The following is a 71,557-nucleotide window of genomic DNA, read 5'->3' on the forward strand; positions in this document are numbered from 1 at the left end:
ATGTCCCAACTTTTTCTGTTTTTGGGTTGTATATTTTTGAGTCAATTTATCAATTAGTTTCCACAAAATTCACTAGAAGTCATTATTTAAGGTGCTGTAAGGTGCCCTTCATCTTGTTGAAACATTTGAAGATTATAACATATTTAATACGAAAGATGGATCCATGTATGTTGGGCACCATCCTTCTCTTAGCCAACACCGCACTCTCCCAATTATTCTCGTTTCTTTGTGGGTGCGTAATCCAGGGGAACTCATAGAAAATAACAAATGGTCGCACTCCAAAAATCTTTTCTTGCTTTTAATCCATTTTAGCACAGGGGTTAATTGACAAACGTTTCGGCCTGATGGCCTTCGTCAGTGTGTCGAGGCAATTGGCTTTGACCTTCCATTTGTTTGCATGAACCATTATTGTAAACATGGTATCTAGGGGAATGTCATCAAATGTCAAGTTGGGTCAGCTATGAAAGGATTGAAGCATTTTAATAATAATAACATTGCACTAAAATGAAAGTAGAGCGAAAAGCAGGTGACTTGTATCTGTCACCTTCGTTTCCACTGCAGAGCTGTGTACACAATGATGAAGCAGAATTTTTTTTTTTTTTTTATTATACTTCCTCCATTCTATTTCAGTGAACAATGAAACGTCTGTACTGGCTGTTCCAGAAGTCTTTATATAGCCAGACAAGTCTGAGGAGCTTCATTTTAATCCAAATTACCATTCTGCTAACACAGGGTTGTACAGGCATTCACATTTATACTTTTTTGTATTAATAAGTAGCCTAAATTTTTGACTTTGTTAGTCAAAGTTATGATAGCTAAAGGTTTGATCAGCTTCTCCATTGCAATGCTTATGAAGATCATTTATACACGCACAATGGGAGATGAACATCATCATCATCATCATCATTATTAAGGAAATTACAGATTTATGGAATAAGAGACCCAGTGGTTTTCAGAGTAGCCTAGTTATTCTTTTTCAGTTAAATCAAAATGCTGATAAGTACATCATCGAGACGACCATGGAGGTAAAGTTATACTTTTTTGCACCTGTCATCTTGAGTTATAATTTATCCATGAAAAGGTCCATTAAATTGCCTCCAGTATTGTGAATGTGATTACTTTTAGTACAATATATCATATTGTATTCTGTCCAGTTAATTTCTGGTATTCAAATGACAGAAGATTGTTTATAGTAGTGGAGTAAGTAGAACCTGGTACCCTACGTAACAGTCAACCAAATTAATGTGTTTTCCTAAGCCAATAAGTTTGGTTGTCATGCAAAATAGAATGTTTTGAACTTGAATAACTGCAGTGTGCATTTCTCTTTTGTAATGTCTGTTTTTCTTTTTTTTAAATTGCCCTTCATACTTTAGGGTTAGTGAGCATTCTGATTTTGTTGTACGGTGCTCTTTTAGCCAATTACAAGAATGCTTACACTTGACTACTTTTACACTCAGGATGAAGTGGCGACATGGCAGAGCTGCACTTCCTGCAGAAATGGAAGATGGGTAAAGTGTTCATCCAAAATAAATAATCATCTGAACGTGGGTCAATTGTTGTTTGTAAAGATTCACAAAATTTAATTAACCACAAATAAACCAAGTAGATCCGAATTCCATTAATCCTTTTGTGCCCGTGCTGAACATTCCATTTTTGGTGCTGGATGACTTCCTCACACAAAAAAAACATGCCATCAATGGGATATACATTGTAATCAGAAGGATCAGTTATTTTAAATGATGTAAAATACATATGGTAATGTTGATATAGTAATGAACAGTATTCTGAAATTCCTCTCCAAATGTATATCTAAAATTTGTCAAAATTAAATTTTATTCACATAAAAATGAATTTTCATCATCATCCGTATTTCTCTACAAGATAGAGAAAAATATAGAGATAACATGTTTATCTGTTAATCTGTGAGTTATTTAGCAAAACAACTAAATTGGAATATCCTTAATCTTTCAAAAGTTATGATACATTTATTTAGTGATGAAAAAATGCAGGAAATGAATGAATGTAAACATAGTAGCAATAGGCCATTGCAAAATGGCTGTGTCTTGCTATTTGTAGGCTACACATTGTAACTAAACAAATCACAGCATGTAAATAGGAACATTTTGGAGTTCTTTTGTCACTATTGGGAGGGGTACACTCTTAAAACAAATGTGAAGTTGTGTTGTTTTCAACACATTCGTTTTAAGAGTGAAGGCTATTGGAATTGGCCACTTCAAGAAACTGTGCTAAGCTAGGCTAGCGGTGGGTGCATGAGACCGAGTAACTATACACACAGAGATAAGAAAGGGTTGTATCTTAGCTTACTCTGGGGAATATGGTGAATAAGCTAAAGTCCCAAAAAGTGGCCATGTTCCTTTAATATAACGTTCTTAAAATCATTTTAATGGTAGGGCCTACGTACATAACCTCTTACTATGACAAACGGCACCTCTGCCATTGTCTGAGCAGAATTCAGATATCTTTTTCTGCCGACTGCTGTCAGAGTATCTAGTATTATATATCGGAGTTATGTTCATACTTTGTTGCAAAAGACAAATATTTTGTTCATTTTTTATTATTGTGCTTTTCAATCAGAGTGGAAACCACAAGATCAAATCTTGTAAAGGGTGCCTTTATTTTGAATATGACTGTCAACTCAATCAAATGTCACTCAGCAACCATACACTGTAACAAGATTCTGTGATTTTCACAGCATCACTGCTGTTTTTGAGAAAAATGTGTACTGTATTTGTGAATACAGTATGTTGCTGTGGTTTCGCTATGAATTATGGTCAAAAATGGTCAAACTACAGTAATAAAAATTTGCTGCGAATCATAACACAGTAATAAATCTGACTCCTCCCCCACTTGTCAGCTTTTTGAAAATTTTGAAAAAACATGGCGGAAAATCAGTTGGGGTTTTCTTTTTGCACATAAATACAAAGTTAAGCTCCCAGATAGCAAGGTGACATTGATATTATGTTGATTTTCCATCCAAATCATCATTTTGAAAAGATATTGAAAAGTCATGGATTTATGGTTTACTGGGAAATTTTGACGTGGTGATTGAAACGTGCACCGCGCGACGACGTTTGAACTGTCCAGCGGCGGGAGATCATTTTTGAGCAACAGTTCAGAGACAGACCAACGGTGTTCAGCACTCTGTCAAGTTCGCAGCTCCACCTTAATGGTAAGCAAACATTTATTTATGTAACGTTAATGTTTCATTGTGAAATTGTACTACATTAAATTCGGGCATGTGTACAGTCTATGTACGTTGTACTGTCTAACTTACAAACTCATCCATGCTTGGTGGATCAACTAAAAGTAAGTAACGTTACGGTGTGTTTCCACACAACGAAATTTCGCGTCGCTCTCATTGAGGTTGAATGGAGACGAAATTCGCCCTAGTTGGGCGAAATGAAAGCGAATCGCCGAGGCAGGCGAAAATAAAGTTGGCCAAAGTTTAACTTTATTTAAATGAGGACCAATCGAGAACCAATCAGGTACGCGTCTTTGTGTTTGGAGGCGGGAGTTACAAAAAAGTCTGACCAAGATGGCGGAGACTACCTGAGCTGTAACACGAACATTTGTATGTGATTAAAATGTTTCTACACGAACATTGGCACTCGTATCAACACGAATTGTGGTTTATATGCCACACGAACTTAGTCAGAGCACATACACCACTAAATAGACCACTATATATGTACTCGATCTTTTTAGCTAGCTGACAGGCGAAATGCTAGTATTTTAGGACATTGGATTGCATTGTAAACCTAGCTAGACGGCTAGGCTACATGCTGCAACACAGGTATGAAATATATTATGTCTTATTGACCTTGTTGTTTCTATGAACATGAATTGTTGTTTATAGGCAACTTCAACTTAGTCGAGGCATAAAGACCCCTGGATATCTTCATTAAGTACTTAAACGTTTGAATTAGCTGATTAGCCTAATTAGCTCGCTTGCCACCACTGGCTAGACACTGTAGTCAAAAGGTTAGCGGTTTCGCCGTCACGCCCCCGAGGCGAAATTTCGCTGGCCGAAAATCGCGAGGTGTTTCGCTGTGTGGAAACACACCGTTAGGCTAGCTATCATAGTTGGTGTTGCTGTGACGGTGGCATTAACGTTAATGTTTTATGTTACTTTAACGTTTTGGCAGTCTCATTTATATTAGGCCTACCTTAGTTCTCAGTAAGTTACAGTTTATTATATTCATATAATTTATATAAAACATTCGCTAGTAGTGCTAGGCCTAGTATGTTACTGTCACAGTGTTAGGCTGAAGATGATGTGCTGCTGGTTAACGTTAACGTGGAGGTTTAGCTGCTACCAGCTAACTTATGTAACGTTAACTCCTTGTAATCATGTACGGTTTTGTGAGTTTAATAGACTAACTTTAGCAATATTGATATAAGTTAACTTTAAGTCACATCTGACTATCATTAACCGTTGTTTGGACGAACAGCGCGAATGGCTGTAGCAGCTAAGCAAACATCATCAATGAGCTCACCCAGCTGGTTAACGTTAAATATACCTTGCGAAACTGAGTTATGCTAACACCATCTTCAGCCTGGCATTTTGACAGTAAACTCAAAAAACATACAGTTTAAATATATAAATGATTATTCTAAAGTTTCACTTGTAAGTAGCCTTCAGTTTCAGTTGAAAATTGTTATCTAACACTGTTTATCTTTTTTTCTTCTATTTCTGCTAGGTGCTGCTTCACTCTGCTACTGGTGGTGGATCAGGCTGACTGCAACCGTTGGTCTAACGTTAGGATGCAGTACACGAGAATTTCTAAACGGAAAAAAGTGAATAAATGTACTTGCTTTTCAAACTGATAACAAGTTGTCAATGGTTATTTATGCAAGTTTGTGTAACCTAAACCATATCTAGGCCTTTATCCTGGCTGTAGATAAAGCAGGATATGATTTTCCCAAAATTACTGTATATAATATTACAGCACTGGTATTACTACTGTACTTAGTTACAGTATGATCCATAAGTACTGTGATTAAAAATACGGTAGACAATTCAATACTGTATACATTACAGCACTGGTAGTACTACTGTAGTTGGCATTTACAGTATCAGGCATAGGTACTGTGATTTCATATACAGTAGGTGTACTGTAGAGTGAAATACAGCAACTTGCTGGTTATTTGCTGCCAGCCAGTTGCTGTAAATTTTACGTTAAACTTTTTACAGTGTAGGATGACATCAGGAAAATGTGCAGTGGTCTCTTAATTTTTTCCAGAGCTGTATATTATATATTTGTGTTTCAGAGGCATTAATGTCAGTGTGAAAAAGCAAATCGGATGCCTGAGGAAGACCATCGGGCAGCTGGAGTCGGTCCACAGGAGGACCACTGCTTGCAGTCTATCTGGCGGGGTGATTGGTGCCGTCGGCGGTGTCACTTCCATTGTTGGTCTCATCATGGCTCCCTTCACCTTTGGAGCTTCCCTGGCGGTGACCGGTGTTGGCGTGGTAGTCACAGCTGCCGGCGGAATCACTGGTGTTGCTTCAAACATCACCAAGATGACCCGCGAGAAGAGTTGTCAGGAGAAGATCAAAGAGATCTTGAATGATTGCAACAGCAGGCTCAGCCCTGTTATGTGCAATTTGCAGAACTGTACTGGCAGTGTACAAGATTGTCAGGCTTCAATTGGCACAGGTAAACCAATATCAGGTTTGACCCAGAGATTAAAGCTGACCCCAATGGGTAAACAGGCAACTGAGGCCACACGACCAATCAGTGCTAGTGACAAAACAACACCTAAGGCGAATATGTTGTCCATGATCCTTGATTTGGTCAGCATTGCCAGTGATGTCAGAGAGATGCAAGAGATCAGAAAGAGGGACAAGGGTCGAAGACGATCTGAGTCTGAAACGCTGATGTTCATAAACCAGATAGAGGAAAAAGTCAGAGAGTTAGAAATGACCGTTTTTGAGTTAGACAGACAGGAAGGGATTATCCTCTCTTAGATGTGTGAGGATGTGTTGTCATAATCAAGACAGAGAATTTTCTTGTGCTTGTTTAGGAAAAAACAGCCGGGAAAGCTTGTCAAGAACATGCCAATCAAACAGGGTATATTTGACCAATAATCAGAGACCTGGAAATATTTAGAATAATGGGGAGAATGCAATAAACCAGTCTCTGCAGGCAAACTAATATCAGGTTTGATCAAGATAATAAGTACAGACTTTGTGTGTGGCTGAAAGACCAACACGGATAGACACATTTCTGTATTCAAAAATACCTGGGTTACGGTGGCTATGCCCTTAATTTTGACGTTTTGAAGTTTTACATTTACTCATTTAGGAGATGCTTTTCATCCAAAGAACACAACGGTGGAAGGTGGGAATTCAGCCCGCAACTTTTCAGGCTATAGCATGCTAGCTCAACTCTTTAGCCAGTACACTACCACCAGCACATGTTTTACTGAGAAGGTTGTTCATTATTAAATATCCAGTTTGTGTAGTCTGTACATGAATGTATATTTCTTAGTTTAGATGTAAACACGTTTTGCTTACTGCAAATAGTTTACTATAACAAATCAAATCAATCACAGACTAATGGCATAGTTTTGATATGGGTGGTTGGGGATTTTCTTTAGTAAGTTTATTATTCATTTTACTGTGTACAATAATGTCAAACATTGATCATTGTGATTGTGATGATTGTACTATGGGATAGGAACATACAGTATGGTGAAAAAGAGATTGAAAGAATTGATTTAAAATGTAGCAAATTTGCAAACGGATATACAGGTGTATTATGGCCAACATTATGGTGTATACATTTAAAAGCCAGCTAAGTATCTTAAAACAGTATGTTTTGCATGCTGTCATGTCTTCTTATCAAAATAAAGGCTGCTTACTTCATCGAACATTCTTTTTTCTTGATGAGTATACTGTATACAGCACAGGATACATGGGAACCTCAATTTTGTTGACAGAGAAAACTCTTCGTTGCCAACATTCGTACTTACTTAAACACGAAAGCTGGACCATAAAAAATGGGCAATATTATATTGTATAATGTAATTATGTTGCAGGGAATAATCAATGTTCAATGAGCCAATAGTGATACAGTGATATTCTGAGAGTGATAGGGACAGAGTAATAGAGACAGACCTTATAATGATTTGATCAGTGGTAGCATAGTGAATTATAGGGATAGTTTAAAGTTTTGACTATTTTTTCCTACTGAGTCTTGCTTTTGATGCAGGCCTAATACAGATAAGAAAACAGGAACAATAATCAGATCTGAAGAAGTTCAATCCCCCAAAGACATACTGGTTTGCAGATTCTACTCAGTTTTTTAAGGTTTCTTTTTTAATGAAGTCAAGGGACAATTGTCCAAGAAATTATTGACCATAATTTCTTCCATAGCCATAACAATATCAAGTGAAAGTGAAAGTAAACACAAGGCTATATTTGTACATGGTGGTGCCTGTAGCCTTATTCTGAGTATACAACAAAGTGTAAATAAAAGGAATGTGATATGAGATGCAAACAAGGATTTTAATCCACAAACACTAAGCATCAGATTCTTACCTGGGAAACAGTGTGGCTGTGTGCAATCACTGTGCCAAGGTGGCAGTGGTTCACCAACAGAAGAATATAGTTTCAGGTATGTATCTGCTTAAAAAGTTGGTGTTTTCTACACAAGGCAAATACTGGCCTGGGAAAACCCAAACAAACCTTCAATTTGCTCTGCAGGTCAGTCTGGCAAGAAGGCCATTGACTCCTATTTCAATGTTCTGAAAACCCAGGTACCAATCACAATCGCTTATCCGGCATGGGGCTGGCTATATGACAAATAGAGAAGTGCACTCAACACAACCTACAGTTAAGAACCAAATTATTCATACCCCTGGAAAATATTGATTCAATGTTGATTTTCTCTTTAGCGATATGTTTGTTCTGACTGAAAACAACACTACTACATGTCAAAAGGTTGTAAGACAATGTGGTAGAAGCATGGAATAAAAAAAAAAAGTATTATCATCTTTGTTTTTTTTGTAATGCAATGTTTATGGATTTTTCAACATAGGGAAGTATACACAGCATTTGTCACATTTTGTCACAGCATTTGTCACAGCATAATGGTCACATTTTCCCTTGATTCCTTCGTTGAGGTGTGCGAAGTCCATGGAATCCAGCGTGAACAAAATCGCGCGCAAGGCAGCATGGGAAAACCCAGGCTAATAGTTCATAATACTAAAAATCAGGTAGATTATCTTTTCTATGTCATGACAACAGTTGCCAGGACACATGATGATTTCTCTTCATGGGACATGTGCCCTTGACGGTAATCAGTGTTATCAAAACCATCCAACATTAAGGGTGTATTAGATTGATGAGCCACTGTTTTGCCACTGAAGTTCAGTATTCATTTCTCATTCACTTAAGGGATTATAAATCGGAAAAGCAGTCAGTGAGTCATGCTGAAGGTCTTTATTAATCCAAAAGGTGTCTGAAGGAGGACTTGGACTGGTATAAAAGGGACTGCTTAGTGAACAGTAGGCTCTCAATCAACAGCAGCAGGTGAAGACCAAAGGTAATGTTGGTCATTCTCACTATTATATAGACAAACATGTACTTGTGGAAATTTTTTTGTATTTTGCACATAGTATGAAATCTAAGATGTCACTGTAAGACTGCTCTTTGCATGTGTGTTGTAGGATACTACAGTCACCATGGTTACACAAACAAAGTCTTGTGTAGCATCCCTTCTGCTGGTATCAATACTTCTTCACATAGGAGATTTTTATGCCACAAAAAGGTGTCATCCAGTAAGTAACAACTCACGAAGCTTCAAGTGAATCATATTGACAAATTGCACACCCATCAATGCAGTAAAATCAAAAAGAGTAAAACTTCATTATGGGATAACACTGTAAATGACGCAAAGCTTTTCAAAATAACTTTCTGAAAGTTGTTATGAGTGTAGCACAACTTGAAAGCACTTACAGATTAATGCTTATGAGAATGCTAAAGCATGACCCTATGTTCCTTATTGCCTTTTTGTTCAGAAGGCCGTGATGAGTGTAAACTGACAGAGCACCCCAGCTTGTCCATGCCTGGGGCTCCAATCTATCAGTGTAAAGGGGGCTGCTACTCAATAGCGTATCCTACTCCTTTGAGATCCAAGGGAACAATGTTGGTGCAAAAAAACATCACCTCTGAGGCATCATGCTGTGTGGCCCGAGAATTTAAATCGTTATGATATGAAGTGTTTTCTAGAAATAACTCTATCTATGATAAGCAAAAATGTGCATTTATTATCTCACAGTTAAGACAAAGTCGGCTAATGCAGAAATGTTGAAATATTAATAAATGTTGTTCATGTTTTACAGGTGACAGGTTTGTATAATCTGAAGCTGCTGAACCACACAGACTGCCACTGCAGTACATGCCGCCATCAAAAGGCTTAGAGAATGTGCATGAGAATGATTGTCCCCGTGCAACCAAATAACACCTTAAATGCCATTTCAAGTTCAAGTAGTTTTATTGTAATGTACTCATAACATTAAGTATAAGTAATGAAATTATTATGCTCAAGAGCCAGTTCAATGTTTTGTCCATGCCAATGTAATTATCTGTAGTTCACATTGCTTTCCTTAACCCTTTAATTAAATGTATTCATTTGGATGTTGTCTGGTTGTTTTAACTTACTATAAATGTGCATAATAAAGTTAACTTCCAGTTGATAAAGTTATTATTTTTTTAACTAGATGTACCGCAGAGCAGTACAAAATATGACCGCCGCCCAGTCCAGCACATTTTTTCCACAAAAAGAAATCACGCTGAAAGGCCTATATGATTCTAACTGTCTCACTAAATTGCATTATCCACACTCAATTCTCACTGGTATCTGCTAGACAACAAGTACCAAAACATGATTAGTTCATAGATTTCACATGTAAAATTCATTTTATACAACCCCACCTCCATCTTGCCTGTTCATAATTATGAGAAATTCTTGATTGTTTGTGTTATGTTTATGTTATGTGTGTGGGTGTGTGTGTGTGTGTGAGTGTGTGTGTGTGTGTGTGTGTGTGTGTGTGTGTGTGTGCGTGCCTGCGTATGTGCCTGTGCATGGAAGCGTACATATGTCTACTGTGTGAGTATGTGTCATGATTACTGTGAATGTGTGTGTGTGTGTGTGTATCTGTTTGTGCACATGTGTGCACATGAACTGGGCTAACATGACCCCTGGAGGCAAATATACGGAAAAAATGGTCATCCTAGGCCCTACAGTTCTCAAGATATTCACAGAGAACTGTGTCTGGCCTACCCTCCTTTCGGGGGGTCCAGTCCAGCGGGGGGGCTACAGATCTAAACGAAAAACGATGGTTCCATGCTATCCATATGGGGTTACATGCCCACCAAGTTTCGTCTACCCCGGTCTTTCAGTGTCCCGGGAATCATTGACAGAAATTTGGACATGCGAAAAAAAAAAAAAAAAAAAAATCTGACTAAACCTATATGACCGCCGCTTCGCTGCGCGGCGGTCATAATAACATATTTAAACATTTTGGTGGAAATAGATTGCCAAATGGGCTTGCAGGATTATGTGACACATCAGGTCGACATCTATAAGCTTCTGCAGAAATATTCTAATATGCACATTTCATATGGAGCAATTTCCCCCAAAGATTAGCTGACAAAAAACTAGATGTACCGCAGAGCGGTACAAAATATGACCGCCGCCCAGTCCAGCACATTTTTTCCACAAAAATAAATCACGCTGAAAGGCCTATATGATTCTATCTGTCTCACTAAATTGCATTATCCACACTCAATTCTCACTGATATCTGCTAGACAACAAGTACCAAAACATGATTAGTCCATAGATTTCACATGTAAAATTCATTTTATACAACCCCACCTCCATCTTGCCTGTTCATAATTCTGAGAAATTCTTGAATTGTGTGCATGTGTGCATGTGCATGTACATGTTTATGTTATGTGTGTGTGTGTGTGTGTGTGTGTGTGTGTGTGTGTGTGTGTGTGTGTGTGTGTGCGTGTGTGTGTGTGTGTGCTTGTGTCTGTGCCTGCGTATGTGCCTGTGCATGCAAGCGTACATATGTCTACTGTGTGAGTATGTGTCATACGTATGATTACTGTGAATGTATGTGTGTGTGTGTGTATCTGTTTGTGCACATGAAATTGGTTAACATGACCCCTGGAGGCAAACATACGGAAAAAAATGGTCATCCTAGTCCCTACAGTTCTTAAGATATTCACAGAGAACTGTGTCTGCCCTACCCTCCTTTCGGGGGGTCCAGTCCAGCGGGGGGGGCTACAGATAAAAACTAAAAACGAAGGTTCCATGCTATTCATGTGGGGTTACATGCCCACCAAGTTTTGTGTACCCCGGTCTTTCAGTGTCCCGGGAATCATTGACGGAAATTTGGGCATGCGAAAAAGAAAAAAAAAAAAGAAAAAAAGAAAAAAAATCTGACTAAACCTATATGACCGCCACTTCGCTGCGCGGCGGTCATAATAATGCCTGCCATTATGAGGCCTTAAAGGAGAATTCCGGTGTGATTTTGACCTAAAGTGTTTTGAAACATGATACCGAGTGTGAACGTATGTCTCATAGCCCATCTCGGCTTGTCCCCTGCACTCCGAAATCTGGCGCTAGTGGAAATGCATGGATTACAGTTTCTTCCAGTAGCAGCAACTGGAATCCATGCATTTCCACGGAATTATTTTTGGAATCTGATCCCTTATCATACCTGTTCATTCTTACTCGTCGCTCGACTTATCGTGACTAAATTCAAGATGGCTGCAAACGCTAAACTTCGAGAAGATACTGTCTGTATAAATCGTCTTGTAAGTAAACTACCAGTGCTTTTTCAAAGTTCTCAATGTCTCGTTTTAAATGTCAGGGCCCTCGGAAGTCTACCAATGAAGTGTGGAGATACATTGAGCCTCGTAAATGGTGTAAAACAGTGATTTATTTACATGGCTATGCCGATGCCGAGGCACCACCATTGACCGCCTTGTTGGTAGCATCGGCTAACTAGCGCCAGATTTCGGAGTGCAAGGGTCAAGCCGAGATGGGCTATGAGACATACGTTCACACTCGGTATCATGTTTCAAAACACTTTAGGTCAAAATCACACCGGAATTCTCCTTTAACACAATTAGAGCTGACTGTGGCACAAGTAGGTAGGTGATAGGGTATCATGCAAGTAGCTTGGTTTAGTAGTGGTTCAATTTTTACATGGAGTTACAGTTTTGTACAATCTCTAAAACACTAAACTCACTTTAGTGAACAGTGCAGGTTAATATCAACAATGGGCAGAAACTATCAGTGATAAATTGAGAGTTCATTGTCGGCAGTATGTAGCCTACTTCTCATTTACAGTACTGAAATGCCTGTCTTTTCCGATATACAGTTTTTCCCAATAGCTAAAACACATTTTTTGAAAGCTTCCCCCCTTTTCTCAAAAGTGTAAACACAAACCCCAATCTCAATACTTTATTTTTCTGGATTTCTAGTAAATGCTGAATCCACTGAGTTGCATTTGCTGTATTGTAAACAATGGGTCATTCCGTACCAAATCAACAGATTCCTCCTGCCTGACCATCTTGGATTTGTGCATTGTTCCCACACCAGGCCCAGCAACACACCAGTCCTAACTGCCGTTGTTGAAGTAAATAATTGTCCGATATGATTTTAGATAATAGTTTGTTAACAGCCATCAAGACAGCCATCAATTAGGCAATACGAAGTGGTACAATTGCAAACCCTGCTGACAGGCCCTGGGTCCTACCCTACAACATCTGCCGCCAACCTTCTACACAGTATCAAGAGAATTTGCAGAATATGAAAGACTGCTCATAGTGAACGAAGGGACAACTTTTCAGCATCATGAAGACAGTTTAGAAATGCCCTTGATACAAAACTGATACACCAAATTGTGTTTATGGAGCACCATGTGGTTGTCCATGGGCCTTGCATTAGGGCGATATATAAAACAAAGGCCAAGCAGTGTTGGCAAAGTACTGTTCCTTATCAGAAGTTATGGCAAGCATGTTTATTTGGAAAATAAATGTTTCTTGTTCTCTTGGACCTGTAAAATTCATATTTGATTATTGAACTTTCATTTATTTGATTAAAATGTAATTCCTCATTAAATGTAAAATTTATGTGTAATAAAATAAAGTATATAAAACAAAATAAATGAACAAGCATGTCTTGTGGGGGCTTTGAATGGTTAGGTGTGTTGTCTCTGTGTGTGTGCAAGAGGGAGAGAGAGAGAGAGAGAGAGAGAGAGAGAGAGAGAGAGAGAGAGAAACATTCATATTCAGTGGCATCTAACTGACCAGCAGATGGCAGTAAATGTAATACACCAACGTACACCACACACATATTTATACTTCTGATTACACAAGTTTTTAAAACACACTTCTAGATGTTAACATGTAAGGAGCATTGCATCAAAGATGTATTATCTGAATTGTCTTGTACATCCCTAAATGCCTTAGTAACAGAGCAAAGGAAGGAACATTAGGGAAGTTGCATTACAGCAAGAGCATGTGACAGAAAGATGTTCACACATGCAGCACATTTATTATGCAAAAGTGGTGAACATTTGTGGTGGACTAGCACACAGCAACTCGGAGGACGCTCAGAAGTTCAGACACACTGAGAGGACAGCATGAAACCAAATCAGCTTTTTCTGCTGCTTTGTAAGTCCAACACTATGATATTTTATGTCTGTGCATGTCCTGTATATGAAGCAATAATTCATCTGTACTGTATACATAAGTCGGCCATCTCTGAAACTCTCACAAAGTGCAACATATAAGTGTACCATTTTGAAGACACTTCTAAAGATATCTCATATTCCTTTCAGGATGATAAAAAAACAACTCAAAATGTCACAGTAAGCCAGATGTGCCAGATTATGTCCTCAGGACATTATGGACATGGCTTAATGATACTCAATGGTCTTTCGAAGAGCAATGTCTCTCTGTTAAAGCTGATTTAGGTTAAATATGGGTGATACATGCTGTGCACTAGATTTCTCCCTAACTGTAGATTTGTAAAGTGCAAATTGACAGCCCACTGATTAAACTTGTTAGTACACTCTTATTTCTCAATGTAATTAACTAACTTTACTCTGTTCTTCTGTAGTATTTGATTTATTTATTATACTAGAACGTTTACATGCAACAAAATATCTCTCCATCAAGATGTCATGAGCACAAGGCACTTTAGCAGTAGCTATAAGCAGCTGTCAGCTATACACTTTAAGAAAAAAACTCTTTGATAGTCTGAAACATAAAATGCCATCTTGTGTGTGTGTGTGTGTGTGTGTGTGTGTGTGTGTGTGTGTGTGTGTGTGAAAGAGAGAGAGAGAGATCGATCTATTTTATGCTCATGTTGTTAGAGTTGGCTATAGTGAGGGATTTGAATTTAATTCTGTCTGTTATAGAAAGCCAATGAGAAGTAAACAATAGTAGATTAAACAATGCAGGAGAGGAGAATGTCATGGTTCACTTTGTCAAAGGCTGCAGACAACTGATGACTGAGCTTTTGCCACTTTCAACATTTATGTAACATTCCTTTACAAAAGTACTCCAATTATGGGTGGGGTAGAACAGTGACCTAGTTGGCCCAGGTTCAATCCTTGACCCTGCTCTTGAGAGTCTGTGTTTAGTCTGCTTTAGATAAAAAAAAAAAATGAAATAGTAATATTATACCCTCCTCTTTGCCAATCCTCCCCCCTTCAATTAGTAATTAGTGCAGAAACTGCATTTGGATCTATGGATGGTGAGTAAGCTATATTTTCATTCTGTTTACCATTTCTACTTCTTCTTCTTCTCAAAGTCTCTCTTATTTCACTCAATGAGAAATTAGTCTCTTTTGTGTCTTGTCATTCGTCTTTGTCTTGTATATAATAACAAGAGTGTTGTTCTCCAATAAAATGTTTTCTTTAGATGTACTATTCTGTTCATCATTTGGCATGGTCTGCAATACTTATTCTTTTACATGAATGGCTAATACATGTTTTCCATCCTTATGTTTGAAACAATATGCTGTTCACAAACAGCAAAACCAAAGCCAGTTCTTAGAGGACCTCCACAGACCTGGCTGACTGAAGGAGACTCAGTGACTCTGAGCTGTGAGGTTGGAGGATCCACTACAGGCTGGAGATTCCACTGGTACAAAACTGCCCCCTACAGGCCTGAGTTGTTACATATGACTCATGAAAACAGAGCATATTCAGTAGAGCAGCTTTCAGACAACATCAGAGGAGCTGGAGGCTCCTACACTCTCAGCCCTGCTGCTCTTAGACACACAGGGGTTTATGTGTGCAGAGCAGAGAGAGGAGAGCCAGCCTATCACACGGAGTTCAGCCAACCTCAGCCTCTCTGGGTCACAGGTGAAAAACAGTCTTTTCTGTTTTACTGCAAAATGTAAAATTCTACCTACTGTAACCTAACCCTAACCTAACCTAACCCAACCTAACCTAACCTAACCTAACCTAACCTAACCCTAACCTAACCTAATCTAACCTAACCTAACCTAATCCTAACCCTAACCCTAACCTCAACTCTCTATTTGCCCTTGTCCCTGTAGGTCTTTCTACTCCATCCATTGTTGTCAGTCCCAACAACAAAACACATTTTACATCTCAGCCTCTGTCCCTGAGCTGTATGGACAGTGGGAACTCAACAGGATGGAGACTGAGATGGTTCTCGGGTATGATGGAGCGTGAAAAGTGTCCTTATGATTGGACAAACACGGGATCCAGCTGCAGAATCAGCTCATCATCATCATTAGACAGTGGAGTGTACTGGTGTCAGTCTGAGTCTGGAGAGCAGAGTAACCCTGTCAACATTACAGTGCACTGTGAGTAAACCATCAGAATGTATTTATGTTTATGTTAAGAATTAGGGCATAAGCACAATTATATTTTAGTATTGTGTAACAAATGTCTTAAAAATACAGTATGGAGGACATGTACAGTTATTAATCACTGTAAAGACTGTCTGTTGACTACTCTGTGCTTTGAAAACTGATGCTGAAGTGAAACCCAGCAAGCATAAATGTGTGTTGAGTTGGGAGTAAAACTGTTGACATCAATGTATCCTGGCAGTTGGGAGTGAGAACAAAAATCCATTGTGCATTTTTAAATTGCTATAAAAAGTCAAATATACTTGACATTGTGATGTTCTACATAAATGAAAGTGTGATCCTGGAAAGTCCTGCACATCCTGTGACTGAGGGAGATCCTCTGACTCTGCGCTGTAGATATAGCTACCAGCCATCAAACATCAGTGCTGACTTCTATAAAGATGGGACACTCCTGCAGACCTCCACCACAGGAGAGATGACCATCCCTGCAGTCTCAAAGTCACATGAAGGCCTCTATAAGTGCAGCAACCCCGAGAGAGGAGAGTCACCTGTGAGCTGGATCACAGTAAAGGGTACAATTAATGTGTCTGCACTAGTAAATATATTAACTCTGATTGTCAGATTCACATATATTAACGATATTCACTTTTCTTATCACTTTTAACACTAGATCCTGGACCATCTAAGCTAGAAATGGTTGGTGTAGTTGTTGGAATGATACTCATCTTGGTTGCAGGCATAATGATACTCCTGATGTATTGTTTCAAGAAGCTTAAAGGTGAGGCATCAAGAATCACTGACATATTGTTTCAAAGCAAAGTCTGAGGCAGTCAGGATTAAATAAAAAGCCTTTACTCTTACTCTTACGTTTTTTTAAATAAATAAAAAATTCTTAAAGAAACCGTATGTAAGAAATGCATTTCAATTAATCATAAAATGGCCCTGATATGTCACTAGACATTAAGAAATCATGTTCATTTTAAATCACTGACAACAGTAGTCCGGCCAGGATATTGCCATTTCAAAAGTGAAGTTGCAGCCCTCAACTGATGTTGTTGTGTTTTGTCATGTCATATTGTGTTTTGGCCTGATGCGCCACCCTCCATCTACTAATCACGAAGTCAGTAGTGTTTCGGCGTCCGGGTTGCCAACCTCGAGTCAGGGGGAGGGGGAGGGGATACACCGCTCTACAGTAATTTGAAAGTGATTGCAGTACCAGTTTTGGCCACAATCTTACATATGGTTCCTTTAAGTGTTTCGGCTTGATGCCTTCATCTGAGCTTTGACAAAATGGTTGCCTTTTGGTTCTTTCTACAATTTAACAGGTGATCACATGACTAATATCCTATGAGCATGATCAGTGACATACTGTATGTTGCACTTTTGTTAAACTTGGCTGACATTGAAATCTTCTTTTTCTTCTCTAACAATAGGCCCTGGGACACAAACACCACTGCCGTAAGTGTTTAATACACACATTTAAGGGTGTTACAACGTTTTTTCAACATATATTGAACATTCAGCCTGTATCTTTATTTAGCCTGTATCTAATCTTTTCAGCTCCATTAAAGTTTCCAGTTAAATGCATAAAGTCACAGTGTAGGTATTTTATCACCCTCTAGTGGTCAGCAACAGCATAACATCAGTCAGGATCAGGACCAGCACATCTCTGGAGGAAAGGAAGAAGATCAACAGGAATATTACACATTACACAGAGGTCAGTTAATCGAGTTTTGTCTCACTGTAGTAACCCACAAGAGCCCAAGTTCATCTAAAAAAAAAAACAGAAAGAAAACCAAAAAGTGGGAGACAAAGGAAAAATTCATGGCAGTGAATTAGTTTTTACCACTGGTCTCACCGAGAGTCTGTTAGCGTATGGGTATAACATTACAAATCTATAATATACATTTTCTTTGTCCCTGGGGACAGTAAATGTCAAAACCACCAAATACAGCTGAGCACAAGTGTATTTACATATCAGCTTACTAATAGTGTCATGGACTCTCACTGCTGACCGTCATTGTTAAGATAATCTCACTGGCTATGCTGGCTATCATTGTACTGTATGTTACCTGTACATGGAAAGTACCAAAAACATTTTGGGTTCTCCAATAGATGGTGCTGACGCTAGACTGAGTGATGTTACTTATGCCACCATTGATCAACAAGGCACAAGTGAGAATGTCAAAAACAGCAAGAAAAGTAAAGCCACATTTTTTTAATCTCACAATATTTTTATGTTTATTTTATTTGTTTGGCTAACAGTAAAATCAACAAAAATAAGTTTAGCAAACTGTTATAGTAAAATAAACTCTTTGAATTGTATCACTCTTCAACTACAGAAGAAGGACATGAAGCAGACGCAGCTATTGTGTATTCAGAGCTCAAAACCGTGAATAACGCAGGTGAAATAAGCAATGTTTAATTATCTCTCAAGTTTACACTATCAAACATGATTACACTGGATATGTGTATGTTAAATGGAGATGCTGAAATAAGACATCCCAAATGAGACCTTTGCATGTTGCCTGTAGGAAAAGCTGGTAGCTGGACACAGTGACTTCATGTATGGCTATGACAGGGAAACCAATGGTATGAAAAGTAACTTCATCTCTTTTGCTTTCACACATTCTTCATCCAGATGTGATTCATCTCTGTCTGTCTTTGATTTTTAAATGTTAGTAATATTAGCCAGTTTCACCAGCCCTAAACTGTAAGTATCTCAATATCTATCACTTTGTATTTCACAGGTCTCCAAGGACATGAAACAGGAATTTCTTCGATGGAGTAATGCTCCGGCAAAAAGCTTTTAGCTGGGCCACACAAAACCTGAATTTAAAAGAACCAAACTCAGTCCTTTAAAAGTGGACCAAAGGGTAGACCGAAACAAAAAGGACTCAGTTCCCTCTGTATTCAAATGGAATTTATTTTCAAAGAGGGCTCTGATCTCTTTGTAGTGCACTTCAGCTCTGATGGGGATTCAGTGTTCTTCCTGTTCCCACTATACTATAGCTTCTCTGGGGGTTTCAGACCTTACTGCTTTGGATTATGAATGTAGATGCTCTGGGTTAGTTATGTATTATTTTCATCATCATTCATTATCAGGTTCAAATAATTATCATGTCACATGATTGGTGTGGTGGTCTGTTCCACAAGCACACCCACTCACCCATGCAAACACCCATGCAAACACACACACACACACACACACAAACACACACACACACACACACACACACACACACACACACACACACACACACACACACACACAATGTAATTTTAATATATTCACAATGAAAAAAACAAGGAAAAATCCATCCTTGAAGGGAAGAAAATTTATTCTGAGAAAAAAGATCTCATACAGAAATAAATATGTTTAATAAAAACACGTTGCTCCCAATTATCCTTAGAAAATCTTATATACAAAACCTAACAGAAGCATTTCCCTATCATTTCAACTTTGTTAAGTTAATCAGAGTGTCTGTGAACTTTCAGAGGTAGTTCATTACTTTGTTTTTCACTAAAGTATGAAAATAAAGTGACATAGAGGCTAAATCCTCTTGTCATTTTTCAAAATCAGAAAGACAAGAGAATACACTAAATTTAAATAAAAAGAAAGTGTGTTGACATTTGTAAGTCAGGGAATGTCTATAAAAACTAGGTACTTTGTTGAAAATGCCTATATTTACAGTTAAAACAATAATTAAAAGGTTCTAATCAACTAGAAATGTAACAAACATGCTTGGACAAAGACCCATGGTATACGTTACATTATACAGCCCCATGGTAAGATAGGCAAACAATTCCATAAGGACCGCTATTGAATCTTGAATTTCCCCTTGGGGATCAATAAAGTATCTATCTATCTATCTATCTATCTATCTATCTATCTATCTATCTATCTATTGGTGAATTACAGATAAAGGTGTCATCTTGGGGTCACCAAGTCCCCCAAACAATCTTCAAAAGTGACCTCACTGCTAATAGCTTATTTAGAGGGCATGCTAGGTAAACGCCTGTCCAGTCATTTAATTACCAATGTAAATGGCATGGAGTTACTGAATGGTACAGTGACTTGGTCTGGAAGTGTGGTCTATTGTCAGATTAAATGAAAATTGCGCTTTTTGGCTAGTGTGACGTCAAGCGTTATGCCTCTTCCTCCCTCTGCCTGTATGGTGCTCTTGAGTACTAGGCATATTGCTGTTTGTACTTGTATATGTCTATTGTATTTCGATCCGCAGGAGGAGCTGGAGAGTTCTGGTGGCTAATGTTAATTGCCGTTGGAATAAAGCTGGTGTCCTGTGGCCTCAGTGCCGCTCTTGGTTCGTGAGTCGAACACTTTAGGTGTGTTTGGCGTACATAGAAGAATATACTGAAAAGAACCTCATACCTATATGAGAATTATGGTGGAGGGGCTGTGCTATTGTGGGGCTGTTTTTATTACCAAAGGCCTTGGGAATCTAATTAAGGTGCATGGTATCATGAACAACAACTGTCCTGTCACAATAAAAGCAGAAAGCCCCAAAAATATACTTTAAAAAGTATTAGTGTTATTATTAGTATGATATTGTGACTTCAACAGTAGTTATCAATAGTTCTACACAGTGACCTCGTGTATGCCTGTGACAGAGTACCATCTCTCTCTCGCTTCCACCCCACAACAGAATGTGAATTATCTGCATTTACAGTATCTCTAGTTTGTTTTTCAGATGTCAGTTATGTCAGCCAGTCATATTTGCACTCTGAGTATCTCAAACATTGCTTCATATTTCACAGGTCTCTAAGGAAATTCTGCAGACACCTTTAGATGGAGTAATATTAACTTGCTCTGCTGAATACACATTTAATGAAGCAATGCAGATTAGAGGAAATATTAAAATGACAAATAGAAAATAGATGTTAAATAGTCCTGGCCTTGCACTACAACCTATTTTTAAGTGACTTGAAGCTTTCTGCTTTCTGTTTCCCAACTATCTGTTTTTACATCTGCTGTTTCTCTCTTCATATGGAGTGTATTGTAAACAGATAAACATGAAGAGTATAGCACCTTGCTGGCCATCAGAGGAATATTTTCAGCATACACCACAAACATGTCACTGTTGCAGGCTTGGAATTTCACCATTTTAGGGGCAAGGCCACTTGGCCTTCAGTTGGGCATATTTGGTGGGGGGCACAAAAGCCACATGTCAGGGCACCAAGGCCAAAGTTAACTATACAGTAGTATGCTATAAAAATGATCTGAAGTTGTATTCACTGCAGTAGACCTGCATCACTGTATGAAACATTACAAAAACATAAAACATGACATATTACATATAACTGCAAATCATCTGATCATCTAATATTTTCAGGTATCTAGGCTATATTTAACATTTATTTTATATTTGGCCTGTTATGAAATCATGTATTGAACAATTTAAGCACAGCTCAGCTTTAAGAAACTCAAATAACCTAGATGCATGCTTAGCATTTTGTGATCATTAAGGGTATTTTCACAAACTCTTATAGTCAGCCGTCCTCTGATTTACCGATATCTAGGCGACATTTGTAATATTTATTTTGTATTTGGCCCGTTATGAAATAATGTGGAACAATTTAAACACAGTGTAAAACTTAAATCCCAAATTTGGAGACATCCATGTATGTTGAAATGTACTGCAAATTCAAAACGGGATTAGTCTGGAACGGCTAACTGTACAGGGGACTGCTTTACACCTTTCTGTTCGGTAAGGTCTGCTGTTTATTCTGATATATGGTTTGTCATATGTTAAACGAAGGGTTCGTGAAGTATTCCACCGAGATGAATGGGTAGGGAGACGCAAAACCTTCAGTAGAATTTATGATTAAATTGAATATTATTTACTTTTCTCGCGAACCGTTCACCACAGCAATTAGCGGCTAATATCGTTTAAAAGCTGAAAAAAGCTCTTTCATGTGATACTTGTGATGTCTGTGTGATGAGTAGGCTACTTCGCTAGTAGTTCAACTGAGAAGAATGGGTTAATTTGGACGCACTTTCTTTCTTGCGCTGTCACTTTCTCCACTGCGTAATTTGCGCTGTGAATGCTAAGATTATTTTGACAGGCCATAGGCTAAATATATATCGCTATTCGTAGGACGCAAAGCAGAATATTTAAAGAAGGGGGCACCAAGGCCACCGTGGCCTGTAAACCTCTGATTTTCAAAGGGGCGTCACGGCCAACGCAAGGGGCTACGACAGCCATGGCCGTCGTGGCCGCCGTGAAATTCCTACCCTGCACTGTTGTATTAATAATTACATCCACATAGATCTTAATACACTCCTCTATTTCTCAACATGTCGGAAAATAATATGACTTTATGAAATTAATGTGATGTGTTAAGTGAAGGAACATGTTTTATGGGGACATGAGGTTTTTGATGATGAAAAAAGACTGAGAATTGCTACACAGTTTAAGGTAATAACCAAAATGAGTCCATCTTGTCTTACATCACACATGTTTCAGTGAGATTTTGACATGCTGGATGGCTGTGTGTTAAATTAAGAAAGACATCAGTAGAAGTAGCCATTTAATCTGTTTGATTCATTGATTCATTCATTCTTCACATAACTGTGTGTAAAGTTTAAAAACACGCCTTTAAAAATAAATAATTAATAAATATAGAAGTATTTGTGGGATGTTCTCATGATGAAATATGTACCCCTTTTGAAACAGCATTGCATAAATAAAAACTTCTCTAAACTCCAGCTAAGAGTTGTCTGTGGTTTTCTGGTGACAGGATGCAGACATATCAATCTACATGTAAACTTACCTCAAACTAATATGGTTTAAGCTTGTTTTGCATACATTTCAAAAACTGTAATATGTACATTATTAGATCATGTCCAAATATGGAAGTGAACAAACGGAAAGTTGGACTGCACAGACTGGACTGAAATCCTTCTGCACAGTGACTCTTCTTGAGACTGGACCTGTGAGTGTAGTTTACTAAACCCATGTGAGAAAGATGGCGTGATGTAAAAGATGTGATGCATGCAAACACCTCTGTAACCATAGCGATAGTAGTAGAGCCACACTACTTGATTAGTGTAGAATGTGTGTCCTCTCTTAGTTAGCACTACCTTTCAAAAACACAGCAAGGTAAACTGTCACATGTACAAAAATAAAAAAACACAGTTAAAAGATATGTATCTGTAGACACATAGGCTACAATTCCACATACAGTACATAAATCCAATTCAAGCAATAGAGCAAAAGAAAGAGGTGTCCATTCATGCAGGGGATAGATGTGATATGTGCAACCACACTTGTGGTAAACTAACAGACAGCAATTCAGGAAAAGGGAGAAGTTCAGACACAGAGAGGACAACATGGAACCACGTCAACTTTTTCTGCTGCTCCGTGAGTTTGACACACACATATTGTATGTGTGTTTTTGCATATGCATGTAATTAGATTGTATGTTTATGTACGTATATGTAATGAAGTGTAGTATACTGATGTAATATAGTCACAGGTGTACAATTGTTCTTATGTATTTATTGCTTTGACAGTGAAAGGTTTTAAAATCAGTCAATAATTGATAATTATTATAACCACGGAGCAGAACGATCTGTTAAACGCAACGTTTTGATACAGAGACTCTTGAACCAGAGGTCAGATTCAGGATTGTTTTTAAAAGTGAAAACTGAAATGGATGCATGCAGATCGAAAGGGGTTGGGGGGCATGTGTCCTCATACAATATTTTTACACCCATCTTTTTAATTCAAGTCAATTTCTATGCTCAAATACTGACAATGATATTTTCTGTCATCCCTCTCCTTACAAATCAGTCATAAGTGCTGAAATCAACTTTGGATCTACACAAGGTGATTCAAGTTTTAAATGTTTACTCTGTACCTGTGTGGCTTTAAGTGTTTTTATTTAACTTCCCTTACTTTAAAACGATGACGTAATGATGACATGTTTTATTAATATCCAGGGGGACCTTCACTGAGTTCAAGCAGAGTGGCACCAGTATTCACTGGAAACTCAGTTACCCTGAAATGTGACATGGACCAGTCTACTGAATGGAGATTCTACTGGTACAGAGACACACAGACCTCTTATCCTGTAGCCCAGACTGATGGAAACTCCTACAACATCAGCTCTGTTAAAGTCTCTGATGGAGGACAGTACTGGTGCAGAGCAAGATATCTACGCGACTACACACAGTACAGCAATGCAGTGTGGGTGAACGTCACAGGTGAGTTGGTTATTATCTACCATTCCATTTTCTGTCACTGAATAAAAAACTGTAAACATACACGTTTGTATTGACGCTGCTCTTATTATTATTGGGCAGTGAGGCCTAAAGCAATTGCAACCCTCCTGCCCAACTCGACAGACATCTTCAGTGGAAACATGTTCATCCTCAGGTGTGACATCCAGGGAATCCAATACATGGACTGGCAGTACAGCTGGTATATAAATGGACTTGTTCTCCCAAATCCAGACGATTCAGGGCAGAATTATACTGTGTATAGTGCAGATCAGTTCCACAGTGGTGACTACACATGCAGAGGGTTATTGAGTAGGGACCAACAGACATCAGAGATCAGTGAAGCTGTCAGAGTTACAGTAGCAGGTGGGTGAGGATTTAAGCTTTTTGTTATGTTTAACAATTGTACATTTTTGCTGTGTCTTGTTACATTGTGTAATGTGAAATTAATATAATGTGTTACTGATTGGCTTCTGTGGGATATCCCCTACCTATAGCACAAGGATATAAACAAAAAATTAACAAGATTAAAAAAAAAGTAGCCTGTAACTTTTTGAGGCCTGTATTAGTGCAGTTACAATGTATTTGCATTCACTTGTGAAGTTGATAGACATAGTTTTTATGCTTTTTGCCATATATTTAAGACATGGCATCCATCATTTTGTTTAAAATCATATACTGACAACACACAGAAATACCCATGCCAGTTCTTAGAGGACCTCCACAGACCTGGCTGACTGAAGGAGACTCAGTGACTCTGAGCTGTGAAGTTAGAGGCTCCACTACAGGCTGGAGATTCCACTGGTACAAGACTGCCCCCTACATACCGGATTTGTTTCATGCCATTCATAGGAAGAGAGGTTATTATTTAGAGATGTCAGAAGGCATCAGAGGAGCTGGAGGCTCCTACACTCTCAGCCCTGTTGCTCTTAGACACACAGGGGTTTATGTGTGTGGGGCAGAGAGAGGAGAGCCAGCCTATCACACGGAGTTCAGCCAACCTCAGCCTCTCTGGGTCACAGGTGAAGAACAGTCTTTACAATTTCTGTTTTACTGCAAAATGTAAAATTCTCCTCTGAAGACCTAACCTAACCCAAGTCACTCATGATTCTCTTTGGAAAGAATTCTGGGTTGACAAGCAGGCCCGTACACCTAAGGGGTTTAACCCCCAAACCCAAAAACTAACCCTTTTCCATAAACCAAAAAAAACCTAACCTAACCTAACCTAACCTAACCCTAATCTCAACTCTATACCTTCTCCCCTTGTTTTAGGTCTGTCTCCTCCATCTACTCTGATTGTCAGTCCCAATAGAAATCAACATTTTGATTACAGTTCTCTCTCCCTGAGCTGTGAGGGGAGCGGGAATGGATGGATTCTGAGATCGTTCTCAGATCAAACGCTGCGTGAGATGTGTCCCACTGACTGGAGATCAGAAACAAGATCCAGCTGCAGCATCAGCTCAGCATCTCCATCAGACAGTGGAGTTTACTGGTGTCAGTCTGAGTCTGGAGAGCAGAGTAATCCTGTCAAAATCACAGTGCACAGTAAGTTCATGATGGTTGTTGTCCCTTTTACCTTTGTAAATGAGAGCCTCAGACACTTTTTTTATTAGTACAGTAGGTCTATCCTTTTTCTGTCTCATTACATCATTTGTAGGCACAAAAATAATGTGTCTATATATATGTATATGTATGTCCCTGTTGTTTTATGTATTATTATTTTGTATGTATAAAATACAGTAATTTGCATTCTGCATCATGTTATAAATAGTTTTTGTAAATTATTAATTTAAACATATCACCATTGTGCTCTGTGCAGATGGCAATGTGATCCTGGAGGGTCCTGTCCACCTGGTGACTGAGGGAGATCCTCTGACTCTGCGCTGTAGATATCGCTACCAGCCATCAAACATCAGTGCTGACTTCTATAAAGATGGGACACTCCTGCAGACCTCCACCACAGGAGAGATGACCATCCCTGCAGTCTCAAAGTCACATGAAGGCCTCTATAAGTGCAGGAACCCAGAGAGAGGAGAGTCACCACAGAGCTGGATTCTCATAAAGGGTAAAACTCAAATAATCCCATATGCAGTGGTCTGGAGCAAAACAATGACATGAATAACAACTATCAACAGTTTCACTTTCAGCCTCAAACTCTGAATCTGCCAACCTAATAGCAATGGATGTGATAGTTGCCCTGGTGATAATCTTTGCCTTGGTTAGAATCTTGGTTTGGCTGTATTGCCTCAAGAAACCGCAAGGTACATTTACTTCAAAAGTCGTGTTTACAGGAGTGCCAACCGTTTTATCGCAATTATCAGAGTCTCACGTCTACAAATAGAAGTATTGATTGCCTGCCTCTTGTTTCACAGCAGGACTGGTTACAGACACATCAACGCAGTAAGTGGTTTTTTTTTCACAAACACCTCCTGGTAATGTGTAGTTTGCTTGATAATTTATTGTCATACCAACATGCCCACAGAGGCCTTCACAGATGTTTTAAATATATTAACCAAGTCTCAGAGGAAAAGGAGGTATCATTGCACACAGAACTGTCATGGCCAAAAGATTTGACAATGACAGACATTTTGTGTTTCCACTTTTGTGATGCAGTCACGTTGTTTTGAGAGCACGTTGTTTGTTATTGTGCAGAGCGGTGCTGTCACCCCCACTACGCGCATGACACACTGTGCTGGAGGGGGCACCAACAGTTTCTCAATAAATAGCAGTCGTTTTGATGCAGGCTGCTTTCCACTCTTTCCCGAGAGCATTTAAATTGTACATTTGCATTTATTCATTTTAATCCAGAGTGATTTACATATGTCAATTATTACATGGGACTACATTGTCCCCGGAGCTATTTAAGGGCACAGCGTTGGAAGCCAGGAATTGAACCCACAACTTTTCAGGCAACGGCATGCTAGCCCAGCTCCTTAACCACTACACTACCACTACCCTTTAATTTAAAATATAGTGGCACACACACGGCATAGACATTGACACATGCACGGTATTTAACTTAGTTTGATTTGGCTATATACATTTTGGCTTTGGTTCCCAATGGTTTGCATGTCAACAGCCTATAGGACTCCTTGACAGTGGAAATATAACAGTCTCTGAGTAAATGAAAATTGATAGAAAATATGGACTGCATGCGGGTGTGCAAATTGTGGCACTTTCCAGACGTGGCAAGCAGGGGTTAAAGTGGGGGGGAACGGGGAGGAACGCAGTTCCGCCACCTCAGATAAATTAATAATAAATATATTCTTTCATACCAACCATATAGGCCTATGATATTGTTAAAACTAGATGTACCGCAGAGCGGTACACAATATGACCGCCGCCCAATCCAGCACATTTTTTCCACAAAAAGAAATCACGCTGAAAGGCCTATATGATTCTAACTGTCTCACTAAATTGCATTATCCACACTCAATTCTCACTGGTATCTGCTAGACAACAAGTACCAAAACATGATTAGTTCATAGATTTCACATGTAAAATTTATTTTATACAACCCCACCTCCATCTTGCCTGTTCATAATTCTGAGAAATTCTTGATTGTTTGTGTTATGTTTATGTTATGTGTGTGGGTGTGTGTGTGTGTGTGAGTGTGTGTGTGTGTGTGTGTGTGTGTGTGTGTGTGCGTGCTTGTGTGTGTGCCTGCGTATGTGCCTGTGCATGCAAGCGTACATATGTCTACTAAGTGAGTATGTGTCATACGTATGATTACTGTGAATGTATGTGTGTGTGTATATCTGTTTGTGCACATGTGTGCACATGAAATGGGTTAACATGACCCCTGGAGGCAAACATACGGAAAACTAGATGTACCGCAGAGCGGTACAAAATATGACCGCCGCCCAGTCCAGCACATTTTTTCCACAAAAAGAAATCACGCTGAAAGGCCTATATGATTCTAACTGTCTCACTAAATTGCATTATCCACACTCAATTCTCACTGGTATCTGCTAGACAACAAGTCCCAAAACATGATTAGTTCATAGATTTCACATGTAAAATTCATTTTATACAACCCCACCTCCATCTTGCCTGTTCATAATTCTGAGAAATTCTTGATTGTTTGTGTTATGTTTATGTTATGTGTGTGTGTGTGTGTGTGCGTGCTTGTGTGTGTGCCTGCGTATGTGCCTGTGCATGGAAGCGTACATATGTCTACTGTGTGAGTATATGTCATACGTATGATTACTGTGAATGTGTGTGTGTGCGTGTGTATCTGTTTGTGCACATGTGTGCACATGAAATGGGTTAACATGACCCCTGGAGGCAAATATACGGAAAAAAAATGGTCATCCTAGGCCCTACAGTTCTCAAGATATTTACAGAGAACTGTGTCTGGTCTACCCTCCTTTCGGGGGTCCAGTCCAGCGGGGGGGCTACAGATCAAAACGAAAAATGACGGTTCCATGCTATCCATGTGGGGGTACATGCCCACCAAGTTTTGTGTACCCCGGTCTTTCAGTGTCCCGGGAATCCTTGTTGGTGTACGTCACTAAATGTACACATAAATTATTTTATTGTAAGGCCCCCCATGAACGAAAGTACACAAAACTTGGCATGCATTCGGAGGGTGTCATAATGATCCTACACTTTCAATTTCGTGCAGTTTTGACCATGTCAGCCAGAGATATTGTGATGAAAACACCTACATTTTTGCTTTTTAATTTTTAACTAGGTGGCGCTATACATGAAATAAGTGGTAATGGGATGGGTTGACATGGCCCCTTGAGATCAACATACAAAAAAAAGGTGGACCTCCTAGGCCCTACGGTTCTCGAGATATTCACAGAAAACTGTCTCCGGCCACCTACAGGCCAGTTGGTGTATAGTAACATAAATTAATTTATTGTGTGGCCCCCCATGAACGGAATTCCACGAAACTTGGCGTGCATTCAGAGGGTGTCATAATGATCCTACACTTCCAATTTCGTGCAGTTTTGACTATGTTAGGTCACAGATACCTGCGATTACAACACCTCATTTTTACTTTTTTGTGTTTAACTAGGTGGCGCTATACATGAAATGAGTGGTTATGTAATGGGTTGACATGGCCCCTTGAGATCAACATACAAAAAAAAATGGTCCTCCTAAACCTTACGGTTCTCGAGATATTCACAGAAAACTGTGTCTGCCCTACCCTCCTTTCGGGGGGTGCAGTCCAGCGGGGGGGCTACAGATCAAAACGAAAAACGATGGTTCCATGCTATCCATATGGGGTTACATGCCCACCAAGTTTCGTCTACCCCGGTCTATCAGTGTCCCGGGAATTATTGACGGAAATTTGGACATGCGAAAAAGAAAAAAAAAAAAAAAAAAAAAAAAAAAATCTGACTAAACCTATATGACCGCCGCTTCGCTGCGCGGCGGTCATAATAAATGGTGAGTTAATTTTCGTGTGTACAGAGGTGACGAAGAAGCTAGCAATTCTTGTCCAAAAAGTATTGCTACACCACGATACTCAATATGTTGTCCAACGGTGAGTCATTTTTCCCCGTTGCACCGACACTGGATTTTAGGGTTCCCCCACCTGCCAAATCCCACTTTAACCACTGGTGGCAAATAAAATCTGATGTTATAAAGATAATCATCTTATGGCAAGATAACATAAGATAACAAAGGTAACATTTTCTGTTTGTTTGTTTTTGTTTTCTTTTGTTACCAAAGGTAACGGCTGTAGCCAGCAGTGAAATTTGTGAGTGACAAATTGTAACACTGTCTGTTGACAGGCTAACCTACACATTAGTCTCTCCCACATATAAAAACATTAGCGTCATCTCCTCTGACCTCAACTACAGAAGCAGCAAAGTTTGTAAACACACAAAATGCTTTGTTTTCCTCTAGTGGTCAACAACTCCAGAACGCCTCTCAGAGTCCTGACAGGAGTCAGCCTGCAGAAAGCAGTGGAGCCCAGTCAAAATATATGACAATGGGTAGAGGTAAGACACACATGCAAGTTCAAATGGTTATGATTATGGTTTTTGTTCTTAGAAGATACTTTCGTCCATAGCTACTTACAATAACCAGGAACATGATATTATCATTGTGAAAGTCAAATTGTCTAAATGAAAAAAATAATAGTAATGCACTTCTCATAATAGTACTTTTGCATGTGAAATCATTACCAGTGAACTCTGAACTCTCTTCCAGTTGTAGATACTACACATACCTATGCAAACATCAACCTAGAGAGTGTACCTCAGCAATCAAGTGAGTTTGTTTGTAACTTGACATTTTTTATTAGATATGGATTTTTTGAAAGTTTTAGGATTTCTCACCAGCACTAAGAACATATGATATTTTACCATTTAGCATAATGGTTTGTAATGGTATATTTACAAGCAGTTTAAAAAAAAACATTCAGAATATTGTTGTAATGTACAATGGTGTAGTCACACTATAATTGCCTGTAAGGGGTATGGGGTAATTAAAAAAAAAAAAACATGGCTTTGTTATGGTGCTTTCTAAGAATCAGTGAATATAAACTTTTTTTAAATGCTAGTTTCCCCCATCATCTTGAGAAAGAGGTACCACATACATGAAAAGTCAAATATGATCACTGTAGCCTAATGTTAAATGTTAGTTTGATAGGTATTTCCACATACATAGTGTTTGTTAATACACAATATAGTCATAACTCATAAGTAATAACCACCTCATCATCGACAACATTAACAATAAAAATGCTATTGCTATGACAATTTATATTAATATGTAAACCTTTCTCGTAGTCTCCCACTTCATCTTGATAAAGACATTTTGCTAGTTACAGTTATCTGTATGTAGCAACACAGGGCTTCTTATTCATTGTGTTTTTACATCTGCATGTTTCCCATCAGAAGACGCATTACAAATAAATGAAGTCATTTCTAATGGTTGATCACTTTCCTTTTCCATCTTTCTAGATGACAAACACATATATGAAGTTATGGCTCCTCAGCAGAAGCCCAGAGAAATTAAGTCTGACTGACTGTGTGGAGATCATCAAACTAAATGTGCTGTTGTAGCATTTTGTTAAGTCGTCTTAGTATGATAATATAGCACTTATGAATGTGTCAATTATGTTCAGTTTACTAAATTAATATTGGAACATACTATTGGGTCATTCCGTGTGAAATCACCCAATTTCAGCGCAATTTGGCAGGTGACCCTCTCCGAAAAAATCTGAAAAAAATCACAGGTGTTTGTAGACCAAATCCATGCATAGATCTTAAATAGTATATCTGTATAACTAATCGTTGCAAAACTACAGCCCTTTGAAACTTCAAGTCATTTTAAGCATTGTGGTGAACAATCCTTTTTGTTCAACTTCCAGCATTATTGGCTCTTTTGGTATTTCACACACTTTAGTGAAACTATGTGAATAGAAGTACATTTTCCTGTTGAATTAAAAAATCCAATCGGATCAGACGTATCTTGTATACTTTCCCCTCTGCAAAGCTCTGAAAATGGCTATAAATTCATAATGTGAAAAGACATCATCACCTTTGAGGGCTTCTCATTCAAAAAGTATGTGACACAAATTCATCAGATTTTTTTCCTACACATATATGTATTATAAGATCCTGTCCATGCATTAACTTTGGTTGTTATCATTTTCATATTTTCAGAGCATTTTTTTAAAATTGGGCTTGATTTTCAAAAAGCCTGTTTTCATCTTCTCATTTCACCACGTGGACAGTTAACAGGATTTTTTTTAATTTTATCATTCTGTATGTGAGGATCATCTGCCCAAAATTTGGGCTTGTTGCTGAGTTTCTTCATTGAGATAAGAATTTTTTTTAAATATTTTCTATAAATCCACTGAATTTGTACTGGATCTGCAGTACCACTTTGCACCACATGTGGTGCTCTTTTAATACAATGGAAGTCAATGGAAGAGTAAGAGAGTCACTTGTTTGCTGCACATATCCAATCTAAACACACAGTTTATGGTTATGTATATTTACCACTGTATATGTGTTATAGAGCATGTTGTAACAACAATAGGAATGATGTTGATTCACCTTTTACATCCTCACAATTCAATAAACTGTTGATTTCAGGCAGCAAAACAGTCTTGTCAACACAACTTTGGTTATCTGAAAGGTAATGGAAAGTCATACATGTTATGTAACCTTAAAACACCAAAGAGCTGAATGTAAGAAAATAAAACATATCGATATTATCTGACAACTGATCTGTATTGTAGACTATCTGACGGACAGCATTATGGTGTGCAGAAAATCAAGCTGAGGTGATCTCCTCACACTAGCGAATCTCTCTTCATGGGTTTTTGACAGTGAAAGAAGAACCAGACTTTCAAGAATACAAAAATGTTGATTGTGTCACATAGACTGGCACCTACATGAAAATCACATACAATAAATGTTTTTCATGCAATCGTGTAGAAACAGTATAGACTAGAAATAGTATAGTTTGAATTTCCCCTTGGGGATCAATAAAGTATCTATCTATCTATCTATCTATCTATCTAGACAAGCACTGTTAGTCTGTCAGCATAAACTGAGCTGAAAAGGTCAAATTTACTCAATGTGTAGCCTATAACATTTAGGCTGTGCAGAAAATCTTTCAGTATGTTCCTGTACCTCTGGCATGTTAGTGTGGAATGCAGTAAGCAAATTAGATGTTAGAAGAAACAACAAACTCATCAATCATCATGAGTCAATCAATAACATATGTCTGGCAGAAAACCTCTGTGCTGGCTTGACAGCTTCCCATATTATTATATTTAATGACTGAATGACTATTATATTTAATGACTGAAAAGTGTGAAAGAAATGTTTGGAATGCATTGTACTCATGCTTATACCAATATGGATAACAACTAATACATTATGACATTTCTTTATAGAATGATAGGTATGTAGGCCTTCTTGGCTCTGGTTTAGCTGCCATGATGTTGTTAAGTGATAAGTTATTGTCGTTCCCCTTCTTTTTTTTCTTTTAAGCGTCTGAAGTTAACCTGATGAGGGTATTCTTTCTTTTTTATATATATACAGTACTTTATGTGTACTTGCACCTTTTGAAGTTGACATAATCCCAAATACCTATGTTATGCCATATGAATTGGCTAAAATGTGCTAGTTATAGGAGATGAAATAAGTAAAAAAAATGTCATAGTGAAAGTAAAGTTAACATAGTATTGCAACAGCTCATTCCATTTCCCCTATCAGTTAATTTCAGAATTCACTTATAGGAACATTCATATTCATTATATTTTTCAACTTTTTCATACAAGGAATTCTAGTCTTGGTAGAGATTTAAAAAAAAAAAGTACCCATGTCTTCACAGCAATGATGCAAGCAGTCAAATGTGTTGGATTCCTGCCAAATTCATTCCCATTCATTTTTGGTTATGTATTGTCAGGCAGCCCTAATAACTTAGCCCCCTTCGGTTTCAGCCAATCTAATGACAGCATTTCTTTTACTGTCGTCCTGGCCATTAGAAATCAGTCTAAACAGCCCAAAGGAGTTCACTATTATTGGTGGGGACAATTTTGTCATCTCAAAATATTGATGGTGACTAGTCACCATGGTCCCTATCTAAACCTATGCCCATGCAGCCCACATGTTGTTGTTGTTGTTGTTTCTATATTTGATCAATGACTACACTTAAAGTCTTATTTGTATTGATGTTGAATTTGATGTAAAAGTACTGGAAAAACTAGTTCGACTTCAAAGTCTTTGGAGCAATATGTCAGGTAATAATAATAATAATAATACATTTTATTTAAAGCGCCTTTCAAGTCACCCAAGGACACTGTACAATAAGAGAAAGGATATAGACATAAGAGTAGCATAAAAACATCAAACAGAGACAGTATACAAAAGAACATAGACATAAAAGCAACATATACAGGGACAGTACAAATAGACAGTACACTTAGTAAAACACACTAAACATTCAGCAGGGGACAGACATTACCAACAAAAGTATAAAAAATAAAAATAAAACAGTAATAGAGGAGCAAGTGGGATGGAGGAGGCAAGGTTATGAGTAGGAAGGAAAAGCAAGAGTGAAAAGGTGAGTTTTTAACATGGATTTAAAGGTGGACAGGGAAGTGCTTTGACGTAGTGCAAGTGGGAGGGAGTTCCAGAGTTTGGGGCCAGCCACGCTAAAGGCCCTGTCACCCATAGGGGGAACTTATTTTGATCATGGAAAATATGCTTAAGGTAGAGCAAAGATGCTTATGGTAGTCTACATTATTCATCCATTCATTAATCCATCAAGTTATTATGACCGGCGCGCAGCGAAGCGATATATATATATATATATATATATATATATCATATTATCATATCATATTTTAACATTTATCATACAATAAATACTAGTTTTAAGAGAGATTGTTCAAAATTAACCTGTTTCTTCTCAGTGTCGATGTGTCAAGCTGTCAAGTGAGTTGGCTGCCTGCCAAACTTGATCAGTGAAATGTTCAGTCCCAGCCCATTCAAGGAACCAATTACATTTTGAGTTTCCATTTTGACTGTTCCTGACATCACATCTTCGTATGTCATTAGGACATAAATACCATGATTACACACAGCTACCTATTCACAGAACTTGACTTTAGAAGATAGTGAACAGAGAGTGGTTTAGTGAACATTTTATTTCCGTAAATGCTGTATGCAGGATGGGAAATTCTCAACGTATTCTGGAGAAACATGGATACACAAAAATAAAATCAATCGGGTCAGGAAGTTATGGAAAAGCAATCCTGGCAAAGTCCATTGGAGATGGAGAGAATTATATCCTGAAGGAAATGAAGTTGGTAAGATCATCAGCATATTTATGGGTGAAATATTTGTAAATATATGTATTGGGGAATTTTCCGTGCTCTTGTCCCTTGGAATCCCTTTACTCTTGTTTGTTTTCTGTGTAGTTGTCAGTGGAAGACCTCCAACTTGCAAGATATGAGGCCATTGTTCTCAAAGAGATAAAGCACCCTTTCATTGTGACTTATAAAGAATCATTTGAAGGTATTTCTTTTTTAACATTAATCTGCATGGGATTTACCTGTTAATGTATTTCAGAAATGTAAAATATGGTTGGCAATATGTAATTCTATCTGTTTTGGTATCGACAGAAAATGACAGATTTTTTATAGCAATGGATTATTGTGAGATGGGGGACCTTGACAAGATGATGAAACATCAGCTGCAAAAGGGCATTCCTTTTCAAGAGAAAGAGGTTAAGATGTTATATGTGAAATTGTAATATTATATTTATTTTGTTAAGTTCGTCTCATGTACATGATTTGTTTGAAAGCCACAGATCCCTATCTCTGTGTGTGTTGGTACTGTGTGTAGGTTCTTGACTGGTTTGTCCAGATCTGTCTGGCTGTGAAGCATGTCCACGATAAGAACATTATCCACAGAGACATTAAACCACAGGTGAAGTCAGCTGTCATCCCATGTTTTTTTTTACTTTGTTTGTTTTGTTTTGTTTGTACAAAATGACTGTTGTTGAAGGCTCATTCACAGTGTTTATCTATCACAGAACATATTTGTGACTATGGAGGGGACATTGAAATTGGGCGACTTTGGAATTGCCAAAGTACTTCACAGGTAAAATCTCGGTTACCCTTTGCTTGACAGTATCGACGTAAGAGTGACATGACTCTGTCATGAACATGTCATAAACAAGACATAAACGTTTATGACATAACGCTTCTGTTATTAAAGGTTTACTATGCAGATTTAGGTATTTTTGGGGCGCTTAGAGCTCCCTCTAGAGTCGCAATGTATTTCTTTGTTACTCTGCTATTGTAAATAGTAAACTTTTCGAGACTTATCCCTCGTGTACACAATGCAAATGCTTTTGTTGTGGAGGTGAAGGATTAACAACAGGCAAAAACAATCTCCAAAGAACTATATGACAAGGTAATGTTTTAGATTATTGTGAGTTTTGGCGGGGCGCCACTCTTGGAAGTTGCATGGCTGGTTTTCTTGGTATGGACTCGCTATGTCTATGCTGTATGTGAATGATTCACCTATTACAAGTTTGTTTACCATCAAATTGGCTTCATAAAGGTGAAAATCTTGCAGAGTGTGCCTTTAAGTGACATTCGGTTTTTGTCATAATAAATTAAGGTTAGGATTAGGATTAGGATTAGGGTTAGAGGTTAGGGTTAGGGTTCAGTGTCATGTGTTCATGACACATGTCGATACTGTCAAGTAAAATGTTACCAAAATCTCTAAGATTGTGTACACTGGATGTTACTTATTACAGGGACATGCAACTTTTGGGGAAATAAGCATAAAGCATAAATCACTGGGAATGGGTTGCACCAATTAGCCCATAACTCCCTTGTACCTAGACCTCTGAAGCCTACAAAAAAGAACCAAAATGGCCATCTTTGCCTTTATAAGGAGAAGTTTTCCATCTTAACGTACCGAAGATCACAGCACCCACTCGAAGGCATAGGACAAAAGTGTGTTGAGCAAAACGTTTGCTTCTTTGTTATTTTCCCATAGGAAAAATCACAAGATACCGGATCTCAAAGATGGCAGCTTTATTGTAGGCGAACTTCAGAGGTCTATAGGCTAGTCTTATGCTAACTTGTAGAAGATAACAAATAAGATAATTTTCAGAAGAGTTGGCATGTTCTTTTAACTTTCAGCATGAGTCCAAAACAAGGTGTATGACAAGTCACTCTAAATTGACACTGAATGAATAAAGACAGTCTTGATTATAAAATTAGATATATTACTTATATACAGTATATGCAAATAGACCTGTCTCAATTTTAACTGAACTGTCTACTTTTAGATCACAGGCTTACACAAATACATGTATTGGAACACCAGCCTACATGGCACCTGAGGTTGAAAAGGAAAGACCTTACAACACCTTGAGGTATTGCACACTGACTTCATATGCCTGAAGTTATGAATGTATCACATTTAAGCAAACAAAACATGTATTTCACAATTTCTCATCATTTTCCAGTGATGTTTGGTCTTTGGGTTTGGTACTCTATGACATGTGCACACTGGTAAGTATTGTTTTTTAATCGTTATATTTTCATTGATAAGAAAAACTGACTTGATGGTTCAAGAGCACAACAACAATAACAAGAAATCTCATACAAAACACTGATACTATGTACATGAAAAATATACAACAGTCAGGAAAAGTCAGCCATTATTTTGGATAAAGTGGAGGTATAATGAATGTGTCATAGGCTAATATCACATAATGAGTAATGTGTATTTGGCAGCAAAAGGATCATTCTCACAACATGCCTATAAACGGGCATCAATAAACTGGAAAGAGCAAAACTAGATGTACCGCAGAGTGGTACAAAATATGACCGCCGCCCAGTCCAGTACATTTTTTCCACAAAAATAAATCACGCTGAAAGGCATATATGATTCTAACTGTCACTAAATTGCATTATGCACCCTCAATTCTCACTGGTATCTGCTAGACAACAAGTACCAAAACATGAGTAGTTCATAGATTTCACATGTAAAATTGATTTTATACAACCCCACCCCCATCTTGCCTGTTCATAATTCTGAGAAATTCTTGAATTGTGTGCATGTGTGCATGTACATGTTTATGTTTATGCATGTGTGTGTGTGTGTGTGTGTGTGTGTGTGCGTGCTTGTGTGTGTGCCTGCGTATGTGCCTGTGTGTGTGCATGTACATGCATGCGTACATATGTCTACTGTGTGAGTATGTGTCATACGTATGATTACTGTGAATGTATGTGTGTGTGTGTGTATCTGTTTATGCACCTGTGTGCATATGGAATGGGTTAACATGACCCCTGGAGGCAAACATACGCAAAAAATGGTCATCCTAGGCCCTACGGTTCTCAAGATATTCACAGAAAACTCTGTTGGTGTACAGTCACTAAATGTACACATAAATTATTTTATTGTAAGGCCTCCCATTAACGGAAGTTCACGGAACTTGGCATGCATTCAGAGGGTGTCATAATGATCCTATTATCCTGTCAGCCAGAGATATTGTGATGAAAACACCTAATTTTAGGTCCTCCCTACGGTTCTCGAGATATTCACAGAAAACTGTGTCTGCCCTACCCTCCTTTTGGGTGGTCCAGTCCAGTGGGGGGGCTACAGATCAAAATGAAAAACGATGGTTCCATGCTATCCATTTGGGGTTACATGCCCACCAAGTTTCGTGTACCCCAGTCTTTCAGTGTCCCGGGAATCCTTGACGGAAATTTGGCCATGTGAAAAAGAAAAAAAGAAAAAAATCTGACTAAACCTATATGACCGCTGCTTCGCTGTGCGGCGGTCATAATAACTAGAATTAGGCTTATTCGATCTACGTAATAATCAGGTAATAATGTTCGCAGCGGCCATTTTGTTGATATAGAAAATGCATTGGTGGGTCTATTTAATGCAGCTGTCAATTGACAAGCGCGACAGCGCTGGTATGATCGCTGTAGGCTATTTATTTATTTGTACAAAATTTAACGTGATGGTAGGCCTATGTTGCAATAGGCCTAGGCTACAGGGCAGGCCGTTCTAACAACAGCAATACAGGCCGTTCTAACAACAGCAAATAGCCCTAGAGTCACCCACTGTCAGAAACATACCTGTCAACTTTTTTCCAGCTGTCTTCCTGTTTTAATATTTTCCCGTAAAATATCCCATATTTTATTACTTTCGTAACATTAGCCCTACATTAACCTATGCAATGCAGAGACATCAGCAGTGGCCTGATGTAGTCGCCTACCGTAGATTACCTTTGGACATATTGCATTTGCATAGATAGCATTGCTAGGTAGGCAATGTTAGCCAACGTTTACAATAGCCTATAATATATTTATTCATGATGCGCCCTTTTCAGCTTGTCTTAGGGACCGTTAGTTATTTATAAACGGGGTCACCGGAGGAAAATAGGGGAGGGTCATGTCTTTTTATTCTTTGTTGAGGGGAGGGTCACCTAACTTTTTTTTGTCTAGGAGGGGGGGGTCACCCATCTTTTGTATTAATGAAAACAGCAAAAAATCAAAGTGGCTTGTTTGATTGTTGATTTCTGTTGCCATATAACGCTCTCTTTCGTTCCATAGCTCTGTCAACATTGAACAATGAATATACGGGTTTCTCACGCAAAATACGGAAAATGTCAACATCAGTCCCCATTAACGTTGGAAGGGTTGGAGCAACAAAGTAGCCCACTTTATTCACGCCTAACAGCCTATATCCATTTGGTCAACTTTATATCCAGCCCTAAAAAAGCTAACTTTGGTTTACTTGTAGTTTACCGTGTAGCCTAGCCTAACTTTAAACAGTGTGCATGCTTATAAAGCATACTTGTGCTTCATTCATCCACACATCCAGCTCCTTACGTTTTGACAAGCATTTTCTACCAATTGACCTTGTTCCTGCCCATCTCTAGCTTTGCTGTCTCCATCCTTTCTGTTTTTGTTGTTTGCAAAAAAATATATAGTAGCCTATAGGCCCTATTTATTGGTAACCAGCAACAATTGCAATTTGTTAATCGCTGTCATTCTCTGTCCTGCCAACAAAAATGTGATACGTTCCAAGTAGCAGTGCGTAATTCTGCTTCATAAAGCAGAATACAGAATACAAATACATTGGTCATATAAATAGCCAGTTTATGGTCTACAGTGTAGGCTAGAGTTGGTAAGTTATGGTAGGCCAACTTGGAGTGAATATACAGGGGGATTTCTTTGGCTCTTATTGGCAGGTGCGCACGTAGACATAGCCTACGGCCGAACACTGCAAGCGCCAATGAATCGTGCTCACGAAAACCACGTCGTTAACTTAAATAGGCCTACTGTAGGTTAACATCACTCTGAGTTCGCATTCAAGCAAGCAAAACGATGATTTGAATACATCCGTTTCTCTGGAAGGGCAAGGGGTAACAACAGGACAACACAGAGACAGGCCAGAATGCAGGACTAATGTTATGAGAGTATTACAGTAATATGGGATATTCTACGGGAAAATATTAAAACGGCAAGACAGCGGGGAAAAGTTAAAATGATATGCCTAAACCCAGAAAAAGTTGGCATGTTAGGTATTTTTCGGTCCCTGTGATTATTTGTGAAATTGTGCAAACGGCCTTTTCAAGTCATTTGAGAAGGAAGGAGTGTAGCAAGCTCCCAAACTGACGCTCGTCTGAGAAATTGAGTTGGATAATGTTCAGCTTCGGCAGCTTTAAAATGACTGAGGAAGCCTAGAGACGAGTCCATAGCAACAAGTTCATGTGTTGAATTTGTTATTACCCAGTGTGCTTTGTTGAATGGTATCAATGTTTTATTGTTTTATTTCATGTGAATACTTACTAGAGGAGTAAATTATTTCAAGTAGGCTAATGCAGTTGCAGGAAGTGTGCATTTAGTTTCCATGCTTATTGTGTTTCCACAACAATGTTAGTGAGTAAATCTACTGAAATGGCCACCATCTTGGTGAAGTGTGATGTGTAAGATCAGAAAGCAGAGGGTGAGTTTCGAAACGATTGCTTAAGTCGATGTGTTCAACTTTTCATAACGCTCTATAGCGTGGGCGGAAAGTATCGACAATTGGCCGGGGAGGGTCATGTCTTTTTTGAAAAGACTGCTGGAGGGTCGTTGAAAATTTTCTTACAGGCAGGGGAGGGTCATGCAACTTTTGATTGAAGCACTCAAAATCCCTCCGGTGACCCCGTTTATAAATAACGAACGGTCCCTTAGTGGCACGGCAAGTGGCAAATAGTAGGAACAAACTCAGCAGAGAAAGATATCAGTAGATACTTCTGATTTGTATAGTGTTTTGTTCACTTGGATTTTGGAAATGTTACAGAGAAATATGTTAGCCCTTTCTGCCTCCAGACCATGTAGTTGCATCATAGATCCTCCTGTAGAAGTTATCAGACAAAAACGATCACTGGCTAACCCACTTTAAACTACTTTAGCAAAGTCCTTGGCTGCAGGTTGTGAGCAACAGGCAAACGCAAGATACAATTGCAGTCCAATGAGATGCATCTTTATTCTCTGCGATCATGGCAATGTTAGACGATGTCGTTGGTGGAACAAATATAAGTTCGCCGACCTTGACTCAGGCGACTTGAACGCTTGTCCCCTTCAGCTGCGACGTGTGCCGATGTATGAACAAGACATGCTATAAATAAATATCGGGATAATTTACAGTTGACAATAATGACGGATCTTTACTTAATGCTATTAGATATGGGTCCATAAGTTTATTTAGGCTACTTATATTGACGAGATGAAGCCGTTAGGCTATGTGCTCTGCTCAGCTCAAATCTACGCGCTACAGGCGATTGTCACATAGAATAGCCTATAGAACTGGAATGTCATATCAACAATATGGCCGCGGCTGTGTTTGCGAATAAGCCCTATGGAAGGAATTACCAGTGCATGAAAATGCAAAAATGGTGTAAAATATAGTGTTAAAACAGATAATGTAGAGATAGTTACAATGGGTTTGCTTAGGTAGACATAGTTGTTGCAATGTTAAATGAAGCTGTTCCTATGATGGTTGCTAGGGTAATCATGTTTGTTGCTAACAGTAGGCTATTACTTAGCTAACTTTGCTAATGTTTGCTAGCAGTTATGTTAACAATGTTATGGTTATGGGATTTTGCAGACACCTTTGTCCAAAGCGAAATGTTAACTGTAAATGTTAGCATGTTAACTATGTTAATCAGGATACTTAGCTAATGTTTCTAGTAGTTATGCTAACAATGCTAAATATGTTAACCATGTTGTTGCTAATTTAGTTAATGTGTTTTAGCATGTATGCTAACTATGCTAACTATGTTACTTAGCAAACTTAGCTCACTGATCAGTTTAATAGTTGAATAGTTTAAATTATTTAATTATTGAATAGGAAATAATTGTAGTGAGGGCTTTTATTTTGAAACAGTTGTGGGCAGAGGAAGCAATGGAACAGGTAGTCTTAAGAGAATGAGATTGTATGCTTAAAGCCTGAGAAACTGACAGTTTCTGCAGGTGGCCTGTGGCCGGTTGCACAAAACACCTTGGGCCCTATCATGACAGTCAAAAGTGCATCGTCATTCGTCAAAAGCTTATTCAAATTTAGTAGGATGTGTCCAGTCCACATTGGGAGGGTTTTCGTTATCAAACATGAGCGCATGGCACAACAGGTTTTTTAATCAGTCATGGGTATGTTTGGGGCGTATAACATAATGAGAATGACATCTGTCATTCCCTTAAACAGCGCAAAGCGCGATGTCAAATAAATGCATCGTATTTTGACATTCATCGGCGCATTTGAAGGAGGCTGCTTGCCTGCTTTTCCATTCAATCCAAGCGGTCTTCTTTCCCCAAAAAGGGGACGGGAACGTGTGGCAATTCAAAGTTCCCTCATGTGCCATGTCTAACATGCTTTAACAGGTTGGTTGGGCATTTGGTTATTTTTATGTGTGTCTGGGTGTGGGTCTTTTTCCATGTCTTCAACATTTTTTATTATTTACATATTTATACCTAAATTCATTGATGCATCATCTAGGGCGACAAATCTGAAGAATGGATTTCAGCACGCAAAAATCCAGCGAATATCCTTCTGTCAAAATACTACTCCAGTAATCTACAGGATCTCATCAAGGACTTACTAACTACAAACCCAGCCATGAGACCCACCGTGGATGATGTTCTTAAGAAACCAATCTTGGCTCGACGTATACTTAAACATTGCGCTGTTGAGGTGATTTCATACATTTTCTAGTAAATATGGAACAGTACATGTACATGTCAATACTACTATATAACCATGAAAACACTGTCAATGATACCAAACGATGGTTACAGGACATAAAACAGGAATTTGATAGAGATCTTCTCTTTGCAATGGGTGAGTTAGCATTGAATTTAACTGTGAATACTGATGTCATGGCTGGTAAAAAAAATGCAGTTTGCTGTAACAGTTATAAATCTTTTAGGCATCGATGGAAAAGGATCTTTTTTGATGGATGAAGGGTGAGGAAAATTAAAGATACACACACCACACACACGCATACACTAACACACCATGGAAACCCAGAATACCACTGATATTTCCATATCCTCTTCATCTGTCAGATTAATCGCAGAAATTATTTGCGAACTCAAAGAGAACACCAAGATCTTCTGTGCTTTTTTCCGTGGAGATCACCAGCATCTCAAAGAGCAGACCAGGCACCTGGATGAAATCACTGACCAGCTGGAGAAAGTCCACCGCAAAACCACCATCGGCAGCCTAACCGGGGGAGTCATCGGAGCGGCCGGGGGAATCACCTCCATAGTCGGGCTGGTCCTCGCACCCTTCACCCTGGGAGCCTCCCTCGCGGTGACAGCGGTGGGGGTTGGCATGGCGGCTGCAGGCGGAGCCACGGGAGCAGCATCCAACATCACCAGCATGGTCCGGCAGAAGACCCTGCGCAAGACCATCGAAGACATCTTGACCGACTTCCAGGACAAGATCAACCCCGTGCTCATTAGCGTGAACAAGATCAAATTCAGAGTGGCCAAAATGCAAGAATATCGCAAATTCGCAATAACGACCCACAAGCTACAGGCCGGGATAGGCGCAGGGCGAGGTGCGGCAGGCTTGCTGCAGGTGGTTAGACTTGCCAAGGCCGTCAACGTCGGCCGCGTGGCTGCCCAGGCAACAAGAGCCGTCAGCGTCGCTGGGAAATTGACCACGGTCCTCTCCAGCCTCATGCTTGTCCTCGACGTGGTCTTCATCGCCAAGGACGCCAAAGAGATCCACGAGATGAAGAAACTGAAGAAGAAGGCGGAGAGAGAGAGCAGTCCCAAGCTCTCAGTGACAGAAGCTAACAAAATCAAGTCAAACATGCTGAAGTTCATCAATGAGATGAGGAACACAGCCAGACATTTTGAGAACATTCTAGATGAGCTGGAGAAACTGAAAGAGGTTGTTGATAGTGAGATAGTGCCCAAGTTGTCCATAAAGATATAATTCTCTACGTCTATTAATCAGGGATGCAAACAGAGGTATGGTCAAAAAGGAGTGAGATTATCGAAGCCCACGCCCCCGCAGGAAATATCATATAATTACATTTTGCCACCACCTCTGCCATCCAGGGCTCACCCTATTCACACAAAAATGTTCTTTATATGAAAATACACTGTCCCAGTTCCTTGGCAATAATGCAAACACATGTGAGGTGAAAAAAGAGAGAAACATGACCAACCAACCCCCCCCCCCCTCGTAAAAAAAAACCAGTCTAAGATAGTTCCAGAAATTTATCTTTATGGATATATAAAACCATTATCATTGTTATGGTCTTGTTGTTGCACAATTGAAACTAAAGCAGTAAGTGAAAACATGCACATCGGTGGACTGCTTTACTAATGCAAAATTGCAAACTATTACAATGATTTCATTGCATTACTCAGCATGGTGGCACAGTGCTTGCATGAGAAATACTTTCCAAAAACCTTCCCTAATTGTAAGGATGCCATATAGGGGTGTAAATCACAAGTTTCATCACGATTCAATACAATATTGATTCTTTAAGCCAATGATTGGATTATTTTCGATCCTTCAAATTTTTTAGCAATTCCATGTGTTACTGGGGTCTGTTGTTCATAGGAAATGATAGATTTTGATTAATTTTCATGGATTCAAAAATGCCAAATATTATAGGCTTAATTATAGGCCAAATACTGAACATTGACTGTGGAATCAGGTAACACACTTTTTTCTCTTTTCCTCCCCTAAAACCTCCTGTCACTTGCCAGATGCTTTTGAATTTAACATGGTTTAACTCATATGTTGCAGTCGAAGTGAAAGGACACTAGCCTAATTGGAATATTAGGCCTGCTGTTCCTTTTATGAGAGCAATTTAACTGACTGAACAAGTTTTCATCAGGCTATTGAATGCTTTATGTGAATGCTATACTTAATTTACCATTAGCTAGATTAGAATGGTTCTATACGCAGTTGTCATATAAATGCAGTGTTTTGTAGTAGGCTATTCAAAGCATTTCACGTTCATCACTCGTGATGTATGCCTACAGTATGTCTTGAGTGATCGCTGTCCCTTTAAATGTCTGGGACTTTAAATTAGGCCTACGTTTTGACTCTGTGCTGTTTTTGTTGATGGACGGCGCCGTCTTTCATTTAGTTTTCCTACCGTTTTAATTAATGACACACGCAATTCCGTGGTTGAAGTAAGGAATTGTTTTTACCCGTATTCTTGCAATTCCCACATAACATTAAATACTAGGCCTAGGTCACTGACAGGAATAATTGTATTATTGTACGGTTCCGGATGATGAGTCAGATGGCAGCGTGTTGCGTGTTAAAACTTCCACCTGAAGTAGAGGCTACTGCGGAGGTAAGAGCGCAAACTGAGAGTTGCCTCCTAACGGAGCCTATATATTTCTTAGCTGCTATCAGAACGATAGACTACAGCTCCTTTGCTTTGCTACATGATCAAAGATGAGTGGAGGTTATCAGAAGCACATTTACCAGCAGGCCCATATGAGAAACGCTCTGGTTCCTCTTGTAGCCAGCGGTAAATGACGTGAAAAAAGCTAGAGTCGCCGGAAAGCAACCTTGATTATCAGACCCCCCCCCCCCCATTAAAAAAAACTCTTCGGATCTGCACTGCCGTGTTTGCATCCCTGATTAATGTATATTGAACAAGGTCTTTCAAATGATGGCATTGATCATGTTCATCTGAAATAAAGAAAGGCTAGATATTAATTCTGACATCCCTGTATTGATTGTTCTATTGATTACTGATAGAGGAAATGTTACAGGATAGGGGAGAGTGGGGTGAGTTGTGCCAATTTTTACTTAAAGTGACTTTAAAGGGAGGCCATGACAGCAATGCTTCCAACTACAATATGAACATATATTTCAGGATGTGGTGCATCTCTGGGAACAATCACTTAAGAGATATAGCTTTCTGAAAAAAAGTGGTCTTGTGGCACAACTTGCCCCCGGTGCGGGGTAAGTTGTGCCTTTGAAGAGAATGCATTGGGGTAAATTGTGCCATAGATTATTGAAGTAAAACAGTATATTTTGATCTCAGACACTGTAATGCTTTATAAAAGCTAGACAAATTCAATACAAAATTACTCATTTAAGGTTTATTTAAAGTTATTTTACAACATCAAAGGCCAGTTTTCTACAAGCCTATTGCGCCACATGAGCACATCAAAGGTCATTTTCCGTTGTCACACCATTTCATCCATGTTGTAGATCTTGTGTGGAGGGAAGTCATACCTGAAATGAGATTAAAGTTTTGTTGATCAGAGAAGTTTACAGCAGATTTAGGTGATTGGATGTGGTTGTGTAGATGTCAACTCTGCTACTACCTAGAGATGATGTTCCCCCTCTCCTTCCCAGGCTTCCTGGTCAGTGTGTGTGTGTGTGAGAGAGAGAGAGGGAGAGAGAGTATGTGTGTGTGAGAGAGAGTATGAGAGAGAGAGACAGAGAGAGAGAAAGAGAGAGAGAGAGTCCTGTACACAGGAGTGTCTTTCTGGGGCTGACATGTCAAAGCCATATGATTACCTGTCCATCACTTTAGGTTATCAAATAACTCCCCCATGTTGTGCCTATTAATGGCAGTAGCTCTACCAACAGAGGTTGCTTCAGAAGTGCGGCATGACAAATGACGGCGTGCTTTAAAGGCTCCAAACCAATCACATCCTAGAAAATATTAAAAGTTTATTAGTATTATTAGCATATCTCTTAAATTGTCCCTTATTGAGCCCTTGAGTCCCTTGTGTTTAGATAAGTTGAAGCTATACGCTCTAAATAAGTACCCAATGTTGCTTCTCTTATCTGCATGAGCATTGAGCATTTCTGGGAAATAATTGTAAAACTTCCCTTTTACTTTTTTCCCTTTTTATTAATAAATGCACACTTAACCAAACCTGCTTTTTCCTCTCTGATTTAGCTGGCAGGGATATCGATGTCATTTCTTTTTGCGTACTCAAGAGCAAGTTCACTAGCCTGGCGGGGCCATCCTATATCATTGAGATGTATAGTCTGGCATCGAATCATTCACCTCGCTTAATCCAAGGGGCGGGCAGAGAATTGTCTTTCAAACTGCCTAGGCATGCAATAGGCCAGCGCTACGACCATATCCGTATCCGGTAGGCAAAACGGCAAACACATCCTTCTTAGAAAGAAATGACTTAAGTGCATTGTGTTGCTCAATGTGCAGAAAAGCACAAGTCCAACTCCTCCAAAGTTGACGCCAACGCCGATTCAAACAACCGCTCTTCGTTCGCCATAGCCACCTTCCTTGTTGTTCACCGTCAATGGACTGTCGTTATCCTGTTAAGCCCGCCTTAAGACTCTCTAACGAAATAGAGCGCTGTGATTGGAGAACATCCACGGTGTTAAGCCAATAGAAATTCCTATGGTTCGATACTAGACGTACAGGCTGAGCAAATTAATTTGCCGCCGCTAGGGTGCGTCTAGATTTCTAGGCTACAAGTTCACAGCATTTCATGGGACTTAGACCGTGAAACATTACTGCTAGTGCCTTTATATGTTCTGCCAGCTCCTTCTCCAAACAGTATGCCCTGCCTGTCTTCCTCTTATAACTCTGTGGCATGATGGTATATTTCTATTTTTGGTCTAAAATTAAGACTGTCACATAGTTTTAGTCATAAAATGCAAGGATAAAATGCACAATTACAAAAAAAATAATATGTTTAAAACATTATTTATAAGTGGGGGTGAGTTGTGTCACTGGCACAACTTAACCCAGGCCCTTTGGCACAAATCACCCCAACCCCACCATTTTGGAAAAAATGCATCATCCATCAGATTTGAGCTAACATCATGCTAGCTGTATAGACTCATAATGTAGCTTACCAAAGCATTAAAACATGTGTGAAATCTTTTCAAACTTGTCTATAACTGTTTTGACACAACAATCAAAAAAACATGATCATAGAAATTTTACTTTGAAAGGCAAAAAACTGTTTTTTCAACTTAAATGTGCTTACCTGTCATGCAATGAGGCTCTCTTCTTTGCAGGATGAGTGAAATGGCTGAGTCTTCAAAAATGTGTGGTCACATGACCAATTTTTTCTATGGTTCCCTAGAAACAGGGGGTGGCACAACTTCCCCACTGGCACCAATCACCCCACTCTCCCCTACCTATCAACAGCCAAGATACATATCTACCAGCATCCAGGATTCTCTTAGCGTTACTTTTGAGATAAGTGTGTGAAATGGTGAAAGTTGAAATATTAAATTGGTGGCTGAGACATGCACAATTGTTTTCCTATTACATGTTGACCAAATTGTTTTCAAGCTTTTTACAATTAAATATTTAAGATAAGCAGGTGTGTTTAGATGTGATACAATTATGTTTCTTTCTTTCTTTCTGAGATACTGTACATGATTGTGTTGGTGCCCTTACAGTATGTTACAGTAATGTACACTTGAAAGTATACAGTATTTACCATAGGTATTTGTTTGGAGTAAAGGGACGGATTACACAAATTAATGGAGTTTAAAATAAATAGTGTACACAACATTCAAAACCATGGACACTTCATATACAAATTATCTTGAAGAGCAAAGGGGAAAGACTCAAATTTCATCTGAAAACAAAATCAGGTTTTTCTGGTTTTCCTCTAGGTGTCACCCTTGTGGTTTTGCCAGACAGTGACTACTTTTAAGTGGACAGCCATAGTCCGACTATTGACCTTATTTGGGTTAAAGTAATCGGAAAATGCTACATGCTACTCTTTTATTGTCTTGGGAGTGGGATATGAATGTCCATGTAAGCATACAGTACTTAATGTCTAGCACATTTGGAATAAGTGCATTAAAAAATAAACAATTTAATATAAGATAATATAATATAAGGTAACACTTTATTTTAATGTGTCGCTGTTACAGTGTACCTACCTAATTAGGTACAGTGGTACAACCTGTGTAACAACATGTACTATCAGGTACTATCATTGTACTTGCATTATGTATTTGTGGGTACCTACATATAGTTGTTACATTTTAATACTGAGTGCTTTTACAAAACTTTGCCAATTTGCCTACATTTTCATCAGAGGCAAAGAGCTGACCTGAGACCTGCTGGATGGGGTAAATCTGGTCATGATAGATTTGATATACAAACCATTCTTTGCTCCAGTCAAGGCCTCATTGTCTTCAGTGTACATGTAACAGCTGTGCTGCTACAACCTTGTTACTCTTTGATACAGTGGAATAAACCTATTAAGTGTACCAGTTAATTACTTACATGTACATATGACATGTATGTTGTGTCTTCGATGTCTTGGAACAGGTCTACTAATTCACATGTACTGTGTGGTGTAAGAACAGACACATTTCAACACATCAATTACAGAATGCATGACATCATTGACAGGATGTATATAATATGTACATGTAAGTACTTAACTGGTACACTTTATTTTAATGGGTTTATTCCACTGTATCAAAAGAGTAATACATGTGTACCAACACAGTTGATACATGTACTACAGTATGTAGGGTAATGGCAGACATGTTCCAAGACACCAATGACACAACATACATGTAATATGTAATTGTAAGTACTTAACTGGTACACTTCATTTTAATGGGTTTATGCCACTGTATCAAAGAGCAATAAGTGTGTACCAACACAGTTGATATATGTACTATGTAGTGAATTAGTAGACCTGTTCCAAGACATCGAAGACATAACATGTCATATGTACATGTAAGTAACTAACTGGTACACTTAATAGGTTTATTCCACTGTATCAAAGAGTAACAAGGTTGTAGCAGCACAGCTGTTACATGTACACTGAAGACAATGAGGCCTTGACTGGAGCTAAGAATGCTTTGTATATCAAATCTATCATGACCAGATTTACCCCATCCAGCAGGTCTCAGGTCAGCTCTTTGCCTCTGATGAAAATGTAGGCAAATTGGCAAAGTTTTGTAAAAGCACTCAGTATTACAATGTAACAACTATATGTAGGTACCCACAAATACATAATACTAGTATACAATGATAGTACCTGATAGTACATGTTGTTACACAGGTTGTACCACTGTACCTAATTAGGTAGGTACACTGTAACAGCGACACATTAAAATAAAGTGTTAACTAATATAATATAATATAATGTAATATAATATAATATAATATAATATAATACAATACATATAATACATTACCCTAATGAAAAGGCACACAGTGAAATGCTAAATCAAGAAATGGAATATGCCACAGATGAACAAGAGTCCACTCGTGTGACTGAATGAGACACTTTCAGATTTTGTAATGAAACAGATGAAAGATTAGCCTATCTATTGCCCCAAAATGCTAGGCCTACTTATTTTGCCAGATAAGGATTCAATTTGTAGCCTATACAAGATAATGTATGTGTCTGAAAGCCAGCCTTGAAATGCCCATGAAAACAGACATCCACACACCAAATGTCCGATTCTGACCCTGACTCATTCACTTCAGGTTTATGGATGTTGGGTCTAACATAAGTAGTTCATTTAGCAGAAGTCTGTATAATGTGCAATGTCTGTATATTATATTATATTATATTATATTATATTATATTATATTATATTATATTATATTATATTATATTATATATGTTAGCAAAGACATGTTTGGTCAGGTTTTGACCTAGTTTTCTTGGTTGGTCTGTAGTATCTTTGTTTCTAGGAATGAATCATGTTGCTGCAGCAACAGCAAAAGTGAAAGTTGATCCTGCAAGTGACAGCATTCCATAGCTAAGAATGTTTGTTGTCTGTGAGTTCAGAAGTGGGACTCTTCTGCCCATGAGCAGGTTGGCTTCTTCTAAACCACGTGATTTACCTGAACTACTGATACAAATAAAGAAACTCCTATCAGTTAAACATCACAAATCATATGGATATGACATACAAATTGGATATGACACATCCATAGCATCTGACCCAATGTATGTCAAGAGATTTCATAATTACACAAACACACCAGTGTTATGCATGCATACTATGTCACTGCACACAAATGCATGTAAGCAGAAGGAAAGTATATTTTAGGGCACTTTTAAATTGTGATGTCAAAATGTAAAGAACGTGACTGGAGATCCAATGTATCATTAATATAAGAACGGGATTTGGGATGTGTGGTTGTTGGACTACTGTATATTACATATTGTCAAGGAATAAGTAAGGGATAATGTATTGTCCGCCGGTAATTATCAGAAAATAAGTCCCGACAGGGAGAACAGAACCCCGACGCGCAGCTTATTACACGGCTACTTGCCAAAACGAGAAAAGAAACCTAACACAATGAATCTTTAAAAATGATTTTGCCAACCATTCGTGTCTTCCGCTGACAAAATAAATAGTTCGCTACACATAGAACTTGACAGTTTCAGGTGTTGCGTGGCAACGTCTTACTAGCTTAGGCCTACTTTCCCTTTCAATGAAATTCCATTGCAATAAGCGAACGGAATTCTTGCGGAGGGATATGAAAGACGTTAATCAACCCTTTGCCATTGACAGCGGTGATTATATACTTTGCCGGTGATTTATATAGATTTAACATAGGCCCGAACGTTGGGAAGGCCCATTCATGTGAATGGAACTTTCTGCAGCACTTTAAAGAGCCGTGTAATAAACAAATTTATTAACCAGAGTTCCCTATCTGCCTTTGACAGAAGAGGTTGGAAAGAGCATCTGTACATGACATAAATGACAACGCTACATGCAGTACCAAAATTATTAAATATATTTTAGACTTTATAGGTGTTAACATTAATGTTAGATCAAACAAAGAAGACATGGCATTGAGTTGATTTAATGTATAGCAGGTGGAAGCCCTTCGGTGGATTCACATGGAAAAGAAAGATGAGATATTATCACGTATAGAAGAATAATATGGGGTGTGTATGAAAGCACACAGAGTTACAAAACGATGGACTTGTGCCAGTCTGAGGTGGTTTGGCATGAAATGATGATTGTGACTAAGAAAAATGCACAACAGCCATGGAATTACATGTACTGTGATATGAAAGATACAATGACAATTAAGTGTGAGCCCTGTGTTGCTAAACCTAGGCTATAAGCCAGTATAAAGAGGCTTGGCATGAAACTACTGTTTATGACTGACATTAAATGCAGGATCTTGCTTCATTGCCTGGCTGAAACTCATGCTGTGCTCCAAGACCTATCTTGGGCATACAGAAGCAAACACCTCATGCACACATGATAATATGGCAAATTGTACCCTCTACGTTTCCTTGTTTGGTCTGTAGTATATTTGTTTCTAGGAATGAATCCTGTTGGTGCAGCAACAGCAAAAGTGAAGGTTAATCCTGCAGGCAGCATTCCATGGCTAAGAATGTTTGTTGTCTGTGAATTCAGAAGTGGAACTCTTCTGCCCATGACCAGGTTGGCTTCTTCTAAACCACGTGATTTACCTGAACTACTGATGCAACTAAAGAAACTCCTATCAGTTAAACATCACAAATCATATGGATATGACATACAAATTGGATATGACACATCTGTACCATCTGACCCCATCTATGTCAAGAGATTTCATAATTACACAAACACACCAGTGTTATGCATAGCCTACTATGTTACTGCACACAAATGCATGTAAAAGAAGGAAAGTATATTTTAGGGCACTTTTAAATTAAATATGATGTCAAAATGTAAAGAACAAGACCAGAGAACCAATGTATCATCAGAACGGTATCTCATTTGGGATGTGCGGTTGTTTTGAAATGTACTACAGTTGTTTTGTTTAATGACTTCATGTTAACACACATATTGTCTGGATTATTTTGAATCATTTTGGTACTGGTACATACATATCCATTCCAAATTCTTTTGGCAAATCTCTATGATTATCAAATTACTTTAATTTATGAAAATATATTTTTAAATACCTTTTTCCATATTTCACAGATTGTACACCTCAGTGACATTTCAAAACAACATCACCATCAAATATCATCCAAATAATATATCACCAATCATATATCATCTAAATTATGACCAATCAGATTTCAACTCAGTGTTATTGATGTGGCTGAACATTATTCTGGTCACACTCTATATTATAAAATAACCCCTCTAGAATTATGTTTCCATTGTGTGTTCTGGTGCATCATTTTGTGATTATTCTTGCATACTCTGTATTGTTCTTATAACAAGTGGCAGTAGTTCAACATATAATTGCTATCTTGGCTTACATTTGGAACAGATGCTGTGGATGTGGCCTTTGTATGTCAGCAAACTTTTGTTTGTATTTTTCCCATAGGTGGAAAGAGCCTGGTGTGGCATGGTACCAGGTTAATCACATGGTTTACAATAAGCCAACCTGCACATGCATGGGCAGAAGAATTCCAACTGATCTCATAAACAACAATAGCCTACGTGCACAGCGTGGCAGGCAACGTTCGATTTTAACAGGAGGTCGGCACTTCTGATTCCGGTCTGGCGTTAACGTCCAGTTAAGCTTGTCTACTGTCAGTCACCGAGTTTGAGAAATGGCTTCAGCTATTTTTACTAGATGTCTTCATTTGCATCAGTAGTTCAGGTCAATCACATGGTTTAGAAGAAACATTAAAAATGCACAATTTAATTAAAACAACTGCATTTAAAACAACAACACACTTTATGTACTCTTTTCTTGCATTATTTATTTCCTTACAATGGCTATTCCTGGGCTCCTTAAGAAACAGCTTTGGTAAGAAGGCAATGTCAAACTTTCTTACGTTCTTTCACATGCCAGCATCATCTGACAATGCCTGTTTGTTTATCTTTATGATCAGCTGTGGCATTCACCTCAGCAGGTTAGCCTATTCTAAACCACATGATTTACCCAAAGCACCGAGACAAACCCGGAAACTCCTACCAATGAAATACCACAAACCAAACTTGCATCTGACCCACATTTACACATTATATTTGAATTAAATAAGATTACAACACTTTCAAGTACTGAGTATTGAGAAGACGTATATGTGTCAACAAAAGCACGTAGAACAGCATAGTTAAATTGACCATGTTTGCTTTGTTTATACAAAACATATGATTGAACAGAACGATAATATCTGTGGGAATTTTTGGGGAGTTCCGTTTTGAATGGCATAAAAAGCCCTGCGTCCAGACAACTGTAAGGAGTCACGTCAGGACAGAGTCAGGACAGTCACGCAGGGCTGAAATCCGACTTGTTATCAACACGCTGGTAAGGTTGGCATCTCATTTGGCATACGTGATAGAAATTTCTGAAATGTAATGCAGATGTTCTTTAACTCTTTCCCGTAAATTTTGAACAGACGAGAAAGAGTTAGTGGTCCGTGAAATATTGAAACACAAATAGCAAGACATGTTTTCAAGAAACATTCAACAAATTACTTGCATAAAGACTTTAATATAATCTATACACATGATCTACAGTACATTGCATTTTGGGCTTTGATATATTGAATGAAGCCTGATGCACATGAATGTACTCTAATACTTAAAAGCCGGCAATTTTTATACCAAAATTATTCAAGATAATCAAGACATTCTATCTGTTAACATTCATGTTTTAGGACAAACACAAAACATGTGGACTGAGCTGGTATTAAAGAAGGGATGCCTGAAGATATTCATGTGAGAAAGAATGATGAGATAACATCAGGTACATGATAACATTTTGCATGTGTATTAATAAATGCTCATTGCACAATGTGTAGTCGCTTTGGCATGACACCACTTGTTATGATTAAGATACAGTGCAAAATGGAATAGGAACTATGCTGAACAATGTTTCGGGTTCCAAGGGCAAAGTCATAAGTCTAGCTAAAGTTAATTGGGTAACACTTTACTTGACAGGTGAGTTCATAACACATTAATAGCAACTGTCATAAACTGCACATAAAGCATTCATGACTGTTTCATGAGACATGACTCAACATTCATAACAAACCTTTCATGAATGTGGAAGACAGAACGACAACAATTTGTCGAAATAAAAGTCCAACAATCGCAAAGCAGCATTGCCGGTAGCAAAATATGAGAAATCATCTGCAAAGGCATCATAAAACAAATACATTTTTATAAAACAAAAATTATTTGCTTGACCATGTTCTGTCTTTTTGGCACAGGAGTAGCCTATTGACTCAGATGTGATGTGATCAGGTAAAAGGTTTGGAACAAAAACGGCAATGCTGCTTTGCGATTTTTGGACTTTTATTTTGACAAGTTGTCAACATCACTTAGAGCACCTTTAAATTAGGACCTTTTATTTTATAATGTAATACTGTTTCATTACCTAGACTATATTTTCTCCCACAGATACCAAGGAAATGCCTGACAATGCCTTGAATGTCGCAATTTGATTTGGATGCAGAAAACACCATGACTGCAAATGATTATAAGATGGACTTGAGCGTCCCTAGACTTCAGAGTTTGATACGAAACATCCATTGGGATAAAGAAGATGTGAAAAAGCTCTTTGAAGCTTTAGTGAAGCGTTTCAAATGGTCAAAAAAACAGACTCTTGATTTTGACACATGGGTGGCAAAAATACTATATACAGTAGAAACTCACAAAATTGATCTGAATCTGAAACTTGGGTCAAAGCATTGCAATATTATCGAGCTGGTGAATGAGACCAATATTGATGATAACGCTCTCCTAAACATTTTAGGGGAGGGCAGAGAAAAGGATCTTGAGGAAATTCTTAAAGACCTCTCACAACAAGATGGAGTTGATAGATGTTTGATTGAAAAGGTGAGAGAGATTGTGTCAGCTGTTTCCTCAGCACTCACGGTTGGCCAGAAGAAATGTTTGAAAGATGACATGGAAGAACATCTCTTTGATCTATGCAATGCTGTAAAGGATTGCTTTGGCTGGACGCCACGTATCACACAGATGGTGAGCTGGTGCTTTCTGGCTCTATCAAAATACAGTTACCTGTTGCAGGTGTGCACAGGAGAGGGAAAGTCATGCATAGTGGCCATGTTTGCTGCCTACAGGGCCTTGAAAGGCCAGAAGGTTGATATCATTTCCAGCTCCCCTGTACTTGCAGAGAGAGATGCAGAGGATTGGAGCCACTTCTATAAACAACTCGGTCTTAAAGTAGACTGTAACACCAATACATCAAATGAAGAGAACCTGAAACAATGCTACAAATGTCACATAGTGTATGGCACAACACACAGTTTTGCAGGTGACTGGCTACGACACCATTTCCTGAGGAAAAATGTAAGAGGAGACAGAGGGTTCCATTGTGTGATTGTGGACGAAGTGGACTCTCTCATGTTGGATAAAGGTCTGGAGGTGGTCTATCTGAGCAGCAAGATGCCTGTCATGCAGTACCTAAATGTCATTTTGTCAAGGATTTGGTTTTTAGTTTGTCAGCACAAAACACTAGATTGTGGGAAAAGAGCAGGGCCCATTCAGTCCTTCATCCAAATTATACAGGAAAACACTGATATTTGCTCTGAGACTGACATACTTGATATTTTGAGGCTGGCTGAAGACAAAGGCATTTTTCCAAAGGGATTTTCTGAGGACACAAAACATCTCAATGCCCAAAACATAATTCAAAAACTTGAATGTGTTGGCAAGACACAGATTGTTGACTTTTTCAGATTAATTGAAACAAAAGTTCCAGATTATTGCTTCAGTTTGTTTTCTGAAAAGGAAGATGGAACTCTAACAAAGCTGAATAGAACAAACAATGAAGAAGTTGAAGACCGCCATGAGTTTCCCTTACTGTTCCTCAAAGGAGGTCTATGCCGACATTTGTTCTCTGATAAACAGACACTTTTCAACTCGGTTGAGCAGAAGATTAGAAAGGATCTTCAGTTTACTTCCCCTGAGGTAACACCTGAAGACTCACACATCACAGGCTTCCAGCATTTGGTCTATAGCAGGCTGCGGGTGTGGGTAGAAAATGCCTTTAAAGCCACAGAGATGGCTCTAGGTGATGAGTATATCATACAGGCAGACACTGTGGTCCCTGTAGACTACCAATGCACAGGTGTTGTACAAAGCAACATGAAATGGAGTGACGGCCTTCAACAGTTTTTGGAAATGAAGCATCAGACCAAAGTGAGCAACATGACGGTCATTACAAACTTCATGTCCAATGTGAGGCTCTTTACGATGTATGGGGGCCAGGTGTTTGGTGTCACAGGAACTTTGGGGAACAAAGAGGAAATTGAAATGCTTCAAAAACTCTACAATGACATGCACACCTGCACCATGCCTTCCTTCAAACGGAGGAAACTTTTTGAGGAAGAGGGCACGATTTTAGATGAGGAGGGAGAGTGGCTGAAAGCTATCTGCAGAGCTGTCTATGAAAAGGTCAATTCCACATGTTATCGAGGAGAGAGAGCTGTACTGGTAATCTGTGAGACAATAAACCGGGCTATGAGGATTGAAAAATCAATTAAAGAATCAGTCCAGGGGGTCAACCTCAAATTATACACAAGGAACAACTCAGGCCCCTGTGAAGTCACTGGGAAACCTGTTCAGGCAAGAGATGTCATTGTAGCAACAAATCTGGCTGGTCGGGGAACAGACCTTCAAGTCTGTGGGAAAGTGAACATGGCTGGAGGTCTCTTTGTTCTACAAACATTCTTACCCCTCAACACCAGAGTTGAGCAGCAGGCATTCGGTCGCACAGGACGCCAGGGAAACCCAGGCTCTGCCCAGCTGATTATGTGTACCAGCCATTTCTCAATGCCAGTCATGGTAAAGATGCTCACAAATGTGTCTCTTCTCCAGATGCTAGCACTACTAAGGAGACTTTACATCTCCTTATTAGATAGAGATACAGAGGCACAGAGGCAGCTAACAGAAGCTTTGAAACTAGCGTTAAAAGATGGCTTTCATAATCAGTCATGGCAAGAAATGAGAGCAGCTCTTGATCACCTACTGTCTTGTCTGGACACACTGAGAAAAACAAACATTACAGATGCAAAAGAGGCAAGAGACAGCCTAGTCGGAGAAAGATTGTCCTTGTACTTGACAAGAGACATTCCTAAAATGAAAAAAAGGGAAGATCTCTTCTTTAATTACCTTCAACTACTGGATGAGATGCATGAAAAGAATAAAAACTCCAAAATGCTCAGTGAAATTGTTGAGTCCTTGCATGAGTGCTGGGGACTGTGGCTTCTGACACGCTTTGATGAGAATGAATCAAAAGAGATCCTAAAGGTCAGGTTTGAAGATGCCATGGGAAGTGTTCGAGAGCACCTGGAAAAAGGGCGATCTCCATCCTCTGCCGTTTCTTTCTACATTAGATATGGGAATGCACTAAGACTTCAAGGGTGTTTCAGCGAGAGCATTGAGATGTACTCCATGGCATTGGAAGCAAATGATCAAGACTTCATTGCTTTGTACAACCGTGCACTGTCAGTAATGCAGCAACAGGAGAGAGGCTATGTCAGTGTAGCTTTGCGAGACCTTGAAAAAGCTGGAAAATCAGTGGAGCAAACCATGTCTCTCACTGAGGAGACATTGACCAATGTGGTCATAACAGGGCCAAATCCACCTGCTGAACACATCACAGGTTTCACGAAACAACTCCGTGCACGCTTGCAAGTGCTGAAGCGTTTGAAGTTGAACATTAATGAGGCTGTGAATAAGCTAAAGGTAGCCCATAACAATGGTGGGGGAGTAAAGGTTACCGAGTGTCATGTTTTCCTTCTACTGGATATACAGTCTATTTTGCTACATCTTAGCGATTTTACAAATGAGCTGGTAAACCTTCGATCACTAGGATTAACTCAAATCTTTTCCCTAGACACAACATTTTCACTGACTGGATATATATCAAAGTTGTTTAGAGGCATTTAAGTGTTGAGTGTTGTAGGTGATCTCAGCCAGCCTGTGTTAAGAAAATATCATTCTGAACATTCTTGTTTTAATGTGATTCATACAGTAAGCATATATTGTTGTACAATTTCAGTTTTGCTGATCAATGAAATGCATTCAAATTGTGTTACCTTTATTGTACTACCAATTGGAAAAGCAATTAGATAAACTAAGATTGCTAAGCTTACTAAGTTAATTGCTGCCCCATGACTACACTACCATAGGGGTTTAATGTCCTGCTGATAATGATGGTTCTGCCTAAACTGAAATGTGAAATGTATAGCATTTTTTTCCTCTGATATAAAACATGTTTGATATGTTTGTAATGGATACTGTATATAATGCAATCATATCTGTGCCCTACATCTACACAATCTTTCAACACTGCATGTCTACAGTATGTAACCCAGAGAAATAAAATCACAAATGGAAAAGAGATGCATTTGCTTGGAGACTGGAGAAGCTTGGTGAACATTAAAACAGTTTGTTACATAATGTTGTCTGCATGTTTCTGCAAAGACATTTACAGGTTTAATGGGTTGTAGTAATGTTGTCAAAGTAATCAAATGTGAAAAGTGGAGCGTTTCGCACTCAGGTCGGCGCAAGTGTCCACAGCACTTTACACGTTGAGGTCAATAAAAGGTACAATATATGTTGTCAAAATCAATTCAGAATAGGCAAACAAATACAATGGTCCACATCCAATCCAAACAGAAAAACATTCTGTAGCTCCTTCCTCTTGTGATATAGTAGACAGTAGTGATAATAGGTTGCTAGCTAGCTGTTCCCTTATACAAACACACCACCACACACATAAACAGACCAAAACAAAATGTTTACATTCATTCAAAACTAATTGATTCTCTAGAAGACTCATAATACTAATGCAGTTTAATCCTATGTCATTGTTTCTGAATAAATTCAGGAACAATAATATAGCATTCATTGTGCCATAGTGTAACATCAGGGCGGTCATATTAAAATAATAATTATCTTTCAGGGACATGAGCTACGTATAGGAAAATATGAGCAAGGAAAATGGTGCAGGTACATAGGCTGTTCTGTTCATTGTGTTTGTAAAGTTTGTAGCCTGTAATGGAGTAATATGCCTATGATCATGTGTTCATAATTTGATGTTGGATCAGTGATTCCCAAACTTGACAATATAAGAATCTTATCGGGCTGATAAATGAAAGAAAAAGATGTCCTAAATTGTCCTAAACATTGTTTACACATTTCAATAGTACAGCATTGTTTTGTCATGAAATTTCATTTCATACTGTTTCCTCAACCAATTACCATACACATGAATATTTTATTAGTTAAACTACAAACTTGTTTAAATGGTTTCATGATTGGCAATGTATTGTTCCATTCTTGGGATTGGTTAATGTGAGGAGCAAATTCCTTGGATGAATAACATCTACAACATAGCAATTTACCTTATTCAGGCGGCGGCCATTGTGTAAACCAAAGGGAGACTCCTGTTCACTCATCAGGCTTGGAATTTCACCATTTTGGGGGCAAGGCCACTTGGCCTTCAGTTGGGCATATTTGGTGGGGGGCACAAAGGCCACATGTCAGGGCAAAGTTAACAATTTCAATCATTTTTATAGCCTACTTTAAGAAACTCAAATAGCCTAGATGCATGCTTAGCATTTTGTCATCATTAAGGCTACTTTAACAAACTCTTAGTCAGCTGTATCCTCTGATTTTAATATTTACCGACATCTAGGCGATATTTGTAACATTTATTTTGTATTTGGCGTGTTATGAAATCACGTAGGAAAAAAATTAAACACGTTGTGAAACTTAAAGCCCAAATTTGGAGACATGCATGTCGAAATTTGCTACAAATTCAAAACCAGATTACTCTGGAATGGCTAACTGTACAGGGGACTGCTTTAAACATTCGTGCTCGGTAAGGTCTGCTGTTTATTTTGATGGTTTGCCATGTTTTGAACGAAGGGTTCATTAAGTATTCCAAGATGAATGGGTAGGGAGATGGGCGCAGATCCTAGAATTTATGATTCAATTTAATCATAGTATTTATTTGTCTCGCGAACTGTTCACCAAATGGCTAAGATATTTTAAAAGCTGAGAAAAAGCTCTTTCATGTGATGTGATACTTGTGATGCCTGTATGACGAGTAGGCTACTTCGCAAGTAGTTCAACTGAGAAGAATGGGAATCTGGACGCACTTACTTTCTTGCCGTGCGCTGTCACTTTTCCACTGCGTAAAATGCTACAATAATTTGCGCTGTGAAAGATTATTTTGTGGCCATGGCCGTCGTGGCCGCCGTGAAATTCCTACCCTGTCACTCATACATCACTTTTAAGAGACGTCAATTACTGATGAGGCTGCAAAGCATCACCTCTTGGGCTAGAATAAATCGACCATTGTTACATACAAATTGCAGAGAATATGAACTTAGACCAAAGCCTAAAAATATCATGAGGAACATGGAGGATTCCCATTTGTCCAGCTCGCAAGCCAATGGAGAGTTGTTAGACTAGCCTGCTGCCGCTAGGGTGCGTCTAGATTTCTTGGTTAGATAATTCCAGGATATAAAGATCTTTTCTTGGTCTATATAGTTATTTATTGTCGCTAATAAATCACTACGAACTTGTCTGAAACCAAAAGTTGACAGATGGGGGTGGGAATTTTCACCATGGCAGCTTGGACCAAAGAATCGCACCATTCCAACTGAAAACGCTTCTGAAGAGGATGCTCGTGTTCCCTTGAGTATTGGCCCTTTCGCCTTTCTCCTCCTCGTTCTCACCTCCTCTGGTTGCAATTAGACAAATGAGACATCCTCGAAGATGTCGAGCTTTGAACGATTTCCGGGACATGAGCTGGAGGACCGAGGAGAGAGGCCGCATGCAAATAGATGTTTGGGATCCACCGTTACTATATCATTAATGCGTTTTCGCCACCTTCTGGTGAATACATAGAACACAACAATCCTATGGTTTGTGTACCCTGTAGCCTCGTTTTGGTTTACAATGGCTGCAGCCTGAATAAGGCAAATGACAGCGTCTGACCACATTCTGTAAGTTCTAAGTAGGCCATAAACTAAGTAAGAGCTGCTGTACTTAGCTTGACCTGTAGTTGGCTGTTTGTGGTTCTCATATTTTTTTTTTTGATAAAATAAATCCACACCCCAACCTGCTCTAACTCAACCACCACCTCCAACTTAGATTGTTTCAATGCATCCCATGTAGAATATAAGGACACCCAGTCATCCCATACTCCACTCCAAATGTTACCACCATGTTAAAACGATTTGACATCAAAGTTGGGAAAACAGCAGAATCTGGATAAGGAAGCCTGCAGAGGAAATCAGTATTGTCATATGTCAATATCAATTTGATATCATAATAAACTAGACAAATACATATTTGCATATTTAACGACATTTATCATCACGGAACACATTTCTGAATCTGTAGGCTATTGTAATCATGGCAATATCAAATCAATAGGGCCTACATAGAAATAATGTGAAAAGACTAATATTATGCATGCTTCAGTTTAAATGCAAAATGATGTGTGCTGTGTATGTACTGTGTGCTGTGTATGTACCTGTCCAGTATAACTGAGAAGTTAAGACTCTGGCAGATGAAAACACTGTTGCTTGGGATGTACTGGCTCCAGTTACTGAGGCTGAGCTGTTACCATTGCCAACATTCATGGCTGTGGTGTATATAGTGGAATTTCCATTACCATTAGCACCACTAACAAGACTGCTATTAGTGCTAACTGAACTAGAATTAGCTGCTACAGTCACAGTATTACCATTACTGATGTTGGAAGTGCTGCTATTGCTAACTGAACTAGAATTAGCTGCTACAGTCACAGTATTACCATTACTGATGTTGGAAGTGCTGCTATTGCTAACTGAACTAGAATTAGCTGCTACAGTCACAGTATTACCATTACTGATGTTGGAAGTGCTGCTATTGCTAACTGAACTAGAATTAGCTGCTACAGTCACAGTATTACCATTACTGATGTTGGAAGTGCTGCTATTGCTAACTGAACTAGAATTAGCTGCTACAGTCACAGTATTGCCATTACTGATGTTGGAAGTGCTGCTATTGCTAACTGAACTAGAATTAGCTGCTACAGTCACAGTATTGCCATTACTGATGTTGGAAGTGCTGCTATTGCTAACTGAACTAGAATTAGCCGCTACAGTCACATCGCTGATGTTACTTATGTTGGAGGAGTCCATAGTCAAAGCAGAACTGTGTGCTGCTAGAGAGGCACTGACTACAGATGCGGCTGAACTTGTTTGAACAGCGATTGGAGCTACAGTTGACGCAGCAGCAGCGGCTGCAGATGTGGTCGCAGATAGCGAGTTGGACAGATTAACAGCTGCTATCCCCGATGAGGTTGTGGTCACAGTGGCTGTTGTTGTAGATGCAGTTGGAGGTGAGGAAGTGGTTGTGGCAGTAGTCATGTATGCTGCTGTGGTTGTCGGACCAACCATTGTTGTAGGAACAGTGGCGCTAGTGGGATTAAGTGTCGTAGACATGGACACTGGTACTTGTGTGCTAGAGGTAGTGCTAGCAGATGTATCAGTACTGACTGGAGCGATACCGGAATTGGCTGAGCTTGTGCTTGCAGAAACGCCTGTGGAGACGTTTTCAGTCGTAGAGGTGCCTGTATCATCATTAGGTGTGGTGGTGGATAGCTCAGGTGTGTTGGTGGATAGCTTAGGTGTGTTGGTGGATAGCTCAGGTGTGTTGGTGAGAGAGGCAGTTGTGGCACTGGATGAATCAGATGTATAGGTGGATGGGTCAGATGTGGTGGTGGATGCATTAGTTGTATAAGTGGATGGATCAGATGTGTAGGTGGATGGGTCAGGTGTAGTGCTGGATGAATCAGATGTGGTGGTTGATGCATTAGTTGTGTTGGTGGATGGATCAGGTGTGGTGGTGGATGAATCAGATGTATAGGATAGATCAGGTGTGGTGGTGGATGAATCAGATGTATAGGTGGAAGGGTCGAGAGTGACGGTGGACAGGCCAGATGTGGAAGTGGACAGGTCAGGTGTAGAGGTGGATGGTTCAGGTTTGGTGGATGAATCAGATGTATAGGATAGATCAGGTGTGGTAGTGGATGAATCAGATGTATAGGATAGATCAGGTGTGGTGGTGGATGAATCAGATGTATAGGTGGATGGGTCAAGAGTGACGGTGGACAGGTCAGATGTGGCAGATGTGGAGGTGGACAGGTCAGGTGTGGAGGTGGATGGTTCAGGTGTGGTGGTGGACTGTGCTGTACAGGTGAGGGTGCCCTTGCACACCAGCAGCAGGGTGAACAAAGTGGTCCAGTAGCTCATCTAGGTGAGAAAGACATATCAAAACAGAGAGACGAATGAGACGAACAAGCTGTGTTACTTAATCAAGACTTAAGACTCACTGATGACAGCCTCATTGAGATAATTATATCAAATCATACAGACAATGTATTTCTTCAGTTCCCTGCAAAATCTTGGATTATATATTACTAAAACAAGAAAAAGTGATAATTATTAACATTTATTATACGGCTCTTCACAATGTCCATTGACTTGAATGGGATTTCCCAACGTTCTATGGTAAAATAAATTCATGTAATTATCGCTGCAAACATATAATTACCCCTGTCAATGGCATCAGGTTTTGTGCTGCTGATCATATCACTCCGCAAGTATTCCGGAACTTCATTCAAAAGTGAAAGCAGACTTTGACTTTCAAAGAATGTTTGATTCAAGTTCAGCGTGTGTTGCGAACTATTTGTTTCTCAGCAAAAGCCACGATGAAACGGTAACAAATAAGTGTAAAGAGACATATCGTGGAGTTTATTTATTCGTTTTGGCAAGAAGCCGTATAATAAGCGGGATAATGTATAGAACGCCAGTCATTATGGGAAAATAAGTCTGATGGCGCGTCGGGGTCCGGTTCGCCCTGTCGGGACTTATTTTCCCAATAATGACCGGCGTTCTATACATTATCCCTTACATAATCTTACATTTTCAGAAGGTCCTATAGAATAGTACCTTCTTCCATGGTTTAAAGTGGGGCGGAACGGGGAGGAACGCAGTTCCGCCACCTCAGATAAATTAATAAATAAATATATTCTTTCATACCAACTATATAGCGCGATGCTATTGTTAAAATAAATGGTGAGTTAATTTTCCGCGTGTACCCTTTTCTTACCTAGGGGGGCTTATGCCCCAGCGTAGTTCTAGGTCTAGTGACACCCCTGGTACAAATCAATATGAGGGCTGCTGAGGGGTGACCAAGAAACTAGCAATTCTTGTCCAAAAAAGTATTGCTACACCACGATACTCAATATGTTGTCCAACGGTAAGTCATTTTCCCCCATAGCACCTGCACTGGATTTCAGGGTTCCCCCAACTGCAAAATCCCACTTTAACCACTGCCTTCTGCAGTGTGCGTTTCACAAAGTGTTTAATCAAAGCTTAAATATCTACATCCATAAGCCTACTGTACAGTATAATATATACTGTACACCCTCATGATCAACCAATAGCATTCAGGTGCCATTCAAATTAACAGGTGTGTATTGTACAGTTTCATATCATACAATATAATTTCCAAAATACTTAGTCACATGCTCACGTCTGATAAATGCCACATTGACACACGTTTTATTTGGTAACTTTGAATCTGTACCCGAGACTGAAATTAATGTACACACATATTGATTTGTTACTAAACTGTATCAATTAAAGATATAAGCTTGTGGCATAGTTGGTGTTGCACTATACAGTAGTTATAGTTATAGGCTACATCAGGGCCTCTGTGATATGAATTTCTCTCCAATAATACTGATGAACAAAATTGTACTAACCAGCCATTACAAAAATCACACATATTCTGATGTTCTTTTTTTATAATAATTATGCAATATTGCATGTGTAAGAGTGGCATTGGTAGCAGATATTGCCATGGCTGTGATTATGTGAACACATATTACAGATTATCAATGAAAATTCATACATTGCAAAATAATGTATTGAACTACTAATAGAAAAATGAATACTTTACCATAGTTCTGTTTCTGAGGCTCTTCAAGTATCTTCACAATTTTTTAACAGCTCACCTGAAGTCTTCCAGTAACCTAATGACCAACTGAGCTTTCTATATGACAAAAGAGATTTTTAAAAAATATTTTCCAGTATTCCGCATAGAAAATACCCTTGAGCTGTTGAACTCACTATGCAATCACATGAATGCAATGTAATGCTCCAACATATCTTCATCTGTCTCTACAACTTAAAATGGACTCTGGTGATCATATGAGTGTGCTGCTCAAGTTCATACAAACAATAGCTTAAGAGAGAAGAGGAAATGTTTGGGCTGCATTTCGATGGCAACACATTTAAGCCCTAATTGTTGGTAAATGACATGGTTTCAGGACTTCAGGGTAAGACCAGGTAGTGTTCCTCAGTTACTGTACAATCACCAAGGTCATTGTTCTGCGTACACTGATATGTGTTGATGATTTGGAACACTGGCAACCGGACAAATGTGAAAGTCATGGTGTGTATGTAGCTTCCCTGTCCTGCCTTCTGTTGAAGTATAGCATTACCAGGGATTGTCTGATGTTCCGAGCATCACAGAGAATCAGATGACAGTTTGGTCCACAAAACACAACTCAGTTAAAATGTCTCAGTCAGTTTGGTCTCATAAAAACACAACTCAGACAAAATGTTCATTTGTTTCATTTTCATTTTATTAGTTGTTTTTTCAGTTCATTGTAGTACACAGAGAAATTAGCCACACATAAATTTGATTGTATTTTTGTTAAACATTTTTTTTTTTGTTAATTATATTATTTCCCTTTTTTAAGTGCTATCGCTAAAAAATGTTACACATAAACTAGCACACTAATGGCTAACTTGAGAGCACACTAAGACAGGAACTATTTCACAAAAAAAATTGGGTAAATGGGCATGGTTAAAAAAAATTATAACCAAGAAATAAAATAAACAAACAAAATGGGACAGTGTCTGTTACATTCAGATGACCATTCCCCCATTGTCACTGTAAATTCCTTCCCACCCCCCCACCCCCTTTTTTGGTAAACCATTTCAAGCTCTACAGTTTTTTTGGTAGAGATGCCAAATTGGTGGGTAAATGCCTTTGCACCAACGTATCTTTGTCCTTGCTGTTTACATCTGTTGCCATGACTACTGTCCCTTCTGAGACAGTTCAAAGCTGAGTCACACTCTCACTGCTCTATCAAACAAATGAACCGTGAAAGGTACAAATACAGATTGTACAGAGTTTGGAAGAAAGAATGAATGAAAGAAAGAAAGGAAGACAAAAGCAGAACAGGACTAAGAGGGAATATTAACTTTATTCATTTATTAGCAAAAGAAAGTAGATTTGGATAATGACTAGATATTTGAATTCAACAACAAATGGAAAACATGATGTTCTTAAGACCAAACACAACTTGTATGCACATGACACACACACACACACACACACACACAACACACACACACACACACACACACACACATACACACACACACCACACACACACACACACACACTCAGATTATGTAAGAGAACAACCAATAAAGTTCTTGCACTATGTCTTTATATCTTTAAAAAATTACCCTGGGCAGTGTCGTGCTGAAGATGATTGTGAACAAGTTGCAAGTCTGCCATTGCAGGCCAAGCATTGACCCAGCATCCATGGAGTTTGTTACAGCTAATAAGTCACAGTATTTTAAAACGGCCTATTGGTCAGTCCAAATAAAATGCTGTGTTTATGGCTATGGCACATACCAATGTAAATCTCGGTGAGCAATGGCTTCCTGGCAGTAGACTGCTTGTACTTTTAGTGTTAAGTGGCCATACCCTTCTGGCAGTGCAGAAACCTTTATGGGGATAGGGTTCAAAAATGGGCAGCTGTAAAGAAGAGGCCATTTTGTTTTTCTAAGATGGTTTGTAAGAACATTTTTCATATCCCTTTCAAAGCTGTGCTTAGAGGGCCAAAAGTGCACCTACATATACACACACAGTCAGCCACACAACCACACACACATCCACACTTATACACACATAACACCTTATTCACATTCTATATACAAGACAACACCTTTTATTTTTTAGGGTAGTCATGAGCCTTGGACCTCTCTGTGGTGACCTTTCTAAAGCACCAACTCCTAAACTCACTTGAATGCTTGTATAGACCTCTACCATGCTTGGCTACAGATTGCTTGCCATGGCACAAACCAAATCCCGAAAACCCAGAGGGACTCTAAAATCAACAAACGTGAGACTGCTAGGTTGGTTTGTCAGGAGAGGTAGGGGTTGGTTTTACTGCAAACTGCACATTTGTTTGTTATTGAGTTGTTGACACTTTTTTCCCCTCAACACAGTGACCCCTATTGGTTAGGTTGCAGCAGCGGAAGCACTGATCTCTGTGCAACTGGCCTTACTTATCCATACAAGTGGATCACAACCTTTCTTCCTATGAGGACAATTGAAATTGATCCCCCTTCCTGAGTCATACTCCTGTCCTTCATGGGCTCCATGACAACATACATTATCAGAACTCACAACACCGAGTTGATTAAAAAAAAAAAAAGATTAAAAAATAATAAAAGTTTCATCCTCATTCACATGGGCGAGAAGCAAGCATGCAATTCAGAAAAACAAAACAATAATGCCAGAGCATAGTCGATTCCCCTCCCCAGAACCGCCCTGGTCCAACCCCTGACACGGGAAAAAGAATTACAGTCATTTCAAATGGGGCAAATGGAAGACAAGTGTTGTCATTGACAACACAAAGGGGCAGGGAGGAGGAGTAGCTCTGTCCTAAGCTTCGAATCACTGCACCCAACCTGGGTCACATGAAACCTAGGCTTCGATTGATTGGCTACTCCTCTTCCCCTGCTTCAGAAAAAGCAGGATAAGAATACAGAGGATTAAAAATTACAAAACAGAAGAAAAAAATAACTCACACAAAAAGAAAACTGAATGAAAAAGAGTAGATAGACACACTATAAGTATTTCCATACTCTATTATTTTTTGTTTTCTAGCAATTTTATATGCTTTAAAAAGTTAACACGTAATTAGGAGAAACTTGGTTATTTTTGTTTTTTACAGTAACGTTATGGTCATTGACATTATTAATATCATTAATATCCTCATATTTATTATTAATATTATTATTCTGATTATTACTATTGATTAGCACTACACATGAGTCACTCCACAGTACCCAGTCACACGGTTCTCTCCACACGGTTAAAGGGCTCTACTGTCAATCACCTGAACACGCAGAGGGAGGGGAAGAGAGAGACATCACTTCCTCCTACTATATGCTTCCCCCTTTGTCTTCCTTTCTCCTTCTATTCCTTTATCTTATCAATTCATTCATCTTACTGTGGCAGGATGAAGTGATGAAGGAGGGGACAAAGTGATGTTTTGTTTTGTTTTTCTTCCACTTTGATGCTTTGTCATGATTGCTTTTTCACCTCATTGGGTGCTTTCTAACTTCCCTTGACCACTGCATATTCCACAATGGCGTCATCTTCATCTCAATCACCCTCATTTATCTTCATCTACCATCCTCTTTCTCTCAGTCTCTTTTCTAACCCCCCTTCTCCATCTCCATCTCCATTTTCTTGCCTCTTTATCAGCTTGTGTAATAGAGAATGGGTTGGATCTCACGGGACGGATGAGCTGATTAGCGTGATGAGTGTGGTGATTTCATCCTGTTTCCTTCTCCCTCGATTGCCCTCATCCTCTTCTCCTCCTCCTCCTCCTCCTCCTACCTTATCCCCCCTCTCTCTCCCTTTCTCTCTCTCTCTCTCTCTCTCTCTTCAGCAGGATACTTCCATGGTATGGGAGGGGCTGGGGGGCAGCTGTCCACCCTGCGAGCCCTGGGAGAGGGTGCGCGAGCGCGAACGCGAGCCCTCCATGGAGTAGGACGAGGACAGGGAGGTGGTGCGAGACCGCGACAGACGTGTCATGCAGGACGATGCCACTGTAGAGAGATAAAAGAGAGAGAGAGAGAGAGAGAGAGAGAGAGAGAGAGAGAAGTTAATAAATTCCTGACAATAAAAGAAAAAGCACATAAGTGAGTCAAGTTAAGTCAAGTCATCTTTATCTATATGGCACATTTCATGTGACAAGAACAGACCCAATGTGCTCCAAAAGAAAGAGAATAACACCACAAACAAGACATGACCAAACAACAAAGACAAAATAAATAAACATAACAAGATGGAAATTAAAATACATACAATAACAGGTGAATAAAACATTAAAATAATTAACAAATAATTCAATGATAATAAACTAGATGTGCCGCATAGCGGTACAAAATATGACCGCCGCTCAGTCCTGTAAATCCGTTCCGCGATAATAAATCACACTTCAATTTGTCTCCATCTTTTACTCCATCCCCCACTCTTGAAACTTTTGTGTATGCTTGTTTGGCATGCCTGTGTGTGTGTGTGTGCGGCTGCACAGAAAGTAGCCTACTGGCGCTGAAAAATAGATTGTAGAATAGACAAAGAAGTTGTAGCATTGTTATAAAACCTTTAAAATCTCTAAACAATCACAAGTAGGGCAGTTCATCACAGTTCATCCATTGCAACTGGATTGATGAAATGTCACTTACACCTGTAGGCTACATTGTATTTGGGAAAAGCAAAAGGTATCAGCATAATGTTATATTTTTATTTATTTATTTATTTATTTATTTATTTATTTATTAATAAACAAAAACATCTCTGTCAGTTCCATGCCGTTTTCAACAGCTATCAAAAACAAAGGTCACTTTTGGATGGATGGATTTTTTGTGAATGTTTCTTCTTCTACATAAGATTTTAGTCATCTTTAGTTCATGTGATACTTTATTGTCAATGCACAAATTAAGTAACAGTAGTCTGAAACGAAATGCTGTTTTACATCTAACCAGTGGTGCAAATAACTGACATGTCCAAATTAGTATTTTCCGATTGAGATATCCACGCTCTGGCTATTCTAAATGCAAAAATGCATCAGGGAGTTATGACAAAACTGTAACTAACAAACTAGATCCTAATAGAAAGCTGTTAGCTTCCCTAAGCTACAGGTAGGCCTATAAGGTAGGCCTATTTACAACATAAATTGTCAATAAGCTATGCTGGCGACACAAATAAAATCTCCTTTGGAAACCAATGGCTTACGTCTTACAGTATCAAGCGGACTTAAACTGCCATATCGTGGCGAAAAGTTGTAATAAAATTCACGCAGCTCTATGAGTCAAGGAAAGCGCAAATGAAGTAGCCACTTCTAAATGTGACCCACTACACAGTAGCTTAAGGTGTGTTGCTAAAGCAGCCATAATGAAATGAAGGTGTCATTGTTTGGATACTTCACACACACGTGCTTTTTAATCTCACAGACTACAACTACCAAGCTGGAATCAAAGCACATCGATTCTCCTCTCACACCCTGCACGCACTTAAAACAAATAAACAGGCGTCTCAGTCTCACGTATGTATAGGCAAAACTGTATCAGACCGGTGTAACATTGGTAAATCTTCCATTGCA

The 71,557-nt window shown here is 38.9% G+C and overlaps 7 protein-coding genes and 1 long non-coding RNA gene across 8 annotated transcripts in view; 7 read left to right on the forward strand and 1 right to left on the reverse strand.

Annotated features, from left to right (window-relative positions):
• Positions 1–667: 667 nt before the first annotated feature.
• On the forward strand, positions 668–6,892 carry LOC143128005 (uncharacterized). The gene is made up of 3 exons (XM_076289689.1): positions 668–1,025; positions 1,458–1,508; positions 5,293–6,892. Exons 1-3 carry the CDS (start codon positions 991–993, stop codon positions 5,990–5,992), a joined length of 786 nt encoding a protein of 261 aa, XP_076145804.1. The 5' UTR covers positions 668–990; the 3' UTR covers positions 5,993–6,892.
• A 1,820-nt stretch (positions 6,893–8,712) lies between these two features.
• On the forward strand, positions 8,713–9,450 carry LOC143127036 (glycoprotein hormones alpha chain-like). Its single transcript, XM_076288338.1, has 3 exons — positions 8,713–8,812; positions 9,049–9,238; positions 9,378–9,450. Exons 1-3 carry the CDS (start codon positions 8,713–8,715, stop codon positions 9,448–9,450), a joined length of 363 nt encoding a protein of 120 aa, XP_076144453.1.
• A 5,516-nt stretch (positions 9,451–14,966) lies between these two features.
• Positions 14,967–16,725, forward strand: LOC143127037 (protein turtle homolog A-like). Its single transcript, XM_076288339.1, has 4 exons — positions 14,967–15,424; positions 15,622–15,898; positions 16,234–16,472; positions 16,571–16,725. The coding sequence occupies exons 1-4, from the start codon at positions 15,046–15,048 to the stop codon at positions 16,723–16,725; spliced, it is 1,050 nt and encodes a 349-aa protein (XP_076144454.1). The 5' UTR covers positions 14,967–15,045.
• Positions 16,726–17,528: 803 nt separating this feature from the next.
• LOC143128006 (uncharacterized) lies at positions 17,529–18,310 on the forward strand. Its single transcript, XR_012987776.1, has 3 exons — positions 17,529–17,617; positions 18,016–18,102; positions 18,243–18,310. It is a non-coding gene; the product is annotated as an uncharacterized LOC143128006 (long non-coding RNA).
• Positions 18,311–23,723: 5,413 nt separating this feature from the next.
• Positions 23,724–31,471, forward strand: LOC143127360 (Fc receptor-like protein 5). The gene is made up of 10 exons (XM_076288816.1): positions 23,724–23,753; positions 23,867–24,130; positions 24,230–24,511; positions 24,838–25,167; positions 25,418–25,690; positions 25,965–26,210; positions 26,518–26,545; positions 30,008–30,102; positions 30,314–30,373; positions 31,069–31,471. The coding sequence occupies exons 2-10, from the start codon at positions 23,938–23,940 to the stop codon at positions 31,131–31,133; spliced, it is 1,572 nt and encodes a 523-aa protein (XP_076144931.1). The 5' UTR covers positions 23,724–23,753; positions 23,867–23,937; the 3' UTR covers positions 31,134–31,471.
• Positions 31,472–34,695: 3,224 nt separating this feature from the next.
• Positions 34,696–44,773, forward strand: LOC143127358 (uncharacterized). The gene is made up of 11 exons (XM_076288813.1): positions 34,696–34,937; positions 35,049–35,145; positions 35,253–35,356; positions 35,476–35,559; positions 35,666–35,733; positions 36,938–37,024; positions 37,118–37,163; positions 42,649–42,843; positions 42,948–42,990; positions 43,079–43,115; positions 43,218–44,773. The coding sequence occupies exons 1-11, from the start codon at positions 34,800–34,802 to the stop codon at positions 44,095–44,097; spliced, it is 1,779 nt and encodes a 592-aa protein (XP_076144928.1). The 5' UTR covers positions 34,696–34,799; the 3' UTR covers positions 44,098–44,773.
• A 9,480-nt stretch (positions 44,774–54,253) lies between these two features.
• LOC143127348 (protein translocase subunit SecA-like) lies at positions 54,254–59,466 on the forward strand. The gene is made up of 3 exons (XM_076288800.1): positions 54,254–54,340; positions 54,693–54,781; positions 55,438–59,466. The coding sequence occupies exon 3, from the start codon at positions 55,468–55,470 to the stop codon at positions 58,951–58,953; it is 3,486 nt and encodes a 1,161-aa protein (XP_076144915.1). The 5' UTR covers positions 54,254–54,340; positions 54,693–54,781; positions 55,438–55,467; the 3' UTR covers positions 58,954–59,466.
• A 7,869-nt stretch (positions 59,467–67,335) lies between these two features.
• ndrg2 (NDRG family member 2) overlaps positions 67,336–71,557 on the reverse strand; it is a 32,344-nt gene continuing 28,122 nt past the window's right edge. Inside the window, exon 16 of the mRNA XM_076288831.1 lies at positions 67,336–70,001. Within this exon, the coding sequence (XP_076144946.1) occupies positions 69,838–70,001 (164 nt within the window). The 3' untranslated portion in view covers positions 67,336–69,837. The remainder of the gene's footprint in view (positions 70,002–71,557) is intronic.

Source organism: Alosa pseudoharengus, unplaced genomic scaffold (genome assembly GCF_046254945.1).
Source record: "Alosa pseudoharengus isolate Yale_2024_CS ecotype anadromous, Long Island Sound unplaced genomic scaffold, YU_APseudo_1.1 YU_APseudo_1.1_scf_17, whole genome shotgun sequence".
NCBI classification, from domain to species: domain Eukaryota; kingdom Metazoa; phylum Chordata; class Actinopteri; order Clupeiformes; family Clupeidae; genus Alosa; species Alosa pseudoharengus.

Excerpts from the sequence above, each read along its gene's own strand:
- LOC143127348 (XM_076288800.1), top strand. The coding sequence starts at position 55,468 with ATGTCGCAATTTGATTTGGATGCAGAAAACACCATGACTGCAAATGAT.
- LOC143128005 (XM_076289689.1), top strand. The coding sequence starts at position 991 with ATGCTGATAAGTACATCATCGAGACGACCATGGAG. Across the intron at positions 1,026-1,457 it reads TCATCGAGACGACCATGGAG|GATGAAGTGGCGACATGGCA; the intron begins GTAAAGTTATAC and ends TTTTACACTCAG. Across the intron at positions 1,509-5,292 it reads CCTGCAGAAATGGAAGATGG|AGGCATTAATGTCAGTGTGA; the intron begins GTAAAGTGTTCA and ends TTTGTGTTTCAG.
- LOC143127360 (XM_076288816.1), top strand. The coding sequence starts at position 23,938 with ATGGACCAGTCTACTGAATGGAGATTCTACTGGTACAGAGACACACAG. Across the intron at positions 26,211-26,517 it reads GAGCTGGATTCTCATAAAGG|CAGGACTGGTTACAGACACA; the intron begins GTAAAACTCAAA and ends CTTGTTTCACAG. Across the intron at positions 30,103-30,313 it reads ATATATGACAATGGGTAGAG|TTGTAGATACTACACATACC; the intron begins GTAAGACACACA and ends ACTCTCTTCCAG.
- LOC143127036 (XM_076288338.1), top strand. The coding sequence starts at position 8,713 with ATGGTTACACAAACAAAGTCTTGTGTAGCATCCCTTCTGCTGGTATCA. Across the intron at positions 8,813-9,048 it reads AAAAAGGTGTCATCCAGTAA|AAGGCCGTGATGAGTGTAAA; the intron begins GTAACAACTCAC and ends CTTTTTGTTCAG. Across the intron at positions 9,239-9,377 it reads GCCCGAGAATTTAAATCGTT|AGGTTTGTATAATCTGAAGC; the intron begins ATGATATGAAGT and ends TTTACAGGTGAC.
- LOC143127358 (XM_076288813.1), top strand. The coding sequence starts at position 34,800 with ATGGGAAATTCTCAACGTATTCTGGAGAAACATGGATACACAAAAATA. Across the intron at positions 35,734-36,937 it reads ATTGCCAAAGTACTTCACAG|ATCACAGGCTTACACAAATA; the intron begins GTAAAATCTCGG and ends GTCTACTTTTAG. Across the intron at positions 42,991-43,078 it reads AGATCTTCTCTTTGCAATGG|GCATCGATGGAAAAGGATCT; the intron begins GTGAGTTAGCAT and ends TAAATCTTTTAG.
- LOC143127037 (XM_076288339.1), top strand. The coding sequence starts at position 15,046 with ATGTTTTCCATCCTTATGTTTGAAACAATATGCTGTTCACAAACAGCA. Across the intron at positions 15,899-16,233 it reads AACATTACAGTGCACTGTGA|TGTGATCCTGGAAAGTCCTG; the intron begins GTAAACCATCAG and ends CATAAATGAAAG. Across the intron at positions 16,473-16,570 it reads GAGCTGGATCACAGTAAAGG|ATCCTGGACCATCTAAGCTA; the intron begins GTACAATTAATG and ends TTTTAACACTAG.